At 42.8% G+C, this 72,089-nt stretch overlaps 4 protein-coding genes across 11 annotated transcripts; 3 read left to right on the forward strand and 1 right to left on the reverse strand.

Annotated features, from left to right (window-relative positions):
* The first annotated feature begins 22,165 nt into the window (after positions 1-22,165).
* LOC311114727 (lysophosphatidic acid receptor 6-like) lies at positions 22,166-34,866 on the forward strand. Of its 2 annotated transcripts, none has more exons than XM_084189966.1 (2): positions 22,166-22,329; positions 33,639-34,866. In XM_084189966.1, exon 2 carries the CDS (start codon positions 33,643-33,645, stop codon positions 34,663-34,665), a length of 1,023 nt encoding a protein of 340 aa, XP_084046092.1. In that variant the 5' UTR covers positions 22,166-22,329; positions 33,639-33,642; the 3' UTR covers positions 34,666-34,866. The 2 variants fall into 2 exon arrangements, with proteins under 2 accessions (XP_084046092.1, XP_084046091.1); XM_084189965.1 differs by lacking the exon at positions 22,166-22,329 and adding an exon at positions 30,642-30,722 and having other exon boundaries at positions 33,639-34,861.
* Positions 34,867-37,163: 2,297 nt separating this feature from the next.
* Positions 37,164-38,081, forward strand: LOC311114723 (lysophosphatidic acid receptor 4-like; the record flags this gene model as incomplete). The annotated part of the gene is made up of 1 exon (XM_084189963.1): positions 37,164-38,081. The coding sequence occupies one exon, from the start codon at positions 37,164-37,166 to the stop codon at positions 38,028-38,030; it is 867 nt and encodes a 288-aa protein (XP_084046089.1). The 3' UTR covers positions 38,031-38,081.
* A 4,221-nt stretch (positions 38,082-42,302) lies between these two features.
* Positions 42,303-56,102, reverse strand: LOC311114720 (calcium-binding protein 39-like). Of its 7 annotated transcripts, none has more exons than XM_084189960.1 (11): positions 55,966-56,102; positions 55,388-55,456; positions 55,086-55,147; positions 50,446-50,606; positions 49,570-49,734; positions 48,794-48,912; positions 46,039-46,207; positions 45,833-45,892; positions 45,307-45,372; positions 44,762-44,905; positions 42,303-44,656 (listed from the first exon to the last, which is right to left on the reverse strand). In XM_084189960.1, exons 4-11 carry the CDS (start codon positions 50,557-50,559, stop codon positions 44,468-44,470), a joined length of 1,026 nt encoding a protein of 341 aa, XP_084046086.1. In that variant the 5' UTR covers positions 50,560-50,606; positions 55,086-55,147; positions 55,388-55,456; positions 55,966-56,102; the 3' UTR covers positions 42,303-44,467. The 7 variants fall into 7 exon arrangements, with proteins under 7 accessions (XP_084046086.1, XP_084046083.1, XP_084046085.1 ...); XM_084189957.1 differs by having other exon boundaries at positions 55,961-56,102; XM_084189959.1 differs by lacking the exon at positions 55,388-55,456 and having other exon boundaries at positions 55,961-56,102.
* Positions 56,103-70,455: 14,353 nt separating this feature from the next.
* On the forward strand, positions 70,456-71,862 carry LOC311114712 (transcription cofactor HES-6-like; the record flags this gene model as incomplete). Its single annotated transcript, XM_084189948.1, has 4 exons — positions 70,456-70,518; positions 70,672-70,767; positions 70,885-70,963; positions 71,465-71,862. 4 exons carry the CDS (start codon positions 70,456-70,458, stop codon positions 71,860-71,862), a joined length of 636 nt encoding a protein of 211 aa, XP_084046074.1.
* Between the last annotated feature and the right edge of the window lie 227 nt (positions 71,863-72,089).

The raw sequence follows: 72,089 nt of genomic DNA on the forward strand, positions 1-72,089 counted from the left end.
ACTGTTCAGAGGAGATTGCGTGAATCAGGCCTTCATGGTCTAATTTCTGCAAAGAAACCGCTACTAAAGGACACCAATAAGAAGAAGAGACTTGCTTGGGCCAAGAAACACGAGCAATGGACATTAGACCGGTGGAAATCTGTCCTTTGGTCTGATGAGTCCAAATGTGAGATTTTTGGTTCCAACCGCCGTGTCTTTGTGATACGCAGAGTAGGTGAACGGATGATCTCCGCATGTGTGGTTCCCACTGTGAAGCATGGAGGAGGAGTTGTGATGGTGTGAGGGTTCTTTGCTGGTGACACTGTCGGTGATTTATATAGAATTCAAGGCACACTTAACCAGCATGACTTCCACAGCATTCTGCAGCCAAAAGTGTGGAAAGCTGTAATCAAGGCAAAGGGTGGCTACTTTGAAGAATCTAAAATCTAAAATATATTTTGATTTGTTTAACACCTTTTTGGTTACTACATGATTCCAAATGTGTTATTGCATAGTTTTGATGTCTTCACTATTATTCTACAATGTAGAAAATAGTAAAAGTAAAGAAAAACCCTTGAATGAGTAGGTGTGTCCAAACTTTTGACTGGTACTGTATATAAAGTTGTTTCATATAGATTGGTATATTGCAAGATGACTTCAGCGTGGAAAGTTCTGTCATGTGAATAAGTAGTCCTGCAATTTCCCAAGTCCCCCAGACTGAACCACTTGGGGCCATTGTATTATACTGCTCAATCTGCCAAGAAATCCTGTTCAACAACATATTGTTAATAGATATGATTACAAATTATTATTCAATTGAATATAAAAGCCTATTTTTTCTGTGGACTCGAGGAGACTATGAGACAGCTGTATGTGTAATTGGTACTCTTACCCAGTCCCAATGATTTAACTAAGGAATTTAGAAGGCCTTGTGGTTGTGTACTGTTAGGTTACACAGTCCCAATGACGTAAAGGCCCGGTGTAGTCAAAAACTTGATTTTCCTGTGTTTTATATATATTTCCACACTTTGAGGTTGGGATAATACTGTGAACATTTGAAAATTATGATAATGCCCTTTTAGTGTAAGAGCTGTTTGAAAATACCACCAGAAATTTCAGCCTGTTTTGGTGGGAAGGCGTTTTGGTCACCAGGCAGTAAATTAGTTAATAGACCAATAAGAAATAGAGTTCCAAACCTCTCTGCCAATAACAACTCATTTTCAGTTTTCCCCTCCCCACTAAGAACACTCCCAGAAAGTTCTAGCAAAATTCTTGATTGAGAAATTGCTCTTTGCTAAGAAGCTGTTTTTGTTTCTTTTTGACAATTTTAATTGAAAACAAACACAATATGGTACTTAATTGTTACCCATAAATTATTTGATATTGAGATAATAACAGCTGCATTGGACCTTTAAGTAAGGCCTTTGGAAGGCCTTGTGGTTGTGTACTGTTAGGTTAGGAGGTGTGACTTTTAGGGGGCAGGTGTGACTACAGCTGTACTCCACAACCGGGACACCATGGAAACCCTAGGGGCCTTCCTTTTGTCTCTCTGTCAAAGCTTACCTGTCGTCCTGGGCTGCATCTATAATCACCACTAATTATGTTTGGACTCTCTGGGACTATCATCAATCATGAATTACCCACAGTACTTTGAGCTTAGACAGTTTGAGCTTAGTCTACCGATACGCATACTGGTTTCATACACATTGGGCTGTTTTAAAGGGATAGTTCACACACATTTCAAGTGTACAGATAACTGGCAAGTATATGGATCATGATAGTCAGCAACCGAAAACGGGGCTTAGTTTACCTACTCAGAACATATCATTAGCATCATTGAATGCAAAACAATGGGAGGGGTAGAACCAGTGCTTGACCTTTACTGAAATAGGTGCCGGTACTCATTTTGGGTGCCGGTACTGTTTATATTTAGGTGCAGGAGCTCCACAATAGTTTTGAGCTAATACTCTATAAGAGGAACAGGAGCTCAAGCAGTAGAACACGTGAGGCACTAAAGTAAAACTGCAAAAAATGTGACAAAGAAATTAACTTTTTGTCCTGAATACAAAGCGTTATGTTTGGTGAAAATTCAACACAACACATCATTAAGTACCACTCTATATATTTTCAAGCATGGTGGTGGCTGCATCATGTTATGGGTATGCTTGTCATCAGCAAGGATTAGGGAGTTTTTTTAGGATAAAAATAAACTGAACAAAGCTAAGCACAGGCAAAATCCTAGAGGAAAACCTGGTTCCGTCTGCTTTCCAACAGACACTGGGAAATTCAACTTTCAGCAGGACAATAACCTAAAACACAAAGGTCAAATATAAACGGGAGTTGCTTACCAAGAGGACGTTGAATGTTCGTGAGTGGCCTAGTTACAGTTTTGACTTAAATCATCTTGAAAATCTATGGCAAGACTTGAAAATGTCTGTCTAGCAATGATCAACAACCAACTTGAAGAATTTAAAACATAATAATGGGCAAATATTGAACAATCCAGGTGTGCAAAGCTCTTATAGACTTACCCAGAAAGGTGCCAAAGAAATAAGACCCAAGGGAGTGTGGTATATTGCCAATATACCACAGTAAGGCTTGTTCTTAGGCACGTGCCTGGACACAGCCCTTTGCCGTGGTATATTGGCCATATATCACAAACCCCTGAGCTGCCTTATTGCTATTATAAACTGATTACCAACGTAATTAGAGCAGTAAAAATACATGTTTTGTCATACCCGTGGTATATGGTCTGATATAACACGTCTGTCAGCCAATCAGCATTCAGGGCTCAAACCACCCAGTTAAAACATGTATTGACTCAGGGGGTTGAATACTTACGTAATCATGATATATTAGTGTTTTATTTTTCATTAATTGTTTACAAATGTTCTCACTTTGACATTGCAGAGTATTTTGTGTAGATTGTTGACAAAAATGTAAAATTAAATCAATTTTAATCCCACCTTGTAACACAACAAAATGTGGAAAAAGTCAAGAGGTGTAAATACTTTCTGAAGGAACTGTTAATATTGCAATGAAGTTGTTTTAAAATGTTACCATGAACTAGACCAGGGATTCCCAAACTCAGTTCTGGGTGCTACAGCCTTCTTCTCTGAGCTGGTGGTGAGCATCCTGGCTCAGAACAGGTCTATCTCCTACCCTACATGCTACCTCCAGGCTCTGCTCATCCACCTGTACGGAGCTGGCTCCTTAACTATCCTGACTGCCATGGCTTATGACAGGTATATCTGCTGTCCAAGAAAGCGAAGGTAACCTGCCAAATGACTACCGCCCTGTAGCACTCACGTCGGTAGCCATGAAGTGCTTTGAAAGGCTGGTCATGACTCACATTAACACCATCATCCTGGAAACCCTAGACCCACTCCAATTCGCATACTGCCCCAACAGATCCACAGATGACGCAATCTCAATCACACGCCACACTGCCCTTTCCCACCTGCACAAAAGGGACACCTGTGTGAGAATGCTGTTAATTGACTACAGCTCAGCGTTGAACACCATAGTGCCCACAATGCTCATCACTAAGATAAGGACCCTGGGACTAAACACCTCCCTCTGCAACTGGATCCTGGACTTCCTGACGGGCCGCCCCCAGGTGGTAAGGTTAAGCAACAACACATCTGCCACACTGATCCTCAACACTGGGGCCCCTCAGGGGTGCGTGCTTAGTCCACTTCTGTACTTCCTGTTCACCCACGACTGCGTGGCCAAGCACAACTCCAACACCATTATTACGTTTGCTGATGACACAACAGTGGTAGGCCTGATCACCGACAACGATGAGACAGCCTATAGGGAAGAGGTCAGAGACCTGGCAGTGTGGTGCCAGGACAACAACCTCTCCCTCAATTTGAGCAAGACAAAGGAGCTGATCGTGGACTACAGGAAAAGGAGGGCCAAACAGGCCCCAATTAACATCGACGGGGCTGTAGTGGAGCGGGTCATCACCAACAAACTATCATGGTCCAAACACACCAAGACAGTCGTGAAGAGGGCACAACAACACCTTTTCCCCCTTAGGAGACTGAAAAGATTTGGCAGGGGTCCCCAGATCCTCAAAAGGTTCTACAGCTGCACCATCGAGAGCATCCTGACCGGTTGCATCACCACCTGGTACGGCAACTGCTCGGCATCCGACAGTAAGGCGCTACAGATTGTAGTGCGTACGGCCCAGTACATCACTGGGGCCAAGCATCCTGCCATCCAGGACCCATATATTAGACGGTGTCAGAGAAAAGCCCAAAAAATTGTCAAAGACTCCAGTCACCCAAGTCATAGACTGTTCTCTCTGCTACTGCACGGCAAGCGGTACCGGAGCGTGAAGTCTAGGTCCAAAAGGCTCCTTAACAGATTCTACCCCCGAGCCATAGGACTGCTGAATAATTAATCAAATGTCCACCTGGACTATTTGCATTGACATCCCCCCACCTTTTGATTTTACACTGCTGCTACTCGCTGTTTATTATCTATGCATAGTCACTTTACCCCTACCTACATGTACAAATTACCTCGACTAACCTGTACACCCGCACATTGACTCGGTACCGGTACCCCCTGTACATAGCCTCGTTATTGTTATTTTATTGTGTTACTTAATTTTTTTACTTTTGTTTATTTAGTAAATATTTACATATATCCAGATCCTGCTCACCTGTGTTATAAGTCGTCTGATGCCCGGAGCAAGGCCATTCAGACATGTGGTACACATCTTGTAGTGTTGTTATTCTTAGAGTTCAACACCTGCTTTAGCTCATCGATTTTAGCAATCAGCTCCTTCTCTGAGAAGGGCTTTGTAGTATCAGTTATGGTGTTCCCTCCCATTCTGAATCCCCTCAGATAAGGTTAAAAAAAAAAGAAATTCGCCAAAATGTTCTGGGTTTCTACAAACGAAATGTATCTTCAGTTAAATGAGAAAATATACTATACATGAATGTGTATAATACATGGGCTTTAGACCGTTTTTAAGGCCTTCCAAAATAAAAGAAAGACATGCTCCTTTGTAAATCACATGGATTATGTTAGAGACACTTCCATTAAAGAACATCCTCTGTGTTCTGTTAGACAGGTAACTCTCGATCCGCAATAAAGCAGGGGATGTAAAGCCATAACACATTCATTTGTCCAGCATTATGACCTGTGTCAAAAGCTGCACTGATGTCGTAACAAAACAGCTCCCACAATCTTCTTATTATCAATTTCTCTCAGCCAGTCACCAATTTGTGTAAGTGCCGTAGATGTTGAATGCCCTTCCCTATTAGCGTGCTGAAAGTCTGTTGTTAGCTATTTGATTAATAATTTTAGGACCAGTTAAGGTATCATAAAACTATAACAAAGTTATTTGATAAAACATTGAATTTGGCCATGCTGCTATTAGCCCATAGAAATGCATTGAATAACAGCTTCATATACTGAACAAAACATAAACGCAACATGTACATTTTTTGTTCCATGTTTCATGAGCTGAAATAAAAGATCCCAGAAATATTCAATATGCACAAAAAGCTTATTGCTTTCAAATTCTGGGCACAAATTAGTTTACAGCCCTGTTAGTGAGTATTTTTGCTTTGCCAAGATAATCCATCCACCTGACAGGTGTGGCATATCAAGAAGCTGATTAAACAGCATGATCATTACACAGGTGCACCTTGTGTGGGGACAATAAAATGCCACTTTAAAATGTGCAGTTTTGTCACACAACACAATGCCACAGACATCTCAAGTCTTGAGGGAGCATGCAACTGGCCTGCTGACTGCAGGATTGTCCAACAGAGCTGTTACCAATTAATTTAATGTTCATTTCTCTACCATAAACCGCCTCTAACATCATTTTAGATAATTTATCAGTACGTCCAACCGGCCTCACAACCGCAGACCATGTGTAACCATGCCAGCCCAGGTCCTCCACATTCGGCTTCTTCACCTGTGGGATCGTCTGATACCAGCCACCCGGACAGCTTATGAAACTGTGGTTTTGCATAACCAAATAATTTCTGCACAAACTGTCAGAAACCATCTCAGGGAAGCTCGTCTGTGTCCTCGTCGTCCTCACCAGGTTCTTGACCTGAGTGCAGTTTGGCGTCGTAACCGACTTCAGTGGGCAAACGCTCACCTTCGATGGCCACTTGCACGCTGGAGAAGTGTGCTCTTCACGGATTAATCCTGGTTTGTACTGTACCGGTCAGATGGCAGACAGTGTGCATGGCATTGTGTGGGCAAATGGTTTCCTGATGTCAACGTTGTGAACAGAGTGCCCCATGGTGGCGGTGGGGTTATGGTATGGGCAGGCATAAGCTACTGACAACTAACACAATAGCATTTTATCAATGGCAATTTGAATGCACAGAGATACCGTGACGAGATCCTGAGGCCCATTGTCGTGCCATTCATCCACCACCATCCCCTCATGTTTCAGCATGATAATGCACGGCCTGGCATGGCCCCATGTCGCAAGGATCTGTACACCATTTCTGGAAGCTGAAAATGTCCCAGTTCTTACATAATAATATAATAATATGCCATTTAGCTTTTATCCAAAGCAACTTACAGTCATGTGTGCATACATTTTTACGTATGGGTGGTCCCGGGGATCGAACCCACTACCCTGGTGTTACAAGCGCCATGCTCTACCAATTGAGCTACAGAGGACAGAGGACCACATGGCCTGCATACTCATCAGACATGTCACCCATCGAGCATGTTTGGGACGCTCTGGATTGACGTGTACGACAGCTGACTGACTTTTCTTGGGATTCTTTTTTTAAGCTAATTATATTATCTCGGGGGTGTGGACATCGTCTGAAAGGTTTACTAAGGGTTGGTAACCTGCTGAATGGTCAACTGTTTGAGCCAGTAAAGTGTGCTTTGCTATTCGCTGACTTTACGGAATTCAAAATTACAATGCTTGTCTTTCATAATTTGGTCAGTTACGCTCTCATCTGTACCATCCACAGGGGATTGAACAGTTTTTACAGTCATGTTCTTAATGATTGCATGCTTATTAGTAACTGAAATAAGCAATTTCATAAATGTGTCAAGTGCAGCATTTGGTTGCTCTTCATTACACACCACAGACCAGCTAATATTCTTTATATCTTCAACATAGGAACCACTACAAAATATTGTGTATGACCTCTTATACACTATATTAGGCCCAGCCTTTGGAAATGTGGTTTTCCTATTCATGGCTACTATATTATGATCACTACATCCGATGGATGTGGATACTGCTTTAGAGCAGATTTCTGCAGAATTAGTGAAGGATGTGATGAATACATGTGCATGATTTCATTCTTCTGCTGTTTGTAAATACCCTGGTAGGTTGACTGATAACCTGAACCAGGTTGCAGGCACTGCTTACAGTTTGAACATTTTTCATGAGTGGACAGCTTGATGAAAGCCAGTCAAAATGTATGTCACACAGAAAATATACCTCTCTGTTGATATCACATACATACATTATGACGCATTTCACACATATTATCCAGATATGACTGTTAGCACTTGATGGTCTATAGCAACTTCCCAGAATAATGGGTTTAGGTGAGGTTGGTGAAGCTGTAGCCGTATTACTTCAACAACATTTGATATGAGATCCACTAAGCTTTACAGAAATATGACTCTGAATATAAACCACAACACCATCCCTACTGGCATTTCTGTCTTTTCTATACAGTGCCTTGCAAAAGTATTCATCCCCCTTGGCGTTTTTCCTATTTTGATACATTACAACCTGTAATTTAAATTGATTTTTATTTGGATTTAATGTAATGGACATACACAAAATAGTCCAAATTGGTGAAGTGAAATGAAAAAAGTGACTTGTTTCAAAAAATTATATAAAATAAATAACAGAAAAGTGGTGCGTGCATGCAGTGGGGAAAAAATGTATTTAGTCAGCCACCAATTGTGCAAGTTCTCCCACTTAAAAAGATGAGAGAGGCCTGTAATTTTCATCATAGGTACACGTCAACTATGACAGACAAATTGAGAAAAAAACATCCAGAAAATCACATTGTAGGATTTTTAATGAATTTATTTGCAAATTATGGTGGGAAATAAGTATTTGGTCACCTACAAACAAGCAAGATTTCTGGCTCTCACAGACCTGTAACTTCTTCTTTAAGAGGCTCCTCTGTCCTCCACTCGTTACCTGTATTAATGGCACCTGTTTGAACTTGTTATCAGTATAAAAGACACCTGTCCACAACCTCAAACAGTCACACTCCAAACTCCACAATGGCCAAGACCAAAGAGCTGTCAAAGGACACCAGAAACAAAATTGTAGACCTGCACCAGGCTGGGAAGACTGAATCTGCAATAGGTAAGCAGCTTGGTTTGAAGAAATCAACTGTGGGAGCAATTATTAGGAAATGGAAGACATACAAGACCACTGATAATCTCCCTCGATCTGGGGCTCCACGCAAGATCTCACCCTGTGGGGTCAAAAGTATCACAAGAACGGTGAGCAAAAATCCCAGAACCACACGGGGGGACCTAGTGAATGACCTGCAGAGAGCTGGGACCAAAGTAACAAAGCCTACCATCAGTAACACACTACGCCGCCAGGGACTCAAATACTGCAGTGCCAGACGTGTCCCCCTGCTTAAGCCAGTACATGTCCAGGCCTGTCTGAAGTTTGCTAGAGTGCATTTGGATGATCCAGAAGAGGATTGGGAGAATGTCATATGGTCAGATGAAACCAAAATAGAACTTTTTGGTAAAAACTCAACTCATCGTGTTTGGAGGACAAAGAATGCTGAGTTGCATCCAAAGAACACCATACCTACTGTGAAGCATGGGGGTGGAAACATCATGCTTTGGGGCTGTTTTTCTGCAAAGGGACCAGGACAACTGATCCGTGTAAAGGAAAGAATGAATGGGGCCATGTATCGTGAGATTTTGAGTGAAAACCTCCTTCCATCAGCAAGGGCATTGAAGATGAAACGTGGCTGGGTCTTTCAGCATGACAATGATCCCAAACACACCGCCCGGGCAATGAAGGAGTGGCTTAAGAAGCATTTCAAGGTCCTGGAGTGGCCTAGCCAGTCTCCAGATCTCAACCCCATAGAAAATCTTTGGAGGGAGTTGAAAGTCCGTGTTGCCCAGCGACAGCCCCAAAACATCACTGCTCTAGAGGAGATCTGCATGGAGGAATGTGCCAAAATACCAGCAACAGTGTGTGAAAACCTTGTGAAGACTTACAGAAAATGTTTGACCTGTGTCATTGCCAACAAAGGGTATATAACAAAGTATTGAGAAACTTTTGTTATTGACCAAATACTTATTTTCCACCATAATTTGCAAATAAATTCATAAAAAATCCTACAATGTGATTTTCTGGAATGTTTTTTCTCATTTTGTCTGTCATAGTTGACGTGTACCTATGATAAAAATTACAGGCCTCTCTCATCTTTTTAAGTGGGAGAACTTGCACAATTGGTGGCTGACTAAATACGTTTTTTCCCCACTGTATGTATTCACCCCCTTTGCTATGAAGCCCCTAAATAAGATCTGGTGCAACCAATTACCTTCAGAAGTCACATAATTAGTTAAATAAAGTCCACCTGTGTGCAATCTAAGTGTCACAAGATCTGTCCCATGATCTCAGTATATATACACCTGTTCTGAAAGGCCCCAGAGTCTGCAACACCACTAAGCAAGGGGCATCACCAAGCAAGCGGCACCATGAAGACCAAGGAGCTCTCCAAACAGGTCAGGGACAAAGTTGTGGAGAAGTACAGATCAGGGTTGGGTTATAAAAAAATATCAGAAACTTTGAACATCCCACAGAGCACCATTGAATCCATTATAAAAAAATGGAAAGAATATGGCACCACAGCAAACCTGCCAAGAGAGGGCCGCCCACCTGAACTCACGGACCAGGCAAGAAGGGCATTAATCAGAGAGGCAACAAAGAGACCAACGATAACCCTGAAGGAGCTGCAAAACTCCACAGCGGAGATTGGAGTATCTGTCCATAGAACCACTTTAAGCCGTACACTCCACAGAGCTGGGCTTTACAGAAGAGTGGCCAGAAAAAGCCATTGCATAAATAAAAAATAAGCAAACATGTTTGGTGTTCACCAAAAGGCATGTGGGAGACTCCCCAAACATATGGAAGAAGGTACTCTGGTCAGATAAGACTAAAATTGAGCTTTTTGGCCATCAAGGAAAACGTTATGTCTGGCGCAAACCCAACACCTCTCATCACCCCGAGAACACCATCCCCACAGTGAAGCATGGTGGTGGCAGCATCATGCTGTGGGATGTTTTTCATCGGCAGGGACTGGGAAACTGGTCAGAATTGAAGGAATGCTGGATGGCGCTAAATACAGGGAAATTCTTGAGGGAAACCTGTTTCAGTCTTCCAGAGATTTGAGACTGGGATGGAGGTTCACCTTCCAGCAGGACAATGACCCTAAGCATACTGCTAAAGCAATACTCAAGTGGTTTAAGGGGAAACATTTAAATGTCTTGGAATGGCCTAGTCAAAGCCCAGACCTCAATCCAATTGAGAATCTGTGGTATGTCTTAAAGATGGCTGTACACCAGCGGAATCCATCCAACTTGATTTTATTTGATTTGAAGGAGCTGGAGCAGTTTTGCCTTGTAAAATGGGCAAAAATCCCAGTGGCTAGATGTGCCAAGCTTATAGAGACCCCAAGAGACTTGCAGCTGTAAGTGCTGCAAAAGGTGGCTCTACAAAGTATTGATTTGGGGGGGGTGAATAGTTATGCACGCTCAAGTTTTCTGTTCTATTGTCTTGTTTGTTTCACACCAAAAATGTTTTTGCATCTTCAAAGTGGTAGGCGTGTTGTGTAAATCAAATGATACAAACCCCCAAAAAATCAATTTTAATTCCAGGTTGTAAGGCAACAAAATTGGAAAAATGCCAAGTGGGATGAACACTTTCGCAAGCCACTGTAGATGTAATAACATGTATTGCTAGCACTGTATCATCAAAAGTATTATCCAAGTGAGTTTCAGAGATAGTATATGAATGTTATCTGTTAGTAGCAAGTTATCGATTTTATGAACTTTGTTTCTTAGGCTACATATGTTAATGTGAGCAATTTTTGTGCAATTTTCTGAGATTCTTGATTTTTTTTATTGCTTTACTGGGAGGATTTTCAGAGGTAGACATGACAGTGATATGTATGTTTGAGCTGATGTGAACTGCACACAGGGTGAACTGCACAGAGTGGGATTCCTACTATGGCAAACCACTTCAGTGCTAACCCATATACACACACAATGCCCCAATGCCCCATAATGACAAAGTGAACATGGTTTTAGACATTTTTGCAAATGTATTGAAAATGAAATACATACATCTCATTTACATAAGTATTCACACCCCTTAGTCAATACTTTGTAGAAACACCTTTGGCAGTGATTACAGCTGTGAGTCTTTCTGGGTAAGTATCTAAGAGATTTTCACACCTGGGTTTTGCAACATTATTGCCCATAATTCTTCTAAAAATTCTTCAAGCTCTGTCCAATTGGTTGATGATCATTGCTAGACAACCATTTTCAGGTCTTGCCATAGATTTTCAAGTATATTTAAGTCAAAACTGTAACTCGGCAAATCAGGAACATTCACTGTCTTCTTGGTAAGCAACTCCAGTGTAGATTTGGCCTTGTGTTTTAGGTTATTGTCCTGCTGAAAGGTGAATTCAACTCACAGTGTCTGGTGGAAAGCAGACTGAACCAGGCTTTCCTCTGGGACTTTACCTGTGCTTAACAATATTCAGTTAATTTTTTATCCTGAAAAACTCCCCAGTCCTTAAAGATTACAAGCATACCCATAACATGATTTAGCCACCACTATGCTTGAAAATATGGAGAGTGGTACTCAGTAATGTGTTGTATTGGAATTGCCCCCAAACATAACACTTTGTATTCAAGACAAACAGTTAATTGCTTTGCCACATTTTTTACAGGATTACTTTAGTGCATTGTTGCAAACAGGATGCATGTTTTGGAATATTTAGTATTCTGTACAGGCTTCCTTTTCATTCTGTCAATTAGGTTAGTATTGTGGAGTAACTACAATGTTGTTGATCAGTGGAGGATGCTGGGGGGAGGACTGCTCCTAATAATGGCTGGAAAGGAGTGAATGGAATGGCATCAAACTATGTGTTTGATGTATTTGATACCATTCAGCTCCAGCCACTACCACGAGCCAGTCCTCCCCAATTAAGGTGCCACCAACCTCATGTGTTGTTGATCCATCCTAAGTTTTCTCCATTGTGGAGATGGGAGAACCTTCCAGAAGGACAACCATCTCTGCAGCACTGAACCAATCAGGCCTTTATGGTAGAGTGGCCAGACGGAAGCCACTCCTCAATAAAAGGCACATGACAGTTTGCTTAAAGGCACCTAAAGGACTCTGACCATGAGAAACAAGATTCTCTGGTTGATGAAACCAAGATTGAACTCTTTGGCCTGAATGCAAAGTGTCACGTCTGGAGGAAACCTGGCACCATCCCTACGGTGAAGCATGGTGGTGGCAGCATCATGCTGTGGGGATGTTTTTCAGCAGCAGGGAAACTAGTCAGGATCGAGAGAATGATCATCTGAGAAAAGTACAGAGAGATCCTTGATGAAAACCTGCTCCAGAGCGCTCAGGACCTCAGACTGGGGCGAAGGTTCACCTTCCAACAGCACAACGACCCTAGAGACACAGCCAAGACAACACAGGAGTGGGAGCTGGGCTCCCTGCCTGTGCCATTAAACCCCTACAACTCATCCAGAATGCTTCAGCCCGTCTGGTGTTCAACCTTCCCAAGTTCTCTCACGTCACCTCGCTCCTCCGCACACTCCACTGGCTTCCAGTTGAAGCTCGCATCTGCTACAAGACCATGGTGCTTGCCTACGGAGCTGTGAGGGGAACGACACCTCTTTACCTTCAGGCTCTGATCAGTCCCTACACCCAAACTAGGACATTGCGTTCTTCCACCTCTGGCCTGCTTGTCCCCCTACCTCTGCGGAAGCACAGTTCCCGCTCAGCCCAGTCAAAACTGTTCGCTGCTCTGGCACCCCAATGGTGGAACAAGCTCCCTCACGACGCCTGACCACCTTCCGGAGACACTTGAAACCCTACCTCTTTAAGGAATACCTGGGATAGTATAAAAGTAATCCTTCTACCCCCCTAAATAAATAAATGACATAAAGAAACAAGACAAAAAAAAGAAAGGAAAAAATAATAAATATACTCAAAAAATTATGAATTAGAAAAATATTTGTAAAAAAAATTGTAAAGTAGTTGTCCCACTGGCTATCATAAAGTGAATGCACCAATTTGTAAGTCGCTCTGGATAAGAGTGTCTGCTAAATGACGTAAATGTAAATGTAAATGCTTCGGGACAAGTCTCTGAATGTCCTTGAGTGGCCCAGCCAGAGCCCGGACTTGAACCCGATCGAACATCTCTGGAGAGACCTGAAAATAGCTGTGCAGCGACGCTCCCCATCCAACCTGACAGAACTTGAGAGGATCTGCAGAGAAGAATGGGAGAAACTCCTCAAATACAGGTGTGCCAAGATTGTAGCGTCATACCCAAGAAGACTCAAGGCTGTAATCGCTGCCAAAGATGCTTCAACAAAGTAATGAGTAAAGGGTCTGAATACTTATGTAAATGTGATATTTTATTTTTTCATTTTTAATACATTTACAAAAAATTTCTAAAAACCTGTTTTTGCTTTGCCATTATGGGGTATTGTGTGTAGATTGATTAGGGGGGAAAAACAATTTCATCCATTTTAGAATAAGGCTGTAAAGTAACAAAATGTGGAAAAAGGGAAGGGGTGTGAATACTTTCCGAATGCACTGTACACTAGCCTGAGAGGAAGTGTGGACAGGTAGATGCTACTCTGATTTGAGACATGTAGAGTAGGCCTTAATCGCTTTTCTAGACCAAATATATTGATTACTGATCTGTAGAGGATTCATTCAAAAGTATGTGGGCCCAGGCAATGATGACTAATAATAATAATATGCCATTTAGCAGACGCTTTTATCCAAAGCGACTTACAGTCATGCGTGCATACATTTTTTTTGTGTATTTTTCTGCAATTTTTCAATAAAAGAAACTGCTGTTCCAATTGTGTCCACTGGTTGGCGCAATAGCACTTGTGTTAAGCAAGCAAACTGTTTATACCAGGGCAGAGCAAATAGGTCAAGCAAGTGCAGCCAGTCCGGATGAGCTACTTTGTTTTGCCCGCGATATTTATTACGGCTTCTACTTTTAACATTATGTGCTTTGGCACCCTCATTGCCCCAATATGTCTCTGTCAAAAAAGAGAAAAGTGGACGCAGAGTGCAGAGTGTTCCAAGAAAAATTGTCATCCTTCTATTTATTCACGGAATTGAATGGGAAAGCTGTATGTTTGGTGTGTTCACAGCATGTTGCAGTACTGAAAGAATATAATCTTCGTCGCCACTATGTGAGTCTTCATGCCGACAAATATGACAACTTTCAAGGACAGCGGAGAAGAGAGAAGGTGAATGAACTATTTTTTATTTTTTATTTTTTTTATTTCACCTTTATTTAACCAGGTAAACCAGTTGAGAACAAGTTCTCATTTACAACTGCGACCTGGCCAAGATAAAGCAAAGCAGTGCGATAAAAACAACAACACAGAGTTACATATGGGGTAAAACAAAACAAAGTCAAAAATACAACAGAAATACATCTATATACAGTGTGTGCAAATGTAGCAAGTTATGGAGGTAAGGCAATAAAATAGGCTATAGTGCAAAATAATTACAATTAGTATTAACACTGGAATGATAGATGTGCAAGAGATGATGTGCAAATAGAGATACTGGGGTACAAATGAGAAAAATAAATAACAATATAGGGATGAGGTAGTTGGGCGGGCTAATTTCAGATGGGCTGTGTACAGGTGCAGTGATCGGTAAGGTGCTCTGACAACTGATGCTTAAAGTTAGTGAGGGAGATAAGTGTCTCCAGCTTCAGAGATTTTTGCAATTTGTTCCAGTCATTGGCAGCAGAGAACTGGAAGGAATTGCGGCCAAAGGAGGTGTTGGCTTTGGGGATGACCAGTGAGATATACCTGCTGGAGCGCAGACTACGGGTGGGTGTTGCTATAGTGACCAATGAGCTAAGATAAGGCGGGGATTTGCCTAGCAGTGATTTATAGATGGCCTGGAGCCAGTGGGTTTGGCGACGAATATGTAGTGAGGACCAGCCAACAAGAGCGTACAGGTCACAGTGGTGGGTATTATATGGGGCTTTGGAGACAAAACGGATGGCACTGTGATAGACTACATCCAATTTGCTGAGTAGAGTGTTGGAGGCTATTTTGTAAATGACATCGCCGAAGTCAAGGATCGGTAGGATAGTCAGTTTTACGAGGGCATGTTTGGCAGCATGAGTGAAGGAGGCTTTGTTGCGAAATAGGAAACCGATTCTAGATTTAACTTTGGATTGGAGATTCTTAATGTGAGTCTGGAAGGAGAGTTTACAGTCTAACCAGACACCTAGATATTTGTAGTTGTCCACATACTCTAGGTCAGACCCGTCGAGAGTAGTGATTCTAGTCGGGTGGGCGGGTGCAAGCAGCGTTCGGTTGAAGAGCATGCATTTAGTTTTACTAGTGTTTAAGAGCAGTTGGAGGCTACTGAAGGAGTGTTGTATGGAATTGAAGCTCGTTTGGAGGTTTGTTAACACAGTGTCCAATGAAGGGCCAGATGTATACAAAATGGTGTCGTCTGCGTAGAGGTGGATCTGAGAGTCACCAGCAGCAAGAGCGACGTCATTGATATACACAGAGAAAAGAGTCGGCCCAAGAATTGAACCCTGTGGCACCCCCATAGAGACTGCCATAGGTCCAGACAACAGGCCCTCCGATTTGACACATTGAACTCTATCTGAGAAGTAGTTGGTGAACCAGGCGAGGCAGTCATTTGAGAAACCAAGGCTATTTAGTCTGCCAATAAGAATGCGGTGGTTGACAGAGTCGAAAGCCTTGGCCAGGTCAATGAAAACGGCTGCACAGTACTGTCTATTATCGATCGCGGTTATAATATCGTTTAGGACCTTGAGCGTGGCTGAAGTGCACCCATGACCAGCTCGGAAACCGGATTGCATAGCGGAGAAGGTACGGTGGGATTCGAAATGGTCGGTGATCTGTTTGTTGACTTGGCTTTCAAAAACTTTTGAAAGGCAGGGCAGGATGGATATGGGTCTGTAACAGTTTGGATCTAGAGTGTCACCCCCTTTGAAGAGGGGGATGACCGCGGCAGCTTTCCAATCTCTGGGGATCTCAGACGTTACGAAAGAGAGGTTGAACAGGCTAGTAATAGGGGTTGCGACAATTTCGGCGGCTAGTTTTAGAAAGAAAGGGTCCAGATTGTCTAGCCCAGATGATTTGTAGGGGTCCAGATTTTGCAGCTCTTTCAGAACATCAGCTGTCTGGATTTGTGTGAAGGAGAAGCGGGGGGGGCATGGGCAAGTTGCAGCGGAGGGTGCAGAGCTGGTGGCCGGGGTAGTGGTAGCCAGGTGGAAAGCATGGCCAGCCGTAGCAAAATGCTTGTTGAAATTCTCGATTATTGTAGATTTATCGGTGGTGATAGTGTTTCCTAGCCTCAGTGCAGTGGGCAGCTGGGAGGAAGTGCTCTTATTTTCCATGGACTTTACAGTGTCCCAAAACTTTTTGGAGTTAGTGCTACAGGATGCAAATTTCTGTTTGAAAAAGTTAGCCTTTGCTTTCCTAACTGCTTGTGTATATTGGTTCCTAACTTCCCTGAAAAGTTGCATATCGCGGGGGCTATTTGATGCTAATGCAGTACGCCACAGGATGTTTTTGTGCTGGTCAAGGGCAGTCAAGTCTGAGGAGAACCAGGGGCTATATCTGTTCTTAGTTCTGTATTTTTTGAATGGGGCATGTCTATTTAAGATTGAGAGGAAATTACTTTTAAAGAACAACCAGGCATCCTCTACTGACGGAATGAGATCTATATCCATCCAGGATACCTGGGCCAGGTCAATTAGGAAGGCCTGCTCGCTGAAGTGTTTTTGGGAGCGTTTGACACTGATGAGGGGTGGTCGTTTGACCGCGGACCCGTTACGGACGCAGGCAATAAGGCAGTGATCGCTGAGATCCTGGTTGAAGACAGCGGAGGTGTATTTAGAGGGTAAGTTAGTCAGGATGATATCTATGAGGGTACCCATGTTTACGGATTTAGGGTTGTACCTGGTAGGTTCGTTGATAATTTGTGTGTGATTGAGGGCATCTAGTTTAGATTGTAGGATGGCCGGGGTGTTAAGCATATCCCAATTTAGGTCACCAAGCAGTACGAACTCTGAGGATAGATGGGGGGCAATCAATTCACATATGGTGTCCAGGGCACAGCTGGGGGCTGAGGGGGGTCTGTAGCAAGCGGCAACAGTGAGAGATTTATTTCTGGAAAGGTGGATTTTTAGAAGTAGAAGCTCAAACTGTTTGGGCACAGACCTGGATAGTATTATAGAGCTCTGCAGGCTATCTCTACAGTAGATTGCAACTCCACCCCCTTTGGCAGTTCTATCTAGACGGAAAATGTTATAGTTGGGGATGGAAATTTCAGAATTTTTGGTGGCCTTCCTAAGCCAGGATTCAGACACTGCTAGAACATCAGGGTTGGCGGAGTGTGCTAACGCAGTGAATAACTCAAACTTAGGAAGGAGGCTTCTGATATTTATGTGCAGAAAACCAAGACTTTTACGGTTACAGAAGTCAACAAATGATAGCTCCTGGGGAGTAGGAGTGATACTGGGGGCTGCAGGGCCTGGGTTAGCCTCTACATCACCAGAGGAACAGAGGAGGACTAGAATAAGGATACGACTAAAGGCTTTAAGAACTGGTCTTCTAGTGCGTTGGGTACATAGAATAAAGGGGGCAGTTCTCCGGGCGTTGTAGAAAAGATTCAGGGCATTATGTTCAGAAAAGGATATGGAAGGATATGAGTACAGTTCAGGTAACCCTAAGCGTTGGGTAACAATGAAAGAGATAGCGTCATTGGAGGCACCGATTGAGCCGGTCTCGGCGTGTATGGGGGGTGGAACAAAGGAACTATTTGAGGCAGTTTGAGAGGGACTAGGGGTTCTACAGTGAAATTGTATAATAAGAACTAACCCAAACAGCAATAGGCAAGGCAAAATTGACATGGGAGAGAGGCATAAAGCAGTCACAGGTGTTATTAGAGAGAGCTAAGACAACAACTGGAAATAGTGATAACGTTTGGGCTAAGGCTAAACAGAATAAACAGGACAGGGTACCGTGTAAAGGAACAGTCCAGCAGGCATCAGCTGTGCAGCTGAGTGATCATAAGGTCCAGTAAACAGCAATATGTGAGTCCGAGAGCAGTTCAAATTGGTGCTTCAGCACAGCTAGCAGGGAGCACAGTTGTAGTTTGCGTGTGCTAGCGGGCCGGGGCTGGCAGATGGATCTTCGTGGTCGTCGCAACGGGAAGCCTGTTGAAACCACATCAGACTATTTAGTCGGCAAACCAGTCGTGTTGGATCGGCGGGGCTCAGTGTCAACACTAGGAGGTCCCGTCCAGTTGACAGAGAGGTAGATAGCCGGGAGATGGGCCTGAGGCTAGCTCAAGGCTAACTGGTGCTTGCTATAGGGCAATGGTAATCAGCCAACAACAGGTTGCAGCTAGCAAGCTGGTTGTGATGATCCGGCGCTAGGGTCCAGTGATTCCGGCAGAAAGTCCAATAAGCTCTGGGTCGATAGCACGCTGGGTCGATAGCACGCTGTGCAGACTGGCCGACGAATTGTCCAGGCTAGAGCTAGAGCTGGCTGGTGGATAGTGTAGGCCACGGACAGTGGTGAAGACGCTAACGGTGACTAATAGCAAGTAGCCATTCAGTTGCGGCTACACTAGTTTCAGCTTACGGTTCTTGATGAAAGTTATAAAGAAATAATAGAATCCTTTCCACGTTGGGTGAGGCGGGTTGCAGGAAAGTATATTTAGTTAAAGAATGAAAAGTAAAAATTGAGAAATATATACAAAATAGACAAAAAAACAAGAAACGGGATATTTACACAAGGACGATGAATAAAAGCGACCGCACTGCTACGCCATCTTGGTGCTACGCCATCTTGGTGGGTCTGAAGAAACAGCAGTCTGTGTTTACTCACAGCCGAGACATCAGTGACGCTGCAGTGAAAGCTAGCTACCTCATTGCTAATGAAATCGCAGTGGCTTCAAAACCATTTAGTGAGGGTGAATTTGTAAAAACATGCATGATGAAGGCAGCAGAGATTGTGTGCCCTGAAAAGCACCAGGCTTTTGCAAATATCAGCCTGACAAGAAACACAGTTGCAGACAGGATTTCCGATCTTTCAGTGGATTTGGACAGCCAGTTGAAGCAAAAAGTAAAGTCATTTATTGCGTTTTCGGTTGCAATTGATGAAAGCACGGACATTACAGATGTTGCACAACTGGCCATTTTCATCCGCGGAGTTGATGACACATTGACCGTCACCGAGGTGTTCGTGGAGTTGGTGCCGATGACAGATACAACGACAGCAGCTGATATTTTCACTGCACTCGTCGGCGCGCTGGACAGGGTCGGAGTGGACTGGTCCCGCACTGTCAGCCTGGCTACAGATGGTGCGCCCTCAATTATCGGGAAAAAAGCAGGCGTTGTGACAAAGTTCAGAGAGAAAGTGCAATCTGCAAATGGAGGACGTGATTTTTGGACTTTTCACTGTATTTTGCACCAGGAGGCTTTGTGTTGCAAGTCATTAAAGATGGATAACGTCATGAAGGTGGTCATCCAAACTGTTAATTTCATCCGATCCAGAAGCCTGAATCACCGTCAGTTTGACAGCCTTCTCAGAGAGAAAGACCACATCTATGGCCTGCCATACCACACAGAGGTAAGATGGTTAAGCCGAGGTGCTGTGCTGAGGCGTTTCTTTGATTTACGAGATGAAATTGCAAACCAGTGTTAGAATGTAATTCCGCAGAATGGATGCAGGACCTTGCATTTATGGTGGATGTTACAGAGCACCTGAATAACTTGAACAAACAGCTGCAAGGGCGCAACAAAGTTACCACGCAGTATTATGACAGTATTATGACAGCATTATGACCGCATACTCCTGAGTGGCGCAGTGGTCTAAGGCACTGCATCGCAGTGCTAACTGTGCCACTAGAGATCCTGGTTCGAATCCAGGCTCTGTCGCAGCCGGCCGCGACCGGGAGACTCATGGGTGGCGCACAATTGGTCCAGCATCGTCCAGGGTAGCGGAGGGAATGGCCGGCAGGGATGTAGCTCAGTTGGTAGAGCATGGCGTTTGCAACGCCAGGGTTGTGGATTTGATTCCCACGGGGGGGCAGTATAAAAAAAATATATATGTATTCACTAACTGTAAGTCGCTCTGGATAAGAGCGTCTGCTAAATGACTAAAATGTAAATGTAAAATACGTTCTTTCAAGTTGAAATTGTCATTGTGGGAGACGCAACTCGCCGGTGGTGATGCAGCTCACTTCCCCTGTCTGAAAAATGTGTGCGCGACCCAACATGTGGCAGACATGAAGCGGTTCAAAGATAAAATAACGGGACTGTTAAGGGAGTTTGAGCAACGCTTTCAGATTTTTGGTGAACTGGAGAAAGACTTCAAAGTTTTTTGTTCGCCATTCACGGTGAATCCCTCTGATCTGCCCGTCAGCATCCAACTTGAAATAATAGACTTGCAGTGTGACTCGGATTTGAAGGGCAAATTTGCCGCAGCTGGCTTGGACACATTTTATCAGAATCTCTTGCCAGGTTACCCCAACTTGACAGCCCTCGCTGCAAAACGGTTGTGCATGTTTGGAACCACATATCTTTGTGAGCAAGTTCTCTGTAATGAGCATAAATAAAACAAAGCTGCGCTCAAGGCTCACGCACAAGCACTTGAATCACATCCTGAAGTTGGCTGCCACTCAGGATGTGACGCCTGATATTGATGCGCTGGTGAAAGCTAAAAGATGCCAGGTATCAGGAGTCAAATAAACTATGCAACCCCACTTAAAGTGCTGCATGAGACACCCTGATATAGTTCTGTGATCTGTGATATACTTCTGTGAATCACTGAGGCATTGTGTGTTTGTGTGTTGTTTGTCCTCAGAATTTCAAATAACTTGAGGTGTTTTATGATTAATAGTGATGTTGTGCTTTTGGACACACTGTCCTCAGGCTCCAGCTTTATGTTTATATGTTTTTATGTTGATGTGCTATTGTTTTTAATTGTTTTTATTTTATTTGTATATTTAACCTATTCTTGACTCTGTGGTTCTTGCACTTGTTTGGGGAACAGAATTTCATTATTTGTATCTACATTTCTGCCTGAGAAATGACACCCTGATATAGTTCTGTGATCTGTGAAACAGTTATGTGAATCACTGAGGCATTGTGTGTTTGTGTGTTCTTTTTCTTTAGAATTTTCAAATAAACTTGAGGTGTTTTATGATTAATAGTGATGTTGTGCTTGTACTATTTTGGACACACTGTCCTCAGGCTCCAGCTTTATGTTTTATGTTGATAGTATTAAAACAAAGAAAACAATCTGAAGTTGTTGTTTTTAAGTTATATATACCATGATTTTACCGGTCCGGCCCACTTGGGAATAGATTTTCCTCCATGTGGCCCCTGAGCTAAAATGAGTTTGACACCCCTGCTCTAGTGCGTCTTTATACAAAACAGTAACATTATATTTCACTGTTTCAGACTCTTTTTCCAGACCACTCATATGTGAATGTGTGCATGAGCAATGACAGTTGATATAATCATGATTAAAAAGAGGAAGATTTACAATTGAACAACTTTTCCCATACAGCTTGGTTTCTTCTACAAAAGACGAAATGAGAACCTCAAACCTGCGTGGGAAATGTATATATGTCAAAGGGGAAACGCCTTCTGTTAACCTACACATCTAACATTGGTCATGAAAAGTTTTGCATTTAAAAAAGAAACTGAGCATGCTAAACCACGTGAGTGTGGCCTAAGCAGAAGTGGTCGGCATGTGTGTGCGCAATCCACACAATAAGTGATTACTGTCTTCTTTTAGCTACTGTATGTGCATATCTGATTATATTAGGTTAATTTGAATTAGACTGCTTCATTTAACTATGCAAACTAGTCAACCAAAGCACCACTAGTAAAACAGCGCGCAATCGGGATTCACTATCGATCAGAGGAATAAATATTGGCACGACATAGGCTGTTTACTGTAGGTTAAAGTTCGTCTTACCAAACCAGTACTCAAAGCCATGAGGTTCGATTCCAGTTGAGAAGAGATAATTATCACAACTCGACTTCGGTGAGTTTTTTTTCTGTACCCTACTGTAATACTTTTGGACTGGAGTTTTGCACCCAGTTCTTCAGTGTTCATGCATTAATTAACCGCATCCTATCTTTACAATCACCTGAGGTTTCTGCCATGCTGTTGTGAGATACTGTATCATATAATCGTAAATCATCTAGACAAATTGAAATGTCATGATCTCTAAAACAATGGAAACACATTTTAAACTCATGGACGTTCTACAAAGGGGAGAAATCACACTGTTCAGACCTATACATTCATTGGTTCAGACATCAGTTTTTAACTAAACATCCCGAACCAGCTTGGTCTCAGACTAAATTTAACATACTGAATTTAAACCTGGGACACTCAAATTAGTATAATTTTGTATGTTTGTTATGGTTACATAAGACAAAAGCTTACATTCATTAGTCCATTGTTGAGATAATGTTTTTCATGTCAGCAATCAAGTTTTCAAGATATATAACTTTAACATTCTGTATTTTTTAAGTTATACATCTTGAAATCTTGATTGCTGACATGCAAAAAAAATGTGGGACTATATAAACAATTGACTAATGAAACAAATACCAAAATATAGTTTTTGGGTGGAGTTTTCCTTTAAGGTAAGGTAGTTGGTCAGGGTGGGTAGGCATATGAAGTCTAGCAACCCAAATGTAGTGTGTTCGAATCTCATCAAGGACAACTTTTGCATTTTAACTAATTTGCAAATTTGCAACTACTTACTACTTTTTAGCTACTTTGCTACTACTTAGCATCTTAGCTAACCCTTCACCTAACAGTAATCTTAACCACTAACCTTAACCCCTAGCCTAGCTAACGTTAGCCACCAAGCTAACGTTAGCCAAAACTAATTGGAATTCGTAACATATCATACGCTTTGCATATTCGTAACATATCATACGAATTGTAATTTGTAACATATGATACTAAATGGATGATGGACATCCACAAATTAATACATACTATACGTAACCTAACATACTAATTGGAGTACTATGTTATGTCTAACCCTGACTCCAAGTTGCCCGAAAATGTGTAGTAGCTTGGATGTTGAGCAAATGTAGTCACTGTTCAATAGGCAAAATGATTTAATAATAGTTAACAATAACTTTGGTTTTGATCTACAACTTTATTTTCAATGTGAATAATCATTGACGAACAATACTCCCTTTTCATATCTCTATTCTTTAAATATACATTTTCATCTTAATATGATGCAAGCAAACTTAATGTGTTTGATGATTTGCTTATGGTGTTGAATAAACAGTCATAGCAGTCCATGCATTAAAGGATAAGTCCACCCAAAAACGATCCTTTACTATTTGTTTCATTAGTCCATTGTTGACATAATCCCAAAATGTTTTGCTTGTCAGCACTCAAGTTTTGAAGATATTTAACTTTCAAAATACAGAAATCTATGATGCTGCATTTTACATCATAGAGGATAATTTCTTTATTTTGAAAGTTACAAAACCTTTTGGGACTACAAAACACACAGCCAAGGCAACAAAGGAGTGGGTCAAGAAGAAGCACATTAAGGTCCTGGAGTGGCCTAGCCAGTCTCCAGACCTTAATCCCACAGAAAATATGTGGAGGGAGCTGAAGGTTCGAGTAGCCAAACGTCAGCCTCGAAACCTTAATGACTTGGAGAAGATCTGCAAAGAGGAGTGGGACAAAATCCCTCCTAAGATGTGTGCAAACCTGGTGGCCAACTACAAGAAACGTCTGACCTCTGTGATTGCCAACAAGGGTTTTGCCACCAAGTACTATGTCATGTTTTGCAGAGGGGCCAAATACTTATTTCCCTCATTAAAATGCAAATCAATTTATAACATATTTGACATGCGTTTTTCTGGATTTTGTTGTTGTTATTCTGTCTCTCACTGTTCAAATAAACCTACCATTAAAATTATAGACTGATCATGTCTTTGTCAGTGGGCAAAAGTACAAAATCAGCAGGGGATCAAATACTTTTTTCCCTCACTGTATGTCAACAATGGACTAATGAAACAAATACCAAAATTTTGTTTTTGGGTGGAGTTTTCCTTTAACCTCTTGGTGGGCAATGATCTCCTTGTTTCCATGTCAACAGTGGACATAGTTGGTTAAAATGGTACTAACCATACACTGACATATTTATATGCATAGGTAGTTGGTAGGCTACAACCTAATGTGACATCCCACTGGGCAAAACTAGTTGAATCAATGTTATTTCCACATCATTTCAACCCCAAAATTCTATGTGATGATGTTAAATCAACGTGGAAAACTGATTGGATATGAAAAAAGTAATCAACGTAAGGGCATTTCGTATTTTTTTCACCCGACTTTTAACCTAAATCCAATGACATGGTGAAATGTTTTGTTGATTTCACGTTGAATTCATGTTAGTTGACAACTCAACCAAATGTAAATCAAAACTAGACGTTGAACTGACATCTGTGTCCTGAGTCTGTGGGATGGTAGCTACAGACAATAGGTATATCACCCCTTGGTTTAGACAGCAGCAAAGAGGATCTCCAAACTAAGACATGGTTCCCAACAGGCCTACCAAATTAAGGATATAAGTAAACAAAATTGCTTTTATTTGGAATTGAACTATTTTGATGAGCAATGGTACAGTGCTGATCTTTGATAGGGAAATATTTAATGTACAAAACCACAAATGGCTTGATAACAATGAGTTGCTACAGGCAAATAGAGAGAGAGGCCAAGTCTTACTGATAGCCTATATAAAAGTGGTTCACTGCACACAGTTTAATGAATGCCACACTGATTTCACTGCAAATCTAATAAAGTACCAATACCAGTTGAGCATGTGATAAGTGTCTTTGATAAGTCACACTGCACAAGGGTAAACTATTGGCCTAACCCAATAAATGACAAGCTAATGTCTCAGGCAATGGGAAATAGTTTTTCTAACATTTTAAAATACAACTCTATTCTGATAAAACAAAGGACAAAGAACAGCGGCTGGCGTTGCCATTATATAAATAGGCCGTCTATACTTTCACACTAGTTCTCAAGTCTGGCCCAAAGCATCCATCAACCCCTTCAACATGACAAGTGAACATACACACAGCACATGGCCAGAGAGGAAGAGTCGAAGCGAGAAGGTTAACTCATCCCAAAATCTGTCAACAAAAATAAGACCACGAAGTAAGGAATGGAGGTCCATGAGAGAGTGTAGAATTTGGTCAACAAAACATTTAATTGCTAATTTGCTATGTGAAGCTTATTGATCGAAAAATAAGTTTCATAATGGTTAGGTTGTTATAAATGCACTGATATACATTTACATTTTACATTTTAGTCATTTAGCAGACGCTCTTATCCAGAGCGACTTACAGGAGCAATTAGGGTTAAGTGCCTTGCTCAAGGGCACATTAACGTCATTTAGCTGACGCTCTTAGCCAGAGCGACTCACAAATTGGTGCGTTCACCCTATAGCCAGTGGGATAACCACTTTACAATTTGGGGGGGGGGGGGGGGGGGTAGAAGGATTACTTTATCCTATCCCAGGTATTCCTTAAAGAGGTGGGGTTTCAAATGTCTCCGGAAGGTGGTGAGTGACTCCGCTGTCCTGGCGTCGTGAGGGAGCTTGTTCCACCATTGGGGTGCCAGAGCAGCGAACAGTTTTGACTGGGCTGAGCGGGAACTATGCTTCCGCAGAGGAAGGGGAGCCAGCAGGCCAGAGGTGGATGAACGCAATGCCCTCGTTTGGGTGTAGGGACTGATCAGAGCCTGAAGGTACAGAGGTGCCGTTCCCCTCACTGCTCCATAGGCAAGCACCATGGTCTTGTAGCGGATGCGAGCTTCAACTGGAAGCCAGTGGAGTGTGCGGAGGAGGGGGGTGACGTGAGAGAACTTGGGAAGGTTGAACACCAGACGGGCTGCGGCATTCTGGATGAGTTGTAGGGGTTTAATGGCACAGGCAGGGAGGCCAGCCAACAGCGAGTTGCAGTAGTCCAGACGGGAGATGACAAGTGCCTGGATTAGGACCTGTGCCACTTCCTGTGTAAGGCAGGGTCGTACTCTCCGAATGTTGTAGAGCATGAACCTGCAGGAGCGGGTCACCGCCTTGATGTTGGCGGAGAACGACAGGGTGTTGTCCAGGGTCACGCCTAGGCTCTTCGCACTCTGGGAGGAGGACACAGCGGAGTTGTCAACCGTGATGGCGAGATCATGGAACGGGCAGTCCTTCCCCGGGAGGAAGAGCAGCTCCGTCTTGCCAGGGTTCAGCTTGAGGTGGTGATCCGTCATCCATACTGATATGTCTGCCAGACATGCAGAGATGCGATTCGCCACCTGGTTATCAGAAGGGGGAAAGGAGAAGATTAGTTGTGGTGGCATTTCGTCAACTTTGGCTCAATTTACCCCTTTGCAAAACTATTTTTTACAATCATTAAAGATGAATGCCACAATTTCCATATGCTATTGACTAGCCAAAAAGCAGTCACAATCAAACCACTACTTACTAATTCATTACTAATGGTTTAGTTTAGGCCTGGATTCAATCAGGTTGAATGTTAAACAGCATTAACCAGCGTTGGCCTCATCCGTATAGCTGATGTTTTGGCATAATCATGGTGGCATCCACATTAATGTAGAAGTGTTTAGAAACATATTCTATTCTTATTTACAATAAAAGTGACTCCAAAATGACACAATACATTATTTACCATTAATTTCTACTGGCCACAAAATAATCTGAAACACAACCAAAACAACCAGCAAATGCATCCAACAAGTGTGTAGAGTCACAAGCTTGATGTAATCATTGCGTGCTAGGAATATGGGACCAAATGCCCAACTTTTGACTATTTTAATACACATATAAGTGAATCTGTCCCAATACTTTTGGTCGCCTAAAATAAAGGGACGATACACAAAAAGTGCTGTAATTTCTAAACGGTTCACCTGATATGGATGACAATACCCACAAATGACAGTCTGCACTTTAACCTCATAGTCATTGTATCATTTCGAATACAAAGTGTTGGAGTACAGAGCCAAAACAACAAAAAAGGTCACTGTCCCAATACTTTTGGAGCTCACTATAGTTTAGTAGGATCCCCATTAGCTATTGGACATGCAGGAGCTACTCTTCTGGGGGTCCACATAAAATATACAACCACATGACTGAGTACAGAACAGTTATAGACAAGAACAACATAAGATACTATTACATTACATTAAAAGATTAATGAAGTAATATATTGGCAAGACCCTGGTGATAATTAATTAATTAAATATAAGTAGGCCTAACTTACTGGTTACCTTACACCTGCATGTATTGCTCCTGTAACAGGAGGTAGGTGGATCATGTTATTAATGTCACATTCTTGGCAGCCTGTGTGGAAATGTGATACAATGAGTGTTAACTCAAAATGCCCACAGTCACCTAATTGGTTATGTACAGTAGCTAGTCAAACAAAATGTTTGGTTAAAAGTGTCACCCCAGGTGACAAAAACTCAGTGGGTCTCTCGATCACCGTCTGTGTTGTACATGGTCTTGAAATATTACCTTAGGCTTACACCTTGTTTCAATAATTTGACAAATGTGTTACCACATCCAGTATATTGCATCTATTGCACAATGCACACATACAGTGCATTCGGAGGGTATTCAGACCACTTAACTTTTTCCACATTTTGTTACGTTACAACCTTATTCTAAAATGGATTAAATTATTTTTTTACTCATCAATCTACACACAATACCCCATAATGACAAAGCAAAAACAGGTTTTCAGAAATTCTTGCAAAAATGTAATATTAAAATAAACTTCTTTACATAAGTATTCAGACCCTTTGCTATGAGACTCGAAATTGAGCTCAGGTCCATCCTGTTTCCATTGATCATCCTTGAGATGTTTCTACAACCTGATTGGTCCACCTGTGGTACAAACAATTGATTGGACATGATTTGGAAAGGCACACACCTGTCTATATAAGGTCCCACAGTTCACAGTGCATGTCAGAGCAAAAACCAAGCCATGAGGTCGAAGGAATTGTCCGTAGAGCTCCGAGACAGGATTGTGTCAAGGCACAGATCTGGGGAATTTACCAAAAAATGTCTGCAGCATTGAAGGTCCCCAAGAACACAGTGGCCTCCATCATTCTTTTTTTTTATTTTTTTTATTTTTATTCTTAAATGGAAGAAGTTTGGAACCACCAAGACTCTTCCTAGAGCTGGCCGCCCGGTCAAACTGAGCAATCAGGGGAGAAGGGCCTTGGTCAGGGAGGTGACCAAGAACTCGATGGTCACTCTAACAGAGCTCCAGAGTTCCTCTGTGGAGATGGGAGAACCTTCCAGAAGGACAACCATCTCTGCAGCACTCCACCAATCAGGCCTTTATGGTAGAGTGGCCAGATGGAAGCCACTCCTCAGTAAAAGTGACATGACATCCCGCTTGGAGTTTGCCAAAAGGCACCTAAAGGACTCTCAAATCATGAGAAACAAGATTCTCTGGTCTGATGAAACCATGATTGACACTTTGGCCTGAATGCCAAGCGTCACGTCTGGAGGAAACCAGGCGTCGCTCATCACCTGGCCAATAGCATCCCTATGGTGAAGCATGGTGGTGGCAGCGTCATGCTGTTGGGGATGTTTTTCAGCGGCAGGGACTGGGAGACTAGTCAGGATCGAGGGAAAGATGAACAGAGCAAAGTACAGAGAGATCCTTGATGAAAACCTGCTCCAGAGGGCTCAGGAGGTTCACCTTCCAACAGGACAACGACCCTAAGCCCTCAGCCAAGACAACGAAGGAGTGGCTTCGGGACAAGTCTCTGAATGTCCTTGAGTGGCCCAGCCAGAGACCGGACTTGAACCTGATCGAACATCTCTGGAGAGACCTGAAAATAGCTGTGCAGAGACGCTCCCCATCCAACCTGACAGAGCTTAAGAGAATCTGCAGAGAAGAATGGGAGAAACTCCTCAAATACAGGTGTGCCAAGATTGTAGCGTCATACCCAAGAAGACTCAAGGCTGTAATCACTGCCAAAGGTGCTTCAACAAAGTAATGAGTAAAGGGTCTGAATACTTATGTAAATGTGATATTTTATTTTTTCATTTTTAATACATTTACAAAAAATGTCTTTAAACCTGTTTTTGCTTTGTCATTACGGGGTATTGTGTGTAGATTGATTAGGGGGAAAAACAATTTCATCCATTTTAGAATAAGGCTGTAAAGTAACAAAATGTGGAAAAAGGGAAGGGGTGTGAATACTTTCCGAATGCACTGTACACTAGCCTGAGAGGAAGTGTGGACAGGTAGATGCTACTCTGATTTGAGACATGTAGAGTAAGCCTTAATCGCTTTTCTAGACCAAATATATTGATTACTGATCTGTAGAGGATTCATTCAAAAGTATGTGGGCCCAGGCAATGATGACTAGCAATGATGGAAGTATGAAGAAAAAAATAAATGTATGCACTCACTAACTGTAAAGTCGCTCTGGATAAGAGCGTCTGCTAAATGACTAAAATTTAAAAAATTTAAAATAAAGATCACTCATTCAAAGCAGGAAAAGTTAAGACGGAAATGAAATGCGGATGTGGTTGTGGTGGCGATGTAAGCTGTCATAACGACATTGTTCTCTGCGCAACAGTATCAGACAGACTTCAGTCAAAAGTCTACTTGTACTAGTTGGCTCCTGACAGAGTACTCAAGATGTCCCCTAACTGTTCATGTGGCTCCCTCTAGTGCGTCTTTATACAAAACAGTAACATTATATTTCACTGTTTCAGACTCTTTTTCCAGACCACTCATATGTGAATGTGTGCATGAGCAATGACAGTTGATTTAATCATGATTAAAAAGAGGAAGATTTACAATTGAACAACTTTTCCCATACAGCTTGGTTTCTTCTACAAAAGACGAAATGAGAACCTCAAACCTGCGTGGGAAACGTATATATGTCAAAGGGGAAACGCCTTCTGTTAACCTACACATCTTACATTGGTCAAGAAAAGTTAAAAAAAGAAACTGAGCATGCTAAACCACGTGAGTGTGGCCTAAGCAGAAGTGGTCGGCATGTGTGTGCGCAATCCACACAATAAGTGATTACTGTCTTCTTTTAGCTACTGTATGTGCATATCTGATTATATTAGGTTAATTTGAATTAGACTGCTTCATTTAACTATGCAAACTAGTCAACCAAAGCACCACTAGCCTAGAGCAGATTGCAGGTCCAGTGCGGTTTGTGTAGGGTTTTTTGTAAAACAGCGCGCAAACGGGATTCACTATCAATCAGAGGAATAAATATTGGCACGACATAGGCTGTTTACTGTAGGTTAAAGTTCGTCTTACCAAACCAGTACTCAAAGCCATGAGGTTCGATTCCAGTTGAGAAGAGATAATTATCACAACTCGACTTCGGTGAGTTTTTTTTCTGTACCCTACTGTAATACTTTTGGACTGGAGTTTTGCACCCAGTTCTTCAGTGTTCATGCATTAATTAACCGCAGCCTATCTTTACAATCACCTGAGGTTTCTGCCATGCTGTTGTGAGATACTGTATCATATAATCGTAAATCATCTAGACAAATTGAAATGTCATGATCTCTAAAACAATGGAAACACATTTTAAACTCATGGACGTTCTACAAACGGGAGAAATCACACTGTTCAGACCTATACAGTCATTGGTTCAGACATCAGTTTTTAACTAAACATCCCGAACCAGCTTGGTCTCATAGACTAAATTTAACATACTGAATTTAAACCTGGGACACTCAAATTAGTATAATTTTTTATGTTTGTTATGGTTACATAAGACAAAGGCTTACATTCATTAGTCCATTGTTGAGATAATGTTTTTCATGTCAGCAATCAAGTTTTCAAGATATATAACTTCAACATTCTGTATTTTTTAAGTTGTACATCTTGAAAACTTGATTGCTGACATGCAAAAAGAATTTGGGACTATATCAACAATTGACTAATGAAACAAATACCAAAATATAGTTTTTGGGTGGAGTTTTCCTTTAATGGGTGGAGTTTTCCTTTAAGGTAAGGTAGTTGGTCAGGGTGGGTAGGCATATGAAGTCTAGCAACCCAAATGTAGTGTGTTCGAATCTCATCAAGGACAACTTTTGCATTTTAACTAATTAGCAAATTTGCAACTACTTACTACTTTTTAGCTACTTTGCTACTACTTAGCATCTTAGCTAACCCTTCACCTAACAATAATCTTAACCATTAACCTTAACCCCTAGCCTAGCTAACGTTAGCCACCAAGATAACGTTAGCCAAAACTAATTGGAATTCGTAACATATCATACGCTTTGCATATTCGTAACATATCATACGAATTGTAATTTGTAACATATGATACTAAATGGATGATGGACATCCACAAATTAATACATACCATACGTAACCTAACATACTAATTGGAGTACTATGTTATGTCTAACCCTGACTCCAAGTTGCCCGAAAATGTGTAGTAGCTTGGATGTTGAGCAAATGTAGTCACTGTTCAATAGGCAAAATAATTGAATAATACTTAACAATAACTTTGTTTTGATCTACAACTTTATTTTCAATGTGAATAATCGTTGACGAACAATTCTCCCTTTTCATATCTCTATTCTTTAAATATACATTTTCATCTTAATATGATGCAAGAAAACATAATGTGTTTGATGATTTGCTTATGGTGTTGAATAAACAGTCATAGCAGTCCATGCATTAAAGGTCCACCCAAAAACGATCCTTTACTATTTGTTTCATTAGTCCATTGTTGACATAATCCCAAAATGTTTTGCTTGTCAGCACTCAAGTTTTCAAGATATTTAACTTTCAAAATACAGAAATCTATGATGCTGCATTTTACATCATAGAGGATAATTTCTTTATTTTGAAAGTTACAAAACCTTTCGGGACTACAAAACACACTGCCAAGGCAACAAAGGAGTGGCTCAAGAAGAAGCATATTAAGGTCCTGGAGTGGCCTAGCCAGTCTCCAGACCTTAATCCCATAGAAAACTGTGGAGGGAGCTGAAGGTTCGAGTTGCCAAACGTCAGGCTCAAAACCTTAATGACTTGGAGAAGATCTGCAAAGAGGAGTGGAACAAAATCCCTCCTGAGATGTGTGCAAACCTGGTGGCTAACTACAAGAAACGTCTGACCTCTGTGATTGCCAACAAGGGTTTTGCCACCAAGTACTAAGTCATGTTTTGCAGAGGGGTCAAATACTTATTTCCCTCATTAAAATGCAAATCAATTTCTAACATTTTTTACATGCGTTTTTCTGGATTTTTTTGTTGCTATTCTGTCTCTCACTGTTCAAATAAACCTACCATTAAAATTATGGACTGATCATGTCTTTGTCAGTGGGCAAACGTACAAAATCAGCAGGGGATCAAATACATTTTTCCCTCACTGTATCTGCCCCTCTCATTGGATAGAATGGTCCCACCTGATCTTGCCTCCTCGTGCCTGCCTTCCATCTTTGAGGACATCTTGTCAATATAATAGATCATATTTGACATGGCCCAAACGAGGGAAGATCTCAATTTCATACTCCTAACATCCTCACTCCTCGTCTCCTTTTCAAAACCCATTGGATGAGAACCAGATGTCCCTCCCCTCTGACCTTCTCCTCCAATGGGTTTTGAGGAGAGAGGACAGTGGACACATGGAGTGTGCAATTAAGATCATCCCAGAATCTCAGGTAAGATGGCTTTCCAAGAATGCCAATTCCTTTCCCCTTTTATAGGGTTACAGAGGAATTGAGTACTGCTGCTTAGTGGTGGACCTCTAAAAAGCTCCTGCCTGTTACACTAAGAGAAATCAGTTACAGTAGCCTACTAGGTAGTAACACTATGCCTAGTGTATGAGATGGCAGTAGTCATACAAATGATTAGTTGCTTCATTATTTACTACAGGATATCCCCTCAAGTTGACATAACATGTAGCCTACAGTCAAATTTCAGTGAGGCTTAAAGGGATAGTTCATGATTTTGGTAATGAGCCTCTTTATCTACTTCCCCAGAGTCAGATTAACTTGTTTATACAATTTTTATGTCTCTGTGTTCAGTTTGAAGGAAGTTGCTAACTTGTGTTAGCGCAATTGCTAAATAATTTATTATTAGCGCAATGACTGGAAGTCTACAGGAACAGCTAGCATGAGGTTCCTGTAGACTGCCAAAATCCCGAACTATCCCTATAAATCTCTTTACTCTTGCTCAGTGACGATCCTGATTGATGCCTCTTGTATTGGTTTAAAAGCATTGTGTTTTAAGTGAAATTACATTTATATGCGTATTGTATTTCCCTCTCTGTTTGCAGTAAAATGCCACTGTGTGAAAGAAAAGTATGCTATATCCAGTGGATTGTCTACGTCCCCACGTTTGTGGTGGGTCTTCCCCTCAACCTGGCCGCTCTGTGGCTCCTCCTCTTCAGGATGCGTCGATGGACTGAGTCCATGGTGTACCTCAGCAGTCTGATCATCAACGACAGCCTGGTCATCTTCTCTCTGCCCTTCAAGATATACGCCTACGAACACATCTGGGGCCTGAGCATGGGCTTCTGCACCTTCCTGGAGAGCCTGGTGTTCGTCAACATCTATGGGAGCATCATACTGATCGTGTGCATCTCAGGCGACCGCTATGTTTCTCTGCGGTTTCCATTCAACGGCAAGCATCTACACTCGTCACGGAAGGCTGCCCTGGTATGCCTGGCCGTGTGGGTGACGGTATTCGCTTTCACCACGCCCATCTATGAGCTCCACAACAAAAACAACAACGACAGCGGACTGCACAATGACAACGAAACCAGGTGTTTCCAGAACTTCTCCAGCGAAACCTGGAAGAAGAAATGGATCATCATCGCCATGGAGACGGTGTTCACGATCAGCACGGTCGCCATGGTGTTCTTCTCGGTGCGCGTGATGCAGATCCTGAGTGACATGCGGCGACGGAACCCGCTGGACGAGAAGCTGAGGAACAACAAGTCTGTGAAGATCGTCCTGAGCAACCTGGTGGCCTTCCTGCTGTGCTTCATCCCCTACCACGTGGCCGCAGTCGTCTACTTCCTGGCCAAGAACTTCACGGAGGACCGGGGCATCATCGACCCCCTCAGAGATTTCGTCCACATCAGCACCTGTCTGGGCACTGTCAACTGTTTGACGGACGGGGTCTGCTACTACCTCATCCTGAAGGAGAACCTGCTGACTGCCAGCCAGGAGAGGAGGAGGATGTCCACTAGAGGAAACACAGTGGCAAGGCTCAGGGAAATCAACCAGCATCCAATGGACAACATCAAGGTCAAGGAACCTGGAGAGACAGGCTCAGACACCCAGGTCAATGGAGATTGATTGGACTTGCTAGATAGATGTGGCTTATCACCTCTTGGCGCGTGCAGTGTGGAGAGCAGGGTGGAGATGCTTCCCTTGTAGATGGATGGCTATCACCTCTATCTGGGAAATGGAAAACTCAGATCCCCACAGCAGAGAGAGGAGACAAGTCCCTCTAAGAATGAATGAATGGCCAACACTTGTAATAAATGTTTTCAAATCAATCATCCAGCCTTCCATTGTTTTCTCACTCATCACACCTGTGGCCTTTGGTCCTAGTGTTACCTTTAGGAGGCTGAGATCCAAAGAGGTTTCACAGAATATCTCAGAGGGCATATCTAACACTATCTGATCTGATCAACAAAATGAGTCTTGTAATTTGTTCATACTGAGTAGAAGTATCTACATAATAATACACGTTCAGATATGGACTGTTCAGATGTAATCCACCCACTCTCAATCTAGCCAGCCCAAATGTGTACATCCAGACCATTTCAAATCTAAAACGGTATTTCAATGTTTTAGACAATTGCTCTTGATCAACACCTGTTTGTAGGGGGAAAAAAGTATTTAGTCAGCCACCAATTGTGCAAGTTCTCCCACTTAAAAAGATGAGAGAGGCCTGTAATTTTCATCATAGGTACACGTCAACTATGACAGACCAAAATGAGAGAAAAAAAATCCAGAAAATCACATTGTAGGATTTTTAATGAATTTATTTGCAAATTATGGTGGAAAATAAGTATTTGGTCAATAACAAAAGTTTCTCAATACTTTGTTATATACCCTTTGTTGGCAATGACACAGGTCAAACGTTTTCTGTAAGTCTTCACAAGGTTTTCACACACTGTTGCTGGTATTTTGGCCCATTCCTCCATGCAGATCTCCTCTAGAGCAGTGATGTTTTGGGGCTGTCGCTGGGCAACACGGACTTTGAACTCCCTCCAAAGATTTTCTATGGGGTTGAGATCTGGAGACTGGCTAGGCCACTCCAGGACCTTGAAATGCTTCTTACGAAGCCACTCCTTCGTTGTCCGGGCGGTGTGTTTGGGATCATTGTCATGCTGAAAGACCCAGCCACGTTTCATCTTCAATGCCCTTGCTGATGGAAGGAGGTTTTCACTCAAAATCTCACGATACATGGCCCCATTCATTCTTTCCTTTACACGGATCAGTCGTTCTGGTCCCTTTGCAGAAAAACAGCCCCAAAGCATGATGTTTCCACCCCCATGCTTCACAGTAGGTATGGTGTTCTTTGGATGCAACTCAGCATTCTTTGTCCTCCAAACACGATGAGTTGAGTTTTTACCAAAAAGTTCTATTTTGGTTTCATCTGACCATATGACATTCTCCCAATCCTCTTCTGGATCATCCAAATGCACTCTAGCAAATTTCAGACGGGCCTGGACATGTACTGGCTTAAGCAGGGGGACACGTCTGGCACTGCAGGATTTGAGTCCCTGGCGGCGTAGTGTGTTACTGATGGTAGGCTTTGTTACTTTGGTCCCAGCTCTCTGCAGGTCATTCACTAGGTCCCCCCGTGTGGTTCTGGGATTTTTGCTCACCGTTCTTGTGATCATTTTGACCCCACGGGGTGAGATCTTGCGTGGAGCCCCAGATCGAGGGAGATTATCAGTGGTCTTGTATGTCTTCCATTTCCTAATAATTGCTCCCACAGTTGATTTCTTCAAACCAAGCTGCTTACCTATTGCAGATTCAGTCTTCCCAGCCTGGTGCAGGTCTACAATTTTGTTTCTGGTGTCCTTTGACAGCTCTTTGGTCTTGGCCATAGTGGAGTTTGGAGTGTGACTGTTTGAGGTTGTGGACAGGTGTCTTTTATACTGATAACAAGTTCAAACAGGTGCCATTAATACAGGTAACGAGTGGAGGACAGAGGAGCCTCTTAAAGAAGAAGTTACATGTCTGTGAGAGCCAGAAATCTTGCTTGTTTGTAGGTGACCAAATACTTATTTTCCACCATAATTTGCTAATAAATTCATTAAAAATCCTACAATGTGATTTTCTGGATTTCTTTTTCTCAATTTGTCTGTCATAGTTGACGTGTACCTATGATGAAAATTACAGGCCTCTCTCATCTTTTTAAGTCGGAGAATTTGCACAATTGGTGGCTGACTAAATACTTTTTTCCCCCACTGTAAGTATTCACTACGAATAACTCACTCTTCGCAAAAAAATGTTAAGACTGTCTGTATAGATCAGAGAGATCAGAGATACTTCCTGTTGATAGTTTCTTACTCAAAAATATGTCATTTGTTCAAGACTCTTCAACGTGATAAGCAGAGAGGATGGGAGGTCCTTTCTGAAAAGAAAAAAAATCACCCTCACTTCCTATTTCAACACTTTTATTCCGAAAGTTATGAACAGCTCGACCTCTATGCACACCGCTCTGGTAGGATGTGGCAACCAGAGCACTGAGTGAGTGGTTTGGTGTTGTTTCTGTCTCTTTTCTAATCACACGCACAGACACCATGAACAATACCAACAATAGTTCCGGAGCTATGAGTTATGAGTATGCAGCCTCTGCCACAGTGTATGGTTGCGTGTTGGTGCTGGGACTGCCGCTCAACGCCGTGTCGCTGTGGATTCTGCTCCGCCGCCATGGCCTCAAATCCTCCAGTGCTGTCTTCATGAGCCACCTGGCTCTGTCCGACCTGCTGCTGGTGCTCTCCCTGCCCACCCGGGTCTACTTCTACACCACGGGCACCTGGCCCCTGGGCATCCAGGCCTGCACCGCCACCACCATGCTGTTCCGCAACAACATCCGCTCCAGCGCCATCTTCATCACCTTCATTGGCCTGGACAGGCTGCTGGCTGTGGTCTTCCCTCTGAGGTCCCGCCACCTCCGCACCACCACCAACGCCTGGAAGGCCTGTGTCTTCGTCTGGCTCCTGATCGTGGCGGTCAACATCCCAGAGAGCCTCTACCAGATCCGTCGGATGAAGAGCTGTAATGCCAATAACGTCTGCTTTGAGTTTACAACTAGTGGATGTGCTGTGGGGTTGCCGATCGTTGGTTATGTGCAGTCTGGGCTGGTGTTCGCCATGCTGGGGGTCAACGTGGTCTCCTCCGCCATGGTGTCCTGGAAGCTACGCGGGCACCTCAGCGATGCCGCCAAGGTCAACAACAAGATGAACGTCATGCTGATCTTCACCATCAACCTTCTGATGTTTATTGTCTTCTTCCTGCCATTCTCCATCGTGCTAACGCTCAAAAACAGGGTGGCTGTCATGCCCATGTTCTGTCTGGCCAGCGTCAACTGCTGTCTAGATCCACTGTTGTACTACTTCTCTTTAGATGCTTTCTGGAAGAAGAAAGAGGGTTCTGACATGGAGGTTTCTCTGGCCAGATCACATGAAAGTAGATGAGGGGTGAGTACACAGTGAGTGAGAAACCACTATCAGTGGAGAGAGTTTGAGGTAAAGGCATCAAAATGTGTTCCTAAATATGCCACAATTTATAGTTAAATGTAAAATGATATTTTGTCAATTTACATGTTACAGTTGAGTTGTTTTTTTGGTAACAATTAATCTCTTCTTCTATATAAGTTTAATTGCGCTCATCTGTACTTTTAAGATGTGCTCATACAATGAATATGTTTTATACAATAAACACTTTACAACCTCTTATCTTTGTGATTTTGATGGTTAATAAGACTGAAGTCATTGACATTTACTAGGTTCTGTACATCGACCACACTGTCATTTTTCCAAAAGTACTGATAATTACTATGGCTTTCAATCCTGCTTTCATCCACATGCGGGGCCGGGTGCCCAACATTTCCCGTTGTTGAGTGGTTCGACCATCAGACAGTCATGTGACTTTCTTGATAATTCATGAGGATCCTGGCTGAGGATCCTGGCAGGCAGCAGCAGCCATCCAACAGCTTTGTGGCTCAGAGCCCTGCCACGTGGAGGGACATCTGTGTCCAGGCTATATGACAGACAGTCTGTACATAAGGAGTCACTATGGAGTCTAATACGGAAAGCCAGTGTAAAGGTGGCATGCAAATAAATTCATCCTTCGAGCCTTTGTCTTCCGACAGGTGGCGTCACTCCTATGCGACGCTTTTCCCTCAACCGCCAGTAAAGGGGAAATCGTCACGCTATCTGCGAAAAGCCGCTATCTGACGTAAGAATTCCTTTGGGCCTAAGAAAACTAATCAAGCAGTGTGTTTTGACTGGATATAGGCTATGTAACATATTTGTTGTCTAAAAAGGCTATATGTGTTGTGCTGCGCTAAGGGGAGCACCATGTAGAAGCATACCACAACTCTCCACTTTAACCAACCTAGTTTCACACTTTCACCCACTGACACTTAAGAATATGATCCGTTACTTCTAGACACTGAAACAAGGCTGGTGGCACATGCACAGAGCCAAAGAGAACCGGGACAGCGAAATGTCCCATGATGCCCACAATACAGTAACAACTATCAGTTATTTAAAAAGAACAAGAAACAGAAACCCCCAGGTGCTTTTAACTACTTTATTCACAGAAAAGACTTCACCAGCAGACAAAATATACAGACCAGTCTAAGGTATATATTAACATATGATATAATAAGCTCCCTTACAGCAGTCTTTACTTTAGTCCAGTCTCTGACTCTGGACCAAGGCTTTAAACGTGGTCTTATAAAAGATTCGAACAGTGCGGTTGTTCCTTACAGAGAAACACACATGCAGGGGGAAAAATCAAGACAGAATTGTACTAGAACGACTTGATAAAGCATTGATAAAGAGTGCAAACAAAGGGGGAGAGGCTTGGCCATCCCTGAAAGAAAAACAAAGAATGAAGAGGTGAAAAGAGGGGCATCAAAAAGAAGGGAGAAACTTTCTTTGATGCTTTCACAGGGAGAAACTTTCTTTGATGCTTTCACAGGGAGAAGGGCAGCTTGGCTATAAATAATCTGGTATCATATTACATATTTATCAATACAGTAAGTGTCATGTACAGTGAGGGAAAAAAGTATTTGATCCCCTGCTGATTTTGTACGTTTGCCCACTGACAAAGAAATTATCAGTCTATCATTTTAATGGTAGGTTTATTTGAACAGAATAACAACAACAAAAATCCAGAAAAACGCATGTCAAAAATGTTATAAATTGATTTGCATTTTAATGAGGGAAATAAGTATTTGACCCCCTCTCAATCAGAGAGATTTCTGGCTCCCAGGTGTCTATTATACAGGTAACGAGCTGAGATTAGGAGCACACTCTTAAAGGGAGTGCTCCTAATCTCAGTTTGTTACCTGTATAAAAGACACCTGTCCACAGAAGCAATCAATCAATCAGATTCCAAACTCTCCACCATGGCCAAGACCAAAGAGCTCTCCAAGGATGTCAGGGACAAGATTGTAGACATACACAAGGCTGGAATGGGCTACAAGACCATCGCCAAGCAGCTTGGTGAGAAGGTGACAACAGTTGGTGCGATTATTTGCAAATGGAAGAAACACAAAAGAACTGTCAATCTCCCTCGGCCTGGGGCTCCATGCAAGATCTCACCTCGTGGAGTTGCAATGATCATGAGAACGGTGAGGAATCAGCCCAGAACTACACGGGAGGATCTTGTCAATGATCTCAAGGCAGCTGGGACCATAGTCACCATGAAAACAATTGGTAACACACTACGCCGTGAAGGACTGAAATCCTGCAGCGCCCGCAAGGTCCCCCTGCTCAAGAAAGCACATATACAGACCCATCTGAAGTTTGCCAATGAACATCTGAATGATTCAGAGGAGAACTGGGTGAAAGTGTTGTGGTCAGATGAGACCAAAATCGAGCTCTTTGGCATCAACTCAACTCGCCGTGTTTGGAGGAGGAGGAATGCTGCCTATGACCCCAAGAACACCATCCCCACCATCAAACATGGAGGTGGAAACATTATGCTATGGGGGTGTTTTTCTGCTAAGGGGACAGGACAACTTCACCGCATCAAAGGGACGATGGACGGGGCCATGTACCGTCAAATCTTGGGTGAGAACCTCCTTCCCTCAGCCAGGGCATTGAAAATGGGTCGTGGATGGGTATTCCAGCATGACAATGACCCAAAACACACGGCCAAGGCAACAAAGGAGTGGCTCAAGAAGAGGCACATTAAGATCCTGGAGTGGCCTAGCCAGTCTCCAGACCTTAATCCCATAGAAAATCTGTGGAGGGAGCTGAAGGTTTGAGTTGCCAAACGTCAGGCTCGAAACCTTAATGACTTGGAGAAGATCTGCAAAGAGGAGTGGAACAAAATCCCTCCTGAGATGTGTGCAAACCTGGTGGCTAACTACAAGAAACGTCTGACCTCTGTGATTGCCAACAAGGGTTTTGCCACCAAGTACTAAGTCATGTTTTGCAGAGGGGTCAAATACTTATTTCCCTCATTAAAATGCAAATCAATTTATAACATTTTTGACATGCGTTTTTCTGGATTTTGTTGTTGTTATTCTGTCTCTCACTGTTCAAATAAACCTACCATTAAAATTATAGACTGATCATGTCTTTGTCAGTGGGCAAACGTACAAAATCAGCAGGGGATCAAATACTTTTTTCCCTCACTGTAGATTATTCTAGACTTTAGAGGCCTTACATACAGGTGCAAACATGCACAAAGACTAATAATGGCCAATTTGTCTACTTCACATTGTAGGGACACTGGTTCTTAAACTCACATTCACATGTTTTCCTTTAGTCTGATAGGGTGACTGAGCTAAAGAAGAAGACAGATCAGGTGAAAGAGACAGAAGCAAGAGGAGGTGTACCAGGGGGGATGCAGTGACAGACAAACACAGTGGGACAAAGAGCAAGAGATAAAGCTGAGAGCGATGCGATGTGACACAACATTAGGTCGGGTGGTTGCTGACAGAGGCAGGATTTCATGTGTGATGGAAATTCTTATATTTGTGCTTTTCTATAAACCACTTTCTGTGTTCATGCAAGTGACTGATTGAACTAACCCTCGCTATCAGTATCTGCAATTTTGCGGTACAACCAGACCCTTGTTTTGATATCTCAGTTTCAAGGTCTCAGCTTACAAAGAAGCCTCGTGAGGTATTGGTCTGTCACATGCATGACCCAGTATTGGTCGGTCACATGAATGAAGCAAACGTTAATTATGAATTAATTATGAATAAGCTAAATCATGCAAATATGACTTGTCTGCAGTATATAAGAGGGCGTAACGGTACCATGGGAAGTCCCGCTGACAGTTGTCTGTACGCATTTAGAAGAAATGTCTGTGGTCTGCAGCCACTATAAAATAACGAGGTATTTTTGAATACGGGGTGTTATTTATATGTATAGCAAGTAGCGGCAAGAGAACCATTGAAGATAAATATGGTGCATAGTGTCACGTCTCCTCCCGTTGCTCCCCTCCGGCGCTCTGATTCGCCGGTCTACTGAGCCACCGGTCTGAGCGCACCACCTCGGCAACACCGGAATGGAAACCCAACGCACCCTAATCACCTCCAGCGCAGCTGCACCTCATCTCATCACCACCCCTATATAGCCCTGGACTGTTCAGTGTTGTGTTGTGTGTGTGTAAAATGAGTGTGCTTGAATCCTGGATTTATTTATTTTACTCTTCCAGACATTCATCACTGAGACAGATACAGGAAAGGACAATGAGAGACAAATAACACTGACCACAGGTTCAATTTATTCCAAATGTTTTTCATTTATTTCTGTTTAGATTATAAGGCCAAAGCCTTTTTGACACTTCTGAAAGCACCCACACACTCAATGTGCTGGGACTGGAGTCAAAGGTTAGACATAGCCAAATAATCTCACGCTATCTCAAATGTTCATTTGTTATTTTTGGAAGAAAATTCCAGTACAACATTGTTTGTAGAGAGTACCATGCAGCCAGTAGAGGAACATGCAATTTAAATATGCATTGAGGAATACTGGTCTTTAGCGTACTGTTCTCTGTTGGTTAGCACAATGAAATGGCTGATCAGTCGTCTATTGGGATATATGGATGAGCTTTCAGTCAAAAGCACTTGGCTCAACATCACTCTCTGACCATATCCTTCACTGCAAGTAAACATGTCTGTTGAGTGGTATATATGCAAGATATTCTTATCATCCAATCAACTCCATCCCTCAAATAAATACTGCGTTTTAAAATGGCAGATTTGCTCAGTCAGTGTAAAGTAAACAATTAAACAATCTCCAAAGAACATACATAATGCTCTGGAATTGTACTGGAATTTTAACCCCAATGAAAAAGGCTCAAACTGGGGGGGTAAAGGGAGAAAATGTTGAATGTGCTAAGTAACGGTCAACTCCTGAAGCTCACTAGATATGGTGCAACACCCCTACACCATCAGAAAGCATTGAATCTCATAATAAACCACAGAGTGGATGAGTGGGGGGAGAATGTTGCGATTCCCTGAAATCCCCACCAACCCCCCCGATCAGATTCCAGTTAGGAGATGAAGGGCGTGTTCCTCTGCCCAGCATTGCTGATGCCTGCCAGAGCTTACAACGCTTGGATAGATATTTTACGTATCAGCTAACCACATATGTTATAGCAATCTGTCAGTGGATGACGTAGCACGCAACCATTGGTTGATGCATGCAACGTCTGAGCAGGGGAACACGGCCATTGGCTGGCTGCTCAGCACAAAGTGCACAAATACACAGGCTTCATGTTTCGGTTAGCGCCTTGCCCCATCCCATCCCATTCCCTCCCCTCCCCTCCCCTCCACCCCACTGTCCTGGCACCCCAGCACATTTTAGTCATCTGAGTTACTCAAATACAGACAGCAAAAAAAAGAAGATTAAGAGATCTGGCTAATACCATGACATTCCCCAGCTGTACTAATTATTATTAATGTCTTCTAGGTTAACAACGTGAGAGCTGGCCCTGGCTGGAAGTTATGTACAAAGAAAAACCAGCCACCATTTCAATTCGGCAGTCAAATGAAACGCAGAAAATGACAGATATCTTTCCTCTTAAAAAAAGTAATTTGATTAGAATGAACGAAAAACTTGATTTAAGGTAATATATATATATATTCATGTGTCAATGTTTCAACAAAATCTACAAAGCAAAAATAATAAAAAATACAAGGCATATGTACACATTCACCCTGTCCCAGAACAAAAAAGAAACCCAAGTCAGGCCTGTACCGAAATAATATCTAGCATTTTACCCATACCATCCGCTCTGTGCCGTTTCACAATACACCACAGGCTGCATGGTTCGGTGTGAGGCCGTTGGAGAGCCCATTTTAAAATGCATCACTGTTGCTGCTGTATACGATGAAAGCATAGATAAGAGTTGTAGCTGGTACTGCGATGCACGTGCTTTCTGCCGTCTGTGACGCTAAGTAGACAGGGCCAGCGTCTAGCCCCAAGTACAGCCATGGATCTGACAAGGCATGCAACCAACACCCCAATGTTCACTTTGTTAGTACCTTTTCATCTCAAGGTTTATGCTGATATTATAGCACTGTGTGTGCGCGCGTCAGAAGTCTGCATAGCGCTCAAATGTAGTAGATTTCATTGTTACTATTTGTTTGAATGACCTTTGTTGTGTTGTTGATGTTACCCTTCCACGTCTTAATGTGTAAGAAAGAAGCAGCATATTTTATGTTAATCTCTTTTCTTTTTAAAAGGAGAAACTTTAAATAAAAATAAATTGTATGTCCGTTGCGTTGAACAGCAGAATGAGCTGGAGACTTCCTGATGACTTGATACGGGCGCAATATTTTTTGTTTTGTTTCCTCAAATGGTGGAAAAACCAGAACAGCAGCAGCTGCTGATGAGTCCGTTATCCAGATGTTGTCTGGACCACTTAAGCCCCTCCCTCAGGCCTCCTGGGGGGCCGGCCTCTTCAGATCTCTGATCTGTTTGACCAGGTATGTCTTTTCATCGTTGAACTGTTCGTCCTCCGTCCTGTCGTTCTGGAACTTGGAGAGGAACTCAATGAGTTTGGTCTGGTTCTTCAGAAGAATGTCCAAGATGGGCTGTGTCTTGTTGGGGTTGGCCACAAACACCTAGAGGGGAAGTAAGAGGAGAAATTATTCTTACAATCCAACTAAACTGATATAAAATTGCACCGCCTGCTATAGCCTTGTGCTAGTCTCTCGTTTTTCTTTTACCTTAAAGACGTGGAAGGCCTCAAACTGGATGTTGCGGCTTTTGTCTCGAAGAAGGTTCATCATTAGCTTGAGGTTCTCTGGCTTGCTGATGTATTTCGTCATGATGGTGAAATTGTGTCGATCGAGAAGAAGCTCTCCCAGCAACTAGATTGTTTCAGAGTGACAAAAAACATTAAGTATTAATTGCAATTACAGTCTGTGGAAGGTGAAAAAGTAATAATTTATTGAATGCCATGTTTGAAACATAAGATTCAGCTAAAACTATATAAATAGATATAAATCATTATAGTTGGGTTTACACAAGGCAAAGTGAAGATACTGCTATGCATTGGCAAAAATAGGGGAGGACGTTACAAGGCAGATGAAACATATCTAAAACCTACTCCATCCACAGGGTGGCACTACATCAGTCAGCTTGCTGCTTGGGGATATTTTCAGTAACCAAACACCATGTAAAGAGACCATCTATACTTAGCCCTCAAAAACAGGCATATATACAAATACTACATGACAGATGTTTACTACAACAGGAATAACGTTCTTACCTTGAGGGATTGCCTTTTAGTCACGTAGTTCTCTGAGTGGAGTAACTTCTCATATTCACTGAAGAACTGGAGGGAGGGGAGGAGAAAGCTAATCATCTGAGTGAATGTCAAGCCACTATTTCAGAGTGCATCTGCTTGTTTGCAAACTCGTTGACAAGCCAACTAGTGATCTTCCCACACCTATAGACAGGGAGCTGCCGTGTATTCAAAACAGCCACATGTCAGATGCCAGTTTTTTATCTTAGGAGAAAAACCGTTGCTGAGTACTGTGCTGCCACGTCTCAAGGTAATTTCCATATTCCCTGATATACTTTTCATGGATCTTAGAGATGTCTCTGAAATACTCAGTTGTCAGGCTGGGGTTTAGCGCAAATAAACTCAGCTTGTACTGGTGTGACCTCAGATCGTCTTAGAAAGCTCTGTTAACCGTGACAGGTTGCTATTCAGAAAAAGTAACATTGGAAGAAAAGTATCATGGAGATGTGTTCTCGCCGGGTTATATTTCAACACGATGTGGAGGGCTTACCCTGTCGTAATGCTGCTCCAGGAACTCAGCACTCAGAATCTTGTGTCTCGTTAGCAAGTCCTGGAAGAGGAACACATACAGGTATTTTAACCAATGAGCTGAATAGTACAGGCCCTCTATCTAGGCCCCAAGAAACCCATGGTCCTATGGGTGTGAGATATTACAGTTCAGATTTTTTTTTAAAGCGGTCATTTTGAAAAACTCACTTTAAAAGTGGCGAATGCATCTGAGGCGATGTCAAACGTGGACATCTCCACGTATCTGAAGAAGTCGTAGAACTGCTCGGCCCCCAGGGTGATCTTGGCCAGCGGCTCGTGCCTGATACACTCCCTCAGCATGATGCCACAGTTCAGAGCGATCTCTGGAGACTCGTACCTGCCAGGAGAACATTGGAATAGGAAGGAGGTATCCAGTTATTACGCCGCAAGTAGGGTTGGGCGATGTTAACCTTTGTCCTATCGTGATTATGTACCCATAAAACATTTTGACATACGATGCCGTCGCCCCCTATTGGTCAACCCCCCCAAAAATAGTTTTTTGTTGAAAAAAGACAACCCTGCTACAGCGTGAAATCGAATGCAACTGGATGAATCATGACGAAAGATAATGTTATTGAACACCTGGGCAGAGGCTAAGTGCTGGCAAATCTTTTATAATATTCCTTTATTGTGGAGGAGCTTTAACATGCAGCAGGTGTGTGTGTGTGGCACGCTGTGATGGAGCAGTGACTGTCTGATGAGGAACTGGCTGTCTTACTGTGGTGAGCTACACTAGTATGTGGACACCCCTTCAAATTAGTGGATTTAGCTATTTCAGCCACACCCGTTGCTGACAGGTGTATAAAATCGAGCACACAGCCATTGTAATCTCTGTAGACAAACATTGGCAGTAGAATGGCCCTTACTGAAGAGCCTCATAAAATAATAGAAAAATAAATAATATTGTTAGTTCTATCTATCATTAATCTGTGATAGCCTATGACAATAGCCTATGCCTAGTCTATAGACGTTCATTCGTGTTATTTTTGAAAGCCATAACTTTAGGACAACACCTTCGTAAGCTAGAATATTTGGGAAATAAGCTAATGTTTCTAACTTTAAGTTGCCGTAAAGCTTTTATGATCGGCCAGTAGGAGGAATAATGATAAGTTATCGGCCATTTGGCCTTGTTTGAAGGGAATTACACGGTCTGCATTGATCATTTCTTACTTAATAAGCTTAAACTGGTCATTAGATGTTTCTATAGGCTATTGATATGGTTTGTTCTCCCTCACTATTAGTCCTCTGGCTACCTTATGTTTTTAGGCTATAAAAATACATGTTTGAGATGAAACTCAACATTTACATTCATTTTTTGATCGGGAGAAATCCATGCATAAAACAATGAAGCGTAGCCTTCAGTCATATTCATATTATTATATATTATACTGGATTACAGCCAATCAAATGGAGACAGAAGAGAATACAGGCAAAAAATAATGTAAACAACTAAACACAAGATAGTTCAGGAGAGTCCGGTATGTAAAAAAGTATTATCTGTTCTGTCTGGCCAACATTCCTCTCTTGCGTTCTATCTCACAAATGTATTGAAATAGACTATAGCAAATAGGAATAGGCTAATTACTCAGAGCGTCACTGGTGTTCCCCTACTGGTGGCCTGCGGGCAGAATTTGGCCCACGGGTGGTTTTATTTGGCCCCCCCAAAGTGTTTTTGGGGGGGGACATAAAAGACTGTAAAAACACCAGCAAATCAGCTCCAATTGATTTTAATTTAAGAAATCTGTTCCAAAGTATTCCCACGCATAATAGAGAAACACCTGATCGTATACAAATGTAAGCAAGGTTTGAAATTGTGTTTTATAGTCTGTAAGCAAGGTTTGAAATGATTATGTTTTAGTCAAACATTGTTTGTGTTTCTTGCAGTCAATTTGCAGTCTACAAATTATTTGTAATTAAATCAAATCAAATTTTATTTGCCACATGCGCCGAATACAACAGGTGTAGACATTACAGTGAAATGCTTACTTACAAGCCCTTAAGCAACAATGCAGTTTTTTTAAAGAAAAAGTCTAAATAGTCTGGGGAGCCATGATTAGCTGTTCAGGAGTCTTATGGCTTGGGGGTAGAAGCTGTTGAGAAGCCTTTTGGACCTAGACTTGGCGCTCCGGTACCGCTTGCCGTGCGGTAGCAGAGAGAACAGTCTATGACTAGGGTGGCTGGAGTCTTTGACCATTTTTTGGGCATTCCTCTGACACCGCCTGGTATAGAGGTCCTGGATGGCAGGAAGCTTGGCCCCATTGATGTAGTGGGCCGTACGCACTACCCTCTGTAGTGCCTTGCGGTCGGAGGCTGAGCAGTTGCCATACCAGGCGGTGATGCAACCAGTCAGGATGCTCTCGATGGTGCAGCTGTAGAACTTTGAGGATCTGAAGACCCATGTCAAATCTTTTCAGTCTCCTGAGGGGGAATAGGCTTTGTCGTGCCCTCTTCACAACTGTCTTGGTGTGTTTGGTCCATGATAGTTTGTTCGTGATGTGGACATCAAGGAACTTGAAGCTCTCAACCTGTTCCACTACAGCCCGTCGATGAGAATGGGGGCGTGTTCAGTCCTCTTTTTTTCCCTGTAGTCCACAATCACAATTATGTTCCGGCTCCCTGACCATCCGCTCAATAAAAAATTAAATATCTGCCCGCGACTGAATCTAGTTGATGATCCCTGATATAGGACACTGTCAAGGTCTCCAGTTATTACTATCAATATCTGCTGTTTGTCAATTTCTGCAGTATTTATCTTTCTATTTCGATGCATTTAATTATTCTGTATTGAGACAATGTGGTAATTCACTTCAAATAAAACTTAACTGACTTAAAAGGTATCCACTTATTACCCAACACAAAAACACTACACCCCAGCATTGTAAATGACAGGGTGTAGTGTAGGTTTGGGTGCCCCAGGCCTCACCCTTTGAGCAGCATGAAGAGGGTGTTCTGCTGAGTGCAGAGGTACTCCACCGTGGGCGTCCGCGTCCCGATCTGACGCCTCAGGATGTTGTTGAAAATCTGAGCCACATCCTTCTTACCCTGATGTTGAACACAAATGACATGAAATAATCTTAGAAAGGTGTGAAAATCACAAGTGGTCAGATTCCAAACAGCCATGGTTTCAAAACAATGTTCTCTTATTTTAAACTTCTAATTCTGAATCCGATGTTCTTATACATGTTATGGTGATAAAACAGATTCACCTATTTGCACCATTGGTGAATTGTCACATTTCAAATGAGTATCATTGCGTTGTTTTTGCACCTATTATCAAATTCAGCCTCCCTATAGCAGGAATAGCCAAGACAGATGTATCTTCAGATGGGTGAGAATGACACAGACCCACTGAAGGATGTGGAGAAGGTCAAAGAGGAAGAGGAGAATCACACTGACTCAGGCTGATAAGGTGACTCAGTGAAGCCTACACACACCTACTACTACCACCACACACCCACACCATGGGCCAGACATATTGCAGTGAGCAAAAAAAGCATGTGAAAGCAAGTCCATGTGCCAGTAAAAGAGACAGGACACAGTCAGTCTTTTGTCTTTCTATACGTCGACTTAAATCTGTCTCTCTCACTCGTCACAAAGATACCCTTCTAGTCAGCATCTCAAAATAAATCTCTCATACCTCTGCATCTGTCTCAAAGACAGACAGACAAACAAACAAACCTGCAGTGTAAAGTGTCTCACCTCAAAGTCGATGAGCTGCAGGTCAGCTACGAGGGTGCTGAGCAGGCCGCTGTTGTAGAGCTCCTGAGCCAGCTGGGCCACCGCCTCAGTCTGGGGCTCCTTCTCATTGGTACCATAGAGAATCTCCTTCATCGCCACCAGGCTCTTAGACACCTCTTCTGTGGCCTGGACACACACACACAAAGACAAATACAGACTAATTTAGCGCTCTACATAATATTAGCTAGCTCTCCATCAGTCACTATACTGTTTCCTATGACGTAGCTAACCCCCACCATCCCATGTTGTCCTGAAATGATCCCATCATACACTCTCTTCAGAGTCTAGAGATGGCTTGTTATGAAAGGAAACTAACCCCTCAACAGGTTTTTGTGACTGACGTCTCTTGACATCAAACATGATAGGCACCATTTTTGTAAATGGTGTAAATCTCGAAACACAGGTACCCCCCCCTTCCCCTTACACCAGGGCTCTCCAACCCTGTTCCCGGAGAGCTACCGTCCTGTAGGTTCTCACTCCAACCCTGTTCCCGGAGAGCTACCGTCCTGTAGGTTCTCACTCCAACCCTAATCTAGCGCACCTGATTCTAATAATGAGCTGGTTGATAAGCTGAATCAGGTTAGTTACAGCTAGGGTTGGAGCGAAAACCTACAGAAGGGTAGCTCTCCAGGAACAGGGTTGGAGAGCCCTGCCTTAAACTGTAGTCAAATCAAACTCTTAGAGGGAGGGGTTTGAAATTCCCCACTCCATCGCTTCCATAGAATCTCTGAGGTCACTAGTCAAGTTAGAGAGAGGTGTAACTAGGAGGTACTCAACTGTATCGGCCTTTGTGTGTCTACCTGTGTGTAAGCATAAGTGTGTGTGTTGGTTGTTTACCTTCTCAGCCTTCTTGTCAGAGATGTCGTGTTTCTCCAACACCGTCATGCTATCCTTCAGGTTCTTGACGATATCCGCCGGCGACTTGTGGGACTTGCCAAAGGGGAATGGCATGGTGGCGAGTTACCGTGGTCGACCAAGCAGCGAGTGCACAGTCCTACCTATCCACAGGAAGGGAAGATAAACAACTGAAGGAGATGAATGAAAGAGAGAAAGAAAGGGATATGCAGAGAAAGACTAAACCAAACTGTGACAGAAGAGTTGTTCAAACTGCATCGGTACTGACTCCGAGAGCTCAGTGAGGAGGAGCAATCAGTACTAAGGCACTAACAATGTGACTCACTTTTCATCATAAATCATACCAAGATACAACATAGTATGACTTATGAATTGTGAGTCAGTAGGCTGACACTAGGATTCATATTGCTAAGAAACAACAGGCTGTAGAGGGGCAGGCTAAACAGATCGATCTGAAGAAGGAAAATGTTGATTCTCAACCTCATACTGAGATTTGCTATTAAGCATTACAATCATTATTCTAATTGTGCGTGAGGTTGTTGAAAGGGGAAGCTAACTGCAGGAGTTGTGTTTACTTTGTAACTATGGATCAAATAAAATGTGATTTGTCACATGAGCCAAATACAACAGGTGAGGACCTTACCGTGAAATGCTTACTTACAAGCCCTTAACCAACAAGGCAGTTAAGGAAATATTTACAAAATAAACTAAAGTAAAAAAATTAAAACAAGTAACACAATAAAATAACAATAATGAGACTATATACTTGGGGTACCGGTACCGAGTCAATGTGAGGGAGTACAGGTAAGTCGAGGTAATTACTATTGATCGATTGGTTTACTGACCAGTTGCACCATAAAGGGAGGCGACGTTGAGACATGACTGATTGGTCAGTGTTAGTCAATGATTACAGAGGTAGAATGTCCTCTGCCCTACCCTTTTCTAAAGGGGCCTCTACATGACCCCTTCTCGTGTTGTTAAGGTCACGGAAAACTCCACTTACCGGTACTTATCCCCTTCTCCAGCCTCTCCCCACTAGTGTAAACAACACACCACTGTTCAGCCACATATCCTTTCTCTTAATGAACTCTCTCACACACACACACACACCTCCCCAGACAAACTGTATGGTGCTTATAACCTTATCTAGTAATGGCGTAGAGCAGTGAGAGCCTGGGGAATGCATGAGCCCCTCAGTGGGACGTCAGACCTTCTCTCACTGAGCTTTTATCTAGGGCAAGGGATGGGCTGGGGGTGAACATACAATTATTTTTTTATGTGGGTACGCAGACCGGCGAGCAACTGCAGCCCGAGTTTAGATTCTTTGTGGCCCCCATCCCCATCAGTTGCCACATTCCATGACTCACCCAGTCACTTTTTACAATAGGCTCTATGCACGCATCACTTCCGAATTGGCGTGCATAGAGCCCAAAAACATTAGACAATGACAGTAGACCGTTATGATGGCAGAGATGAAGTTTACAAGGTGTTTGCTGGAGTTGCCTAAAGTATCTGTTAATGATATACGGAGGGTCGTCCGGACATCCAGTACGACACCACGTAGCAAACTGGATGAAGGCTTCAAATTTTACATTTCTTATTATCTTTGCAACTTTGAAGGTAATATGCTAACGCTTCCTAGCCTGAGCTAGAAGCCTTGCTTTGGTGTTTTAAGTCATGACTCCATCCTGCTTCAGGTTAATCATGCTTTAAATCAAGTTTATTCATGTGTATATACCTCTCACTTCATGTGTTTGTACTTTTATGAAAGTATCAGGTAAAAAACAGGGCTACAAATGAGATCTCTGTGAGAGCCCACTGCTACCGCTCAATGAAGAAACTAAAGCCACCACACCAGCTGAGAGTAGGACTAGATTAAGTGACACGTTCAAAGTTCTGTTGAACTTGTTCAAGGTTCCGTTCAACACATGTTTTACTCGTTTAATAATACCACAGCTTTGGTTGCCATTGCTAAGAGAACACTTTAGAACTTTAGTGGTTTTCACGATAGCTGAACAGTGGTAGCCTAATACAGACCAGGGTAGCTGAGTGGGAATTGCCATGCTTTGTTGTTGGGTCTGTTGTAAACAAATTGGAGTTTGGTTTGAAATGTAAACAATAATGAGATTACTACTTTTTCCTGACTTGATGACTGCAATGACAGTAACATATTCCACTCAGCTATTCTTCAAACTGCTGATGTTCTACTCAAAACTGTCCTGTCATCTTTACTTCTTTCCTCATAAACATATGGCCCAACTTCCTTGCTTTTGTACTTGATGTTTCTACTTTTCAAGAGGAATTAGGAGCAAAACCTTCACTCTACTGTTGTTATTGGTACTAGGCTACAATGTTGCACCACTCACCTACTGCTCTGCCAATACTGTTTGAAGGTAGGTAAATGGCACAAGACAATAGGTAAGTGGTGGGAGACAGTATAGCCAAGTGGTGCAAGACAGTAGGAAAGTGATGCAGAAAGCACGAAAGTGACAGGAGACAGTGGATAAGTTGCTTATACCAGTAAAAATTAGAAAGAACAAGTTTTGCTCCTACTCCTGCTGCTGTAGACCCTCGTCTTTCAAAACCCATTAAATTATGCTTCTGTGTATTTCAGATGACATTGCGTGATTCACAGCCAGTTGTGCTTGTTAAAAGCTACTGTTCCTGTGTGGCTGGGTGTGGGATATGCAATCATTTGGTTGCATTACTATATCAGACTGCGCATTACTCTGAATGTGGCATGTCTGTCGTCCCTCCTGTACTTTCGTACGTTTACACGTCATCGTGTTATAAGTCAAGACGAAGTATTACAAGTAAAAACATTAACATTAAGATAAACAACAACGACGAAAATTTACCGTTTCGGATGTTTTTGACGACAAGCATTCAATGCTAGCATATGGTAACACAGCATTCTACAATAACCGGAAGTTTACATCCATCCTGAGATTTAACCGGAAATACGTCATGCTCGCCTGTGCATATCGCCTATACAGGCCTTACATGATGACCAGACCGCCCGCGTTGCAAAATAAATGTACCCATACATGTTATTAAATCATTGCACCCACACTGCTCGCGAGCGTCAGCGTAGCCAGGCACTACAATAGAACATGGTTCTATTTGTGACGCTAGACGTGCTGCAAGTCCTGCCTCTCCCATCTCCTCATTGGTTTTTAGGAGCATATACCCACGTGGGGGATCGAAAGATGAACAAAGGTCTACGCTCCAGTCCAGTTGGTGGTGGTAATGCGCCTTAAAGTTGGTTGGCAACCGCCATATAAAGTCCAAAGAAGAAGCAGCCTGAAGGAGGAGAGAACTAGAAACTCACTCGGTTTACCCTTTTATCTGTGGATGAATTGTCAGAGTAGAGGAACTTGTGCATTTCAGGTAAAATAACAACCCAATGTTTATATCCCAGGACAAATTAGCTAGCAACAGCAAGCTAGCTAGCCATACATGTTTAATGGTTTTCGACCTGTCCCGAAGTTAATATAGTTGGTTCAGAGTTCATTTTGATATTTCAACCTGTGTGTCCTGATCGCGTCTGGTGTGGGTGGACAAAATCAACATGCGTGTGCATGCGGTCTGGTCAGCATGTTAGCTGGGTCTCCCTACTGCTAGTAGGGGACTGGGACATAGGTGGGGTTATCTATGCTGTATCACCGCTGTTCAAGGTGTCAATCTGACAACAGTGGTGTTAAATTTGGCTTCCTTGGTCTGTCATTGCTTGTCCATATGTATATATTCTTAAATCCCATTCCTTACTAGTTTTGTGTGTATTGGGTATACGTTGTGAAATTGTTAGATATTACTTGTTAGCTGTCGGAGCTAGAAGCACAAGCATTTCGCTACACCCGCTATAACATCTGCTAAACACGTGTATGTGACAAATAAAACTTGATTTGATTTGAGAAGAACATAAGGAAGAGTTGAACTCACACCATGGAGGGATGGGTGCGCTGTCTGTATGGAAAGGGTGCAGAAAGGAGACTTGCTTAATGTCCCCCATTTTCGAACAGCCATGACAATGCCGGTTGTCCAAAGATCGCTGAGGAACACTCAAATCCGTTCTCATATCAAGGCGGTTGAGTATTAATAACTGGTCGAGTGATTTGCTAGCAACAACATTGAGTCCCCATTAGTCAATACTTGTAAAAATGTAAATTCTTAAAATGCCTATATGTACCTAAGTTTGTACCCGACTGTGGTCCCACGGGGTACTGAAATTCATACTTTTAATAAAAAGTTTGAATACAACCGACTTTTTCCTAATTTGTGTTGCTTAACTGGAGACGTAGTAGTCTTGACGTATTACGTAAACTGAGATTCAATTGGCACAAGTGCATTCGCGCTGAGTTGAGCAACACAAATGAGGAAAGTAGGTGGATGTATTCGATAAAAGTATTGATTGACAGTGACTCAATGTTGTTGCTAGCAAATCACGCGACCTGTTATTAAATACTCTACTCCTTCTCGGTATAAGAGAACGGAGTTGAGCGTTCCTCAGCTATCGAAAGACAGCGTGGATTCCAATAGCACTGTTATAATGTGTACAGTCAAGACCAGTCAAATTACTCCCAGAATATAGTGGATATTGAGTGAGACAAAGGGTGATGTACCCGCCCGGTCTGTCTGTCTGTCTGCTTTGGCAACCTGTTTCCAGATGGGATCTTCCCCTGACCTGTGAACAAAAACTCTGGCTCAGACTCTGATCTATGTCTTAGCATGGCATCTACATTTAGAATTAGAACCCAGCACTGGAGCCAAGAATATAACCAACCAGCACTAAAGCATGACCTAGCCTGGTCACATATCTGTTGTGTCACATGTTAACGGATTCAAATATAAACGCAGACATCTACCCGCCCCCGGTTTGAACTGAGTTTCCCTGGCTAATTTGATATTATTAATCTCTACGCACCTTTCGACTTCACCAAGTGGTCAATCCGCCTTTCACTGACGTTCTCATATTGTGGTCCATACAGGAGGCCTAAATACACAACAGGCCTTAAAATATGACTAACGTTAGTTAGCTCGCTTGCTAACTTAGCTATCACAACGGCAACGCTGTCTGGCCAGCTAACTAGCTAGAAACCTAGTTGGCCAACTATCGACAACGTTAACTGCTAGCTAACGTTAGCTAGCCAACTAACTACACAACAGCACCAGCTAGCTAGTTACCGTACTAACTACTAAGTTCAAGATAATTGTGTGATGCTCCCAACTAGCTTGCTATTTTTTTGCGTTCAAGGTCTTGCTAACTTCTCGTGTGTAGCAGCTAGCTAAATATCTACTGAGAAGCTAGCTAGGCTAACAAATAACGTTATACGCTCGAACGCTTTGACAGGCCTCCGCTAGCTGGCTAACATCGTTAGCTAGTTGGCTAACATCGTTAGCTAGACAGCTAATTTAACTACCTGGCGTTAGCTAACATCATTGGCCAATGTAGGCAGCCCAGCTAATTGTTATCAAAATGACAAATACAATATCAAACCTTACAAACTCGATATTTTCACTCTCCACCGATGTCTGAACAGCTAACGGCTATGTACCGGTTTGTCCCGTTGGATTAAAAACTCATTTGTTTTCCTTATTTGTCGCCTCCCCTTGAAATGTTCGTTTCCTTGTCGTTTTATGTGTGCGACTGGTTGGGCATCGAGGTCTACCGCCACCCGCTGCTCGTATAACGCTATAGCATCTGCACATGGGGCCTCGTGAGTGTCCACAGGGAGGCGCTCATGCACCAGGAAGAGTGCATGAATGAATCCACCAATTATGTATATAAACATACTGTATGTATATCACAGGAGGCTGCTGAGGGGATGAAGGCTCATAATAATGGCTGGAACGGCGCTAATGGAATGGCATCAAGCACATGGAAACCATGTGTTTGATGCATTTGATACCATTCAGCTCCAGCCATGACCACAAGCCCATCCTCCCCAATTAAGGTGCCACCAACCTCCTGTGGTGTGTATATATAAATCATTGGAATCCACACACTCCTAAAGAGGGCTACATTGAATCCGCACACCCTAGACAAAAAGTATGTTTGGTGAGCAATTCTGCATGCATGCTTTTTCTCTTTATTCTTGCCTTCCCCTTGAGGCACAACCCTATAAAGCCTCTTGGCTCCGGGAGACTAATGTGTACAGGTCTCCCAGAGTGAAGAGGCTAAATCTTATAAAGTTGTAATGAATGAATAGGACCACTGTATTCTACTAGCTTTGGAGCCTTCCCAAAACCAACCCTGGACAAAATATTAAAGACCTGCCAATCTGAACAAAACAAACAACAGGATGGGATTTTATGTTTATTGAAAAATAGGATGAAATCAAATTAAAACCCCTGGTGTATGTGTATGTCTGTGTGCGCACATCTGTGTGTGTGTGTGTTTTGGAGTCTCTGGTTGCGGTGTGATGAAGATTTCAGTTGCAGCTTTTCTGAGAGCAGCCTCCACAGCAACACATCTTCCTCAGACATCTGATAAACCTGTGAGGGAGACAGTAACCACTGACATGAATGGAACAATATGGACACTACTGCAACACTTCAAAATTGTGAGTCACACCCAGTGGAGGTTGCTGAAGGGAGGAAGGTTCATAATAACGTCTGGAATGGAGCAAATGGAATGGCATCAAAAACATGGAAACCCTTTGTTTGATGTCTTTGATACCATTCCACCTATTCCACTCCAGCCATTAACTCAAGCCCGTCCTCCCCAATTAAGCTACCACCAATCTCCTGTGGTCACACCATCCTTTACTATCTCCTTTTATGTGTCCGTCTGTCTGCTAGCTTTTCCCTCCCTCCACTATTTCATTCTCTTCTGTCTACTTAAAACTCACCTCTTCTTGAGGGTCTTTCGGCATTCCTTCTTCTCCTCTACCTTCACTTCTTCCTTCTCCTCTTGCTTCACTTGGAACCTTTCCTCATCAGGCAGGATGATAATCTCCTCTACCTCCTCATAATCAATCTCATCAGGCAGGATGATAATCTCCTCCACCTCCTCATAATCAATCTCATCAGGCAGGATGATAATCTCCTCTACCTCCTCATAATCAATCTTATCAGGCAGGATGATAATCTCCTCTACCTCCTCATAATCAATCTCATCAGGCAGGATGATAATCTCCTCTACCTCAACATAATCAATCTCATTGGTTTCTCCTGTCTTATCTCCATTAGTGTCCAGAGTCTGAGAAACATAATACAGCATTTAAACATCTTTCCAGCGCAGCTATAATCTTACAGATCTACACTAGCTTGCCTCTATGTGACACCATGTGTGGATCTGACTGCCAGAGAGAGAGGGAGCCTGGTTCTTATCAGTCTTCTTACCAGTACAGGGGTTCCAGTCCTGTCGGAGTTGCCTGTCAGTCCTCCCTCAGTCTGGGTGGAGATGGGTGGCAGATGGATGGTCTGTGGCCATGCCAGGGTCGGCAGTGGAACCTTCAGTGGGGGAAGGCGATGGGGGAGAGGCAGGGGTGGAGCAGCGGTGGTCTGGAGGCTAGAGGGAGGGATGCGAACGGGGAGGGAGAGGGGGGGAGTGGCAGTGGTCTGGAGGGTAGCGGTCAGTGGAGCAGTGGTCAGAGAGACAGAGGTCAAGGAGGTCATAGTCACTGTAGTTCTGACTCTTGATGGGAAGATTAGAGGTACAAGATTAGTTCACATTATTAATCACAAGATCACAGTGACAAGATACAGCCCACTGGGCACAGACGTCAATTCAACGTCTACTCCATGTTGGTTCAACATGATTTTATTGAAATTACATGGAAACAACAGTGATTCAACCAGTGTGTGTCCAGTGGGAGTACATATGTATCAAAACCTAACAGGTCTCACATACTGGGAGAACATTTCAACTGCAGTAATTAATCAGTATTTAATATATGTTGGAAGAAATACTGTATGAATCCAGTAAACAACTTACCACTGACTCAAGAGTAGCGAAGTCATTCTGCATGAGAGACGAGACAGAGGTGCAGGGTTAGATCATGTGGCTAAACCTACCAGCTCTCACAGTCTCACGTTAGAATTAGACGTTCGTCCATGTTTCTCAAATGTCACATTTTGAAGTCTTTAAGGTTATGTTCAGGCATTAACTCCAAATTCTTAATGTTAGGCATTAACTCTGAATGGTTAATGTAAGGGTAAGGTTTGGGATAGGCTTAAAACAAAAATCTAAAAAACTAATTTCTATCGCAGGATTCAAACTTGAAACCTTTGGAATCAGATACTTACACCTATCTGCCATTCCCGTCCACAACGCCCTAGCAAAACCTAAACCTACTGGAAGGTAACAACGCCCTAGCAAAACCTAAACCTACTGGAAGGTAACAACGCCCTAGCAAAACCTAAACCTACTGGAAGGGAACAACGCCCTAGCAAAACCTAAACCTACTGGAAGGGAACAACGCCCTAGCAAAACCTAAACCTACTGGAAGGGAACAACGCCCTAGCAAAACCTAAACCTACTTCAATGTAACAGTGCTCACTGTTGCCCCTAGTGGCCAGTTTCCACGTCATCTCCTGACATCCTCAGACCTGGATGGACATCGAATACTGACTTGTATAATGGGTGACCTGGCTGGGCTAAACATAACATGCACAATGCATTTTTATAAAAACCTAACAGGACTCCAACGTGAGTTAACACAATCCAAAATACTGCGGCAATACTGAAGGCTATTATAGTGCACAATGTGAGTTGTAAAGAAACCTGAATGCTATTCTTCCCTCCCTGTTCCTGCCATTATACCAGCTGACCTACAGCATGCTGTGGTGTGTGGTGTTACCTCAGCTTCCACAGCGGCTATTTTCTGCACTCTGTCTAGCATGGGTTCAATGCTCTCCTCCCGCTCTCGCCAGTAGTTTCTGAAAGAGCCCACTACTAACTCCTGCTGGAGCTTCCAACATCATCTGGTCTTGCTTAATCTGCTTTCTGATCATGTGACACATGTCGATGTCTTGGACTTTCTCAAAACCCTCGAACACATTTTGGATCTTGTCCATGAACTCTGCAATGGTTCCTTGTCAATTTTCACCGGCTTCGCACTTTGACCACCTTTACTCTCTTCCTCTTCTGCCACCTTCACTAGTTGGCCGGCTCTTCTCCCATTCATTACCTTCTTTACATTCGGGTGTCTTGATCTTTTTCTGTCTATTCTTCCTGCAACCTCTAGCGCTGGCTTCATCAATCTCTCCCCCTTCCCAAACCTCCTAACCATCCTTTCAAAATCAATCCTCTCCTCCAGCTTAGCTTCCTCTTCGTTCTGGTTCAGCACCAGAGCTCTGTCCAGGGTCTGGCCTAGGGATCCCAGGTCTTTGGTGACCTTCTCGTGGTAGTAAGACAGATCCTCCTTCAAGTATCTCATGGTCCTCTCTCTGGCTTTAACCAACAGGGCCTTCTCTTTCTCACACAGGGGGACTGTCTGCATCATTCACACACACACACACACACACACACACACACACACACATACACACACACACACACACACACACACACACACACACACACACACAATCTGTGTTTACCTTTGTCTCCTTCTACGACAGGGGTGGGCAACAGGCAGTTTAGTTTTTGCTCAAAAAAGACTGTAAAATCATCAGGAATTCAGCTAAAATTTTAGTTTAATTGAGGGAATTTGAAAGTATTCAGACCCCTTTACTTTTGTTACGTTACAGCCTTATTATAAAATGGATTAAATGAAAAAAATTCCTCAGCAATCTACACACAATACCCCATAATGGCAAAGCGAAAACAGGTTTTTAGAAATGTTTGCTAATTTATAAAAAATTAAAAACAGAAATACCTTATTTACATAAGTATTCAGACCCTTTGCTATGAGACTCGAAGTTGAGCTCAGGTGCATTCCTGTTTCCATTGATCATCCTTGATTGGAGTCCACCTGTGGTACATTTAATTGATGGGACATGATTTGGAAAGGCACACACCTGTCTATATAAGGTCCCACAGTTGACAGTGCATGTCAGAGCAAAAACCAAGCCATGAGGTCGAAGGAATTGTCCGTAGAGCTCCGAGACAGGATTGTGTCGAGGCACAGATCTGGGGAAGGGTACCAAAACATTTCTGCCCCATTGAAGGTCCCCAAGAACAAAGTGGCCTCCATCATTCTTAAATGGAAGAAGTTTGGAACCACCAACACTCTTCCTAGAGCTGGCCGCCCTGCCAAACGGAGCAATCGGGGGAGAAGGGCCTTGGTCAAGGAGGTGACCAAGAACCTGATGGTCACTCTGACAGAGCTCTAGAGTTCCTCTGTGGAGATGGGATAAACTTCCAGAAGGACAACCATCTCTGCAGCACTCCACCAATCAGGCCTTTATGGTAGAGTGGTCAGACGGAAGCCACTCCTCAGTAAAAGGCACATGACAGCCCTCTTGGAGTTTGCCAAAAGGCACCTAAAGACTCAGACCATGAGAAAAAAGATTATCTGGTCTGATGAAACCAAGATTGAACTCTTTAGCCTGAATGCCAAGCGTCACATCTGGAGGAAACCTGGCACCATCCCTACGGTGAAGCATAGTTGTGGAAGCATCATGCTGTGGGGATATTTTTCAGCGGCAGGGACTGGGAGACTAGTCAGGATCGAGTCAAAGCTGAACGGAGCAAAGTACAGAGAGATCCTTGATGAAAACCTGCTCCAGAGCGTTCAGGACCTCAGACTGGGGTGAAGGTTCACCTTCCAACAGGACAACGACCCTAAGCACACAGCCAGGACAACGCAGGAGTGGCTTCGGGACAAGCCTCTGAATGTCCTTGAGAGGCCCAGCCAGAGCCCGGACTTGAACCCGATCGAACATCTCTGGAGAGACCTGAAAATAGCTGTGCAGCAACGCTCCCCATCCAACATGACAGAGCTTGAGAGGATCTGCAGAGAAGAATGGGAGAAATTCCCCAAATACAGATGTGCCAAGCTTGTCGCGTCATACCGAAGAAGAGACGATGCTGTAATCGCTGCCAAAGGTGCTTCAACAAAGTACTGAGTAAAGGGTCTGAATACTTATGTAAATGTGATATTTTAGTTGTTAGCAGAAATTTATAAAAGCCTGTTTTTGCTTTGTCATTATGGGGTATTGTGTGTAGATTGATGAGGGAAAAAAACGATTGAATACATGTTAGAATAAGGCTGTAACGTAACAAAATGTGGAAAAAATCAAGGGGTCTGAAAACTTTCCGAAGGCACTGGATGTGATCGTGTCTCAATATAATCATTGTATGAAATTATTGTTATTTTCAAATACAATCTCTTTTAGAGTTTAGTTGTGGTCAATTTGCAGTGTACAAATTATTATAATTATGTTCCGGACCCCCGACCATGTGCTCCAACAAAAATCATCCCGTGGCTTAATTTAGTTGTTTACCCCTGTTCTACAACACTTCTAAGAAAAAAGGTTACACTTAAAACAAAGGTCACTTACCAGGTCATGGATCCCAGAGAGTGGGTTGGTTTTCCCTCTCTTCTCTTCAGAGTGGGATAACGCTCCTTGTTGGTCAAGCTAATCGAGAGAGAACATTGGAGATTTTTCAGATATAACATAAGAATTAAAAAAGACTCAATCATACACATTCCTATGGTGTTATGCAAATAGTTATAGCCACATTATAGTTGACGAACACAGTGGAACACACACACACACACAAACTAGAAGGTCACGCTGCAGGACTAGAGTCCTACCTGTGTGTGTAACTGCAGGTTGATGATGGTCCTCTCAGGTGGTGGGGGTCTCAGGCTCTGTTCCACTGGGTCTCGGTTCTCAGGGATGGGCTGCAGAACACCCGTTGGTGTCATACTCACCTGAGGTCTCCTGTTCCTGTTTCTGGACACACACTGTCTGGGTTCAAAGTCTGGGTTCCTGAACAGAGGACCTAACTGGGAGCACAATGACAGGAGAACATTACACTTAAATCCATTTATCTAGCATTTGAATGCTATTTTGTTGTTTTTAAGCCATAGCATAGGTCCATTTACCTGATAGGGCAATAAGGAAATCCATGCGTAAATCCCAAATGTTTAATAATAGGCTACATTTAATTTGTATAGCACTTTTCATTACAGAGTTATCTCAAAGCTCTACTGAGGAAAAACATTACAAAAATTATATACAATAATAACAACAACATACATTTAGAATCAAGGCAGGTAAAATAGCAATAGTGGGCTAAGTGCTAAATACATTTTAGAATGGGACTAGGACTATGAAAAATATAGCCTGTAGAAGTGGGTTTTACAGCCAGTTTTAAAAGTTCCAAGTGATGGAGCTGCTCTCAGATGGTCAGGGAGAGCATTCCATAGGCGAGGGGCAAGGGAGCAGAAGGCTCGGTCCCCCTTAGTTAAGAGACGTGTCTTGGGGACGTAGCAGTACGGAGTGCCTAGAGTGGAGCGTGCGAGGTGGCTCGCTGATTGAGATGAGGTCACTGACATGTGTGGGGCTCAATCCATTCAAGGCTTTAAATACAAGCATGATGATTTTGAAGTCGATCCTGTATTTAACCTGTTGTTTTAGGCCTATATGCCACGTTATTTGGCCCCTAATGACCATATAGGGACGACGGGGCTTACAGGGCCCTTCCTTACTTGCGTCTGTCTGCATCACTGGAGTGAAGAAGGCCTATTCAAATCATTAGGCCCCAAATTACATTCCAGACAGACAGAAGAAATGTGTTCATGAAAAAAAAAAAAAAAACATTAGCCTAATTAAATATTGTGAGATATTAAACTTGATATTTCTCTAAAGACACTTTGTTCAAATTCGGCAAAAAATAATACATTCACGTGCCTTCCTTTAAAAATGTACCCTCTCTACTGCCATCACAAATCAAGACAGTAACCTAGAATGTAGTGTTCTGGAACTCTTGTAATGTTCTACTTGTTATTATGACGCTCTTAAATAATGTATTTATTATGCACAGATGCAGTGTCATCACATGGTTGAGTTTTGACCAATATAGCAACATGCAACAATGTATCACATTTCTGTGTGCATTTTCTAAATAATGGACAGCTGACTCTGATAGGCTAATGGACAAATTATGTAAGCCTACAAGTTTACTGGGTCAGGGCAGTTCTAGGCTTGCCTATACAGTGGGGGAAAAAAGTATTTAGTCAGCCACCAATTGTGCAAGTTCTCCCACTTAAAAAGATGAGAGAGGCCTGTAATTCTCATCATAGGTACACGTCAACTATGACAGACAAATTGAGATTTTTTTTTCTCCAGAAAATCACATTGTAGGATTTTTAATGAATTTATTTGCAAATTATGGTGGAAAATAAATATTTGGTCACCTACAAACAAGCAAGATTTCTGGCTCTCACAGACATGTAACTTCTTCTTTAAGAGGCTCCTCTGTCCTCCACTCGTTACCTGTATTAATGGCACCTGTTTGAACTTGTTATCAGTATAAAAGACACCTGTCCACAACCTCAAACAGTCACACTCCAAACTCCACTATGGCCAAGACCAAAGAGCTGTCAAAGGACACCAGAAACAAAATTGTAGACCTGCACCAGGTTGGGAAGACTGAATCTGCAATAGGTAAGCAGCTTGGTTTGAAGAAATCAACTGTGGGAGCAATTATTAGGAAATGGAAGACATACAAGACCACTGCTAATCTCCCTCGATCTGGGGCTCCACGCAAGATCTCACCCCGTGGGGTCAAAATGATCACAAGAACGGTGAGCAAAAATCCCAGAACCACACGGGGGGACCTAGTGAATGACCTGCAGAGAGCTGGGACCAAAGTAACAAAGCCTACCATCAGTAACACACTACGCCGCCAGGGACTCGAATCCTGCAGTGCCAGACGTGTCCCCCTGCTTAAGCCAGTACATGTCCAGGCCCGTCTGAAGTTTGCTAGAGTGCATTTGGATGATCCAGAAGAGGATTGGGAGAATGTCATATGGTCAGATGAAACCAAAATAGAACTTTTTGGTAAAAACTCAACTCGTCGTGTTTGGAGGACAAAGAATGCTGAGTTGCATCCAAAGAACACCATACCTACTGTGAAGCATGGGGTGGAAACATCATGCTTTGGGGCTGTTTTTCTGCAAAGGGACCAGGACGACTGATCTGTGTAAAGGAAAGAATGAATGGGGCCATGTATCGTGAGATTTTGAGTGAAAACCTCCTTCCATCAGCAAGGGCATTGAAGATGAAACGTGGCTGGGTCTTTCAGCATGACAATGATCCCAAACACACCGCCCGGGCAACGAAGGAGTGGCTTCGTAAGAAGCATTTCAAGGTCCTGGAGTGGCCTAGCCAGTCTCCAGATCTCAACCCCATAGAAAATCTTTGGAGGGAGTTGAAAGTCCGTGTTGCCCAGCGACAGCCCCAAAACATCACTGCTCTAGAGGAGATCTGCATGGAGGAATGGGCCAAAATACCAGCAACGGTGTGTGAAAACCTTGTGAAGACTTACAGAAAACGTTTGACCTGTGTCATTGCCAACAAAGGGTATATAACAAAGTATTGAGAAACTTTTGTTATTGACCAAATACTTATTTTCCACCATAATTTGCAAATAAATTCATTAAAAATCCTACAATGTGATTTTCTGGATTTTTTTTCTCATTTTGTCTGTCATAGTTGACGTGTACCTATGATGAAAATTACAGGCCTCTCTCATCTTTTTAAGTGGGAGAACTTGCACAATTGGTGGCTGACTAAATACTTTTTTTCCCCACTGTATATTACAACAGAAATTAATGGTTCTTTACAAGTTCAATGTGTATTTATTTATCAATAAAAAGAGACCACCTACAATAGGTATGGGAAATAAATATATTTGGGGGTTCAATGCAGAAAACAGCGCAATGAATAGTCGTGAATAGATGCTATCTGTGACGATTATGCAGTAAGGCTGTGCCTTGGGGTGCGTGCCAAAGGGTCAAGTGATTTTCAAGCACCTATTGAAAATGCCTTTAAAACAAATGCGACCAACAAGAAAATGACCGAAAAGTATCTAGCCTACATTTGTTACAAACTTAGGCAAATATACCAAGGTTAGGCTAGCCTATCAATTAAGACCAATTAGTAGTCTACATTATAACTGGTTTAGCCCATTATTATTCCGTCAAAACAAGGGCTGTCTGTAAAACCAAATTTAGCAAATTAGTCTAAAGTTTCAACATATAATTCAGGCTACTGAAGCAGGGTTAGGTCTACACACCGACTGCACCAAATCTTCAGATTGTGCTGGCAATATCGCAACAATTATGCTAATTCACTTGATCAATAGACTTTGCAAACTTGCAAGGTTTCAGTGCAAATGCAATACTGCCCACACAACGTTATTTTCACTTGGACATTCCATCATATTTAATTGTTAGGCCTATGGAAAACAAGTGTAATCGCCAATTATTGCACATTAGGTAAATAAAATGTGCCTGGATCATGTTAGGGAAAACAAGATCCTAATTCCCCTGCCATCATTCCATCACCATGCTTAAAAAGTTGAAGAACTACTGGCAGCAACACTGTAAAGGGGTTGCCGTGAATTTGACAGTAACTACAGGTAGCAAAGTGGCAAGTAGCCTAAGTTACTGTACTTCATATTGCAGTACACCTATGTAATCTAAATACAGTATCAAAGCAAGTACTGTGTAATGACACAGTACAATACTGTAGAATTGACTGTATTATACTTGTTTAAAAAGAACATACTACCGCAGTCTTAATGAATTAATTAATGGATGGCTGGATGGATGGATGGATGGCTGGGATATTTGGTGTTTCACTTCCAAGAGGCCTTAACAAAGGCTTCCAAACTGGCAGCGACTACAGGGCAAAACAGACCAAAAGAACATGGCAAAATGCTCAATCATTAAAGGTTTAAGGCTTGCTGCCACTCCAATCTGTCCCCTATACATTTTAAAGTGATGGGGCACTACTACGACATACCTGTTAAATTGGTGGGCCTACAGCACTCTTACCAACGAGTGCAACAAATTATAGCCTCCTACAAGGCACGCATCAAAATATGTTAATGAGCCAGCCTATCATGCACCCACTAGAGGGCCAGAGGGCCAGAGGGCCAGAGGGCCAAATGTTTTTGGCATTCCAAAAATACTGTGTATCCTGTGGGACGAAATTACAGTAGCTTTTGAAATGCAGCAATTATTTCTCTGCCTACAACATTTTCCCACAATGCACCATAATTTACAGTATGATGCAGTAAAACGTTTCACAGTATTTTACTGTTGATAATACCCCAAATTCAAATCAAATCAAATTGTATTTGCCACACGTGCCGAATGCAACAGGTGTAGACCTTACAGTGAAATGCTTACTTACAAACCCTTAGCTAACAATGCAGTTTTTAAGAAAATAAAAAAAGTGTTAAGTAAAAAAATATATATATATATTTTATTTTATTTTATTACAATCATAAATAACAACAAATAAATAAAAAATACCTATAAATAACAGTGTGATAATACACCACTAAAGTTTTAAATGTTCTCACATTATGAAGAGGTATATTTACCTTTAGAAGGCTATAATGTTTTTGTTTCAATTAATAGATATGCAAGTGTTCGAGAAAATAGAGTGATAGTAGTCTAATAGGGAAAATAGATAATTTAATTGGAAGGATGGCTGGAGGGATGGAGACTAGCCGGGCAGAGAGTATAGGCCTATTTATTTATTCCAATGTGGCCAATAATAAAGGCTCATACAATACCTTCAAAAATAAGATACATCTCGCTGATGTGGTAGTGCGTGTCCCTCTATATGCATTTTCAATGCGCATTTCACAAATTCTGATGTTGCAAGCATGAAGCGCCTCATATATATATGCCTCTTGATCCGGAATAAGTAACCTTAAAAAGCAGATGTAGACGGGCACACTGGCCCAACAGGAGTGATTGTGTTCCTCATAATTAGCAGCCAGACGCTTAGGACGTCTGAGAATGGGAACTATTGTGTAATTGTCATTCTCACACTAATTCTGATCACTGGGACGCGTGACCAGATGGTAAGAGAGAACAGCAGGAAAGGGCGCGAGCCCCTCTTTACAAGTTGGCCTTTTAATTCGGGCTCTCTGATAGTTTCTCTCCCTTGTTGCCTCAACGATTTTAACGGATTAGTTGATTTTTGGCCGTTCTGTGCCACCACCCCATAACAAGATGGAACTTTCTATAAGTCCCCATTATAGTGCCGCCACAAAAATGGCACAAATTGACACTCCAACATAGAATACACTCATGTAGTTTAGGATAGGCTATGTGAAAATTGGATCAATTAGGTAGGCCTATATACAAATGTGATCCACGAAAATCGTATTGCCTTGTTAGGCTATATAGATATAGTCCTGTGAATGTAACACGTTTATCTGTCGGTGGTCGCTGCTCTCTGGAAGACGACGCATGGGCCGCGACCGTGGGGTCTTTATGTGTGACCCTCTGAAGGACGTTTCCTAGTGACGAGAGACAAGGCAGCTGACTGCACGTGGGTCGCGTGGCCAGATGTCCCATTGCGCTTTGTATGGTCAAAGGCCTCCCCAAAAGTCGCCCAAGTTTTCTGTAGTTTCAAAAGAGACCTCACCACTCAGTGTATTCATCAGCCACAGCCTCTTCAGAAAGCCACCCATTGTGACTATAGGCCTACAGTCTGGATTTATAAGTGGTTTAAAAAGTGGACTCATTCCGGTCCACTCATTCAAAGCCTTGCACACTTGCCTGTCGCCTGTCAGTGCCAACTGCCTACTGAAGGTTCGTTAATTATTAAGGCTCTGAGGACCACACTCCTTTTAGCCTACAGGAAGCTATCCAATAAAATAAAAACATCCATAGCCTATGCAAAAATCAGGTAACCTGTTTGGACATGTCATGTATTGTTAATAGGCTACCATTCAGGGTTGGGTCAATTCGAATTGATGGCAGCCAATTCAGGCATCAGGAAGTAAACTGAAATTCCAATTCAATTATAGATGTTTTCCCCCAATGACTTCTCAATAAACTGAAAAGTAGAAGCTATTTATTTTCAAAAGTGTTTTTATTTTTGTATTATAAATTCAAATCACTTCCTGAATTGACTGCCTTCAATTCGAATTGACCACATTAGGCTACACTGTTTCATGTTAGCAAATTCAACAAGTGTTATGACCACTAATTTCACAAATAGGCCCAAATGCTATTCTCATGCATAACAATGTGATATCAAAATGTATCTCATGAATAATAAATAAAAGTGGTCAAAGACCACACATGAGCTATTGCTCATAATGACGCTTTATTGTGATGGTCACACACCTGCCCGAAAACCAGTGGTCAGGGCACACCTGCCCTAACTACCCATTAGTCACCTCCTACTCCGGGGCTCACTGAGAGCCTTCTCCCAGGCTGGACCATCCACTTGTCCCTCCACAGGGTTATTACTCTCTTCACGGTGATTAGGTTCGGCTGAATACCTCCCATTGTTCGGTGGAGTTTCCCATGTTCTTGCGTTCGCCTGGCTGTCGCGTGGCTCAAGTCAAACACAGAGCCCTCGCCATGAATCCCTTAGCCAAGGGCCAGCTCGCGGGAGGGACATCTGTCCGCGTGGTCACTTTGACATCTGCTCTCCCTGACTCAGAGTTAGAAAAAATGGACAACATATGTTTAGGTTACAGTTTTCAAACGCTTCCGCTATATGGCTTAGGCTAATCAAAGTGGTACGTAAAAAAAAAAAACGTCGTCTATTGATTAATAATAAGCCATGATCAGTATCCGACAGGATGTTCAAGTCATTTGTCCTTGTTGATATTAGCCAACCCAAAGAGCATCGGAATTCATGTGTAATTAGGCCTATTTACCCCCACTCATATCCGCCCAGTACCATTAGGTGATGGGATTTCATTTTATTTCAAGGAAAGTCAGAACATGAAACACGTACTTTCAATCGATGTATTGAATTTTAATCAATTAATTAGATTGAAACCTGACCACCTTTTGAAAATTCGTTGAGTAGCCTAGATCTATCGAATTGCTGAACCAGGGCAGAGTTGAAAATAGTTTGAAATAAGCTTCATTAACTTTGAGTGTAATTGCCATAGGTTTTTCAGTCATGAACATATACAGTATATCCCTTGCCATTGCGCGAACATCATTTAGGCTAAATCTCAGGAAAAGCATATAGGCTACATTAAATTAAAAATATTGACACTTTTCGTTATAGGCTTTTGGCTTAATTTCTCAGCAATTTGTTTAGGCCTACTCTTCACTCAGGATTTAGTCACTAACGTTTCTCATCATCAGCACTTCCCTGTATCGACAATGATACAGACTGATAACAATGACCACATGGCCACTGGGCGTTGATGGTATATTTTCTGTGTGAGACTTCAGCGGGTAAGTTTCGCCTTTTACATTTTAGTCATTTAGCAGACGCTCTTATCCAGAGCGACTTACAGTTAGTGAGTGCATACATTTTTTCATACTGGCCCCCCGTGGAAAACGAACCCACAACCCTGGCGTTGCAAGCGCCATGCTCTACCAACTGAGCTACACTGGGCCACTTTTCTCGAGTAAGCCTAATGCTGTCCCAGTTCATTGGCATGAATGGTCGAGGGGGTCCCTGGTGTAACCACGGTAATTACACACTCTTGTTCGGCCCTGGGAATTAAAACCCTGAGGGGACCCGCGCGCTTTGTGTCACGAGAGAGAGATGGAGAGTAAGAGAGAGAGAGGGGGAGGCGTGCATGGTTTCAGGCTGGACATCTGTCTCTTGTGTTTTTTTCCAGGGCGGGTAGCTCGGCTATTGAAAAGAGGTAGTGACCTGTCATCCCTGACTGATGGGTGCGGGGCACTGGGAGCGACCCGTGTGTGGGAAAATACCTCAGCCAAAGAGCTCGAGCATTCACATGCTAATTCTGCCCTATAAATAAGAGCGGTGCACGGTGCGAAAGGCCTTACAGACCCTAGACTCAGCCGGGAGAGGAGAGCTATACTCTAACTACACAACGATACCGAGCGTAAAGGAGAGATGACAGCCAGCACCATGGCGCACAACGTGGGGAAACACTCGAGTGCCAAGGAGGAGAGAAAGGTATTGCCTTTGTCCACGTGTGTGTGTATATATATATATATAAACCTAAACATCAACAGGTGTCTTTCTTCGGATATGCTCACACTTAGTGATTATCTGGTCCAGTTTGTGACTGTATCTGGTCGCCATTAACCTATCACTTCCCATCTCTAGCTGCGGAAGCCGCTCATTGAGAGGAAAAGACGAGAGAGGATTAATAACTGCTTGGATCAGCTGAAAGAAACGGTGGTCGGGGCGTTCAGTCTTGATGTGAGTAGGCCTATATACACATTGTATTTTAATTGTTGTAAATGCTCAATTATATGGAGTGTGAAATACACAATGTAAGTTATTTATTTGACCCTAACTTTCCATTTCCCCCAACAGCAATCGAAACTTGAAAAGGCGGACATTCTAGAGATGACAGTGAAACACCTGCAGAATGTTCAGACTCATAAATTCAGTGGTAAGTGTCCGATCAAGTGACTTGACTGAAGAAACATGCAAGTGCCAGGAGTTTTCAAAGTTGCGCCTGCGTGTAATACTCTATATAAGCAGCTAGGGGCGGTGTCGGCACGTTGGAAAGTTAGACACACTTATGGAGACTGGTGGGTGTATTCATCAGTGATTGAATAACAGTCAATAAGAATAATACAAATAATCCTTTGTGAGTATTAGTACTCATATAGTTGTATTATTTAATTTCGTTTTTCTCCATATTCTCTCTTGGTTTCAACTTTAAACAATTGATTAGTCAAGTGTTTCTTAACCCTGGTCCTGGGGACTCAAAGGGGAGCAAAAACAAAAATGTTCACCCCTTTGAATGCCCAGGAACAGCATTAAGAAACACTGCAATGCATTATACTATTTTATTTTGGGCAATAGGCCAGTCTGGGTGCAATACATCCTGCCACCAACAGGGAGCGCTATGACCCATGTTTGACCCAGTGTCTCCTCCCCTTCACAGCAGACCCCACCTTAGGCCTGGAGGCACAGCAGAAGTACAGCACAGGCTACATCCAGTGCATGCACGAAGTCCACAACATGCTGCTCAACTGCGAATGGATGGACAAAACGCTGGGCTCCCGCCTGCTCAACCACCTGCTCAAATCCCTGCCCCGCTCCAGTGAAGAGCGCCCCTCTCAGGCCAACCCCAATCTCAGGTCCAACGCCCACCCACCCAGCCAGGGGCCAGGATCCCCCACTACACCACTCAGAGAGGACCCCAGGTCTGGAAGGCAGGGCCAGAGGGAGGGGCCCCTGTGCCACGTGGTGGGGCCCCAGGACAAGCCCCTGCTCCTGCCCGGGAGCCCCCACCTCCTCAGCCCCCACCTGGGCATGCTGGAGATGTGGAGGCCCTGGTAAACTGTACCGGCCCTCTGGGTGTGCGCTGGATCTCTATGTTAGACCCTCCTCTGTTATGTATCTTATAGATATGCTACTCAGAAGACATTGTGTTGGATTGTGGGGCGGTTGTGTTTCTGATCTAGGTGTGCTATATGTACAGACCTTTCAGTACTTCCACTCCGAAGTCTACTTTCCGTAGCCTGCATTGTAGAAGGCGCTTATTAATCTTTTTCTTATATTTATTG

This window comes from Coregonus lavaretus (genome assembly GCF_964263955.1).
Source record: "Coregonus lavaretus genome assembly, contig: HAP1_SCAFFOLD_358, whole genome shotgun sequence".
NCBI classification, from domain to species: domain Eukaryota; kingdom Metazoa; phylum Chordata; class Actinopteri; order Salmoniformes; family Salmonidae; genus Coregonus; species Coregonus lavaretus.

Coding starts and splice junctions, on each gene's coding strand:
- LOC311114727 (XM_084189966.1), top strand. CDS start 33,643: ATGCCACTGTGTGAAAGAAAAGTATGCTATATCCAGTGGATTGTCTAC.
- LOC311114720 (XM_084189956.1), bottom strand. CDS start 50,559: ATGCCATTCCCCTTTGGCAAGTCCCACAAGTCGCCGGCGGATATCGTC. Junction 49,735..50,445: donor CTGACAAGAAGGCTGAGAAG/GTAAACAACCAA, acceptor GTGTGTGTCCAG/GCCACAGAAGAGGTGTCTAA. Junction 48,913..49,569: donor TGCAGCTCATCGACTTTGAG/GTGAGACACTTT, acceptor GTTCAACATCAG/GGTAAGAAGGATGTGGCTCA.